Here is a 72,089-nt window from a genome sequence, read left to right on the forward strand (position 1 = left end):
ACACTTTCAGCTGGTATCCCTTCAAACTCCCCTTTCTGCACATCAGCATTCACCAGTGACAAAGAATGCAGTCTCCTCATATAGCCTATTCCAAGTAATAAACTTTGCATCTAGTCTTCAGTCTTCATCTTCAAAGCACTTGACAAACATTAAATAATTAATCCACACAACACATGTGGGAAGTAGGCATATATTATTATCACCCTGACAGAACTGGAGGCTCCTTGAATTTAAATAAGTTGCCCGAGGCCACACATCAAGTTCTTATCAGAGCTGAAATTAGTTGCCTCTTCCCATTTTCATTTTAAGACCTCACCATGTCTCCTCATGTCCTAATAAGAACCCATGTCCACTTTCTGCATAATTTTCATAAAGAATCAACAGTGTGTTGCAAATATGATTTGCATATTTGTATTTATCATTTTGGACACACATTTGAATCATTTTGATTCAGATTTAGTAATCAGTAAAGATATGAAATAGATTTTCTTACAGTTTGTTCTGATAGTGACCAAAGGGCTTCACCTTTAAACAAGATATCAGATGATGGTTGCTCAGGAAGGAAATGATACTATCTTCAACAAGTTAGTGGATCTGTGTTCCAAAATTCCTGTTTTTAAAATAGGGTTTTTCATATGTTTATCCTAACAGGTAGAAAAGATTTTCTGGTAAGTGCAAGGAATATTCACTAAGGAATACTTAGTAAAGTTTTAAAATGGAAGAAATATCTTCATTAGCATTTGTTGGACACCTAGTCCTCGCTAAGCACTGTATGTGGCAAAGAATTAATCATAGTCTAAACCTCATGGGCTTAAGAGATAGTCTTATTAATATTCACTTGTAAATAGCTTGTACTTACTAATAAAATCCCCTGATGAAGTGCAGGTCATTCCTCCTACAATTTCTACACTCAGTATCTCAGAATGTGTACATTCTATAACTTCCAAGTTAAGGAGCTGTACAAGACAGAGCCGTGCCCTGACATTTATCACAGAATTAGCAGAAATGAGCCCTCATCATGCCCAGCTGATAAACAGCCTTTGGTGAGCTGAACTCATGTTGCTGGTCTGCTAATTGTCCAGCTATATTCATTTGGCGTTGCTGAGCCTCTAAACAAATTAAGGTTAATTGGAATCAGGAATGGATCAGCAACCTTGGTACTCAATCTGTTTAGCAGTTCTCCTCAACTCATTACTTTTCTTCTTTTAGCTCTTGCATGACCAAAGTGCCACTCATTCTACCTGCCTCTATTGTGACTCAATCTTATTACAAAATGTTTCAAAAGGGAATTATTCGGGGGCACGTGGCAAATCATAACTCAATAGCATCAAGAGACTCAACGCCTCCAAGATGCACCTTGTGAATGTTGTTTTCATGTGTCTTTTTCAAGTCTCTCTCTAATCCCTCAGGACTTTTCATTTTGTCATTTGGGGTCTTCTTTTGGTAGAATAGAACCTAGTCCTGGAAAGGACTTCAACATATCCATCTGATCTAGCTCCTAGTCAGAGATTGTATTAAATCCATTTCATAGATTAAGTAAAGAAACTCTGAATGGGATAACAAATTTTCCCAAAATCTTTTACATAGGGCATTAGTATTTTGGTTTTCTGTTTCATAATTTAGTGACTTTCAACTGTGCTATATTGCCTCTGTACTTCTAATAGCTAATATTAGACAATCACTATGTTCCAAGCAATGGTGAAGTGCTTTACATGCATTACATTAATGAATCTTTACAAGCTTTAATCCCATTTCAGAAGAAACACCCTTCATTGAATTAGCCTGATTGCACAGTCCCTACTACATATTCAATAACAATTATTCAACAGACAATCTGTAAACAATTCCAGAATCCACCTCCTGCCAGTTACTATTCTGAATTAAAATCAGGACTTTGAGACACAGCTCTGTGCTTTAGGAAAATAGTGTACTTCCCATTCAGACCTAGGCAATGAGGAATAGTGAGCATTAATACCCATCAGAATCTCTCTAAAGAGTATATTCTTGTCATCATGGGTTCATAAAAAAATAAAAACACAGTGAGAATTATTTTATCAATTTCAAAAGTAAGAATCTACCAAGTTATTGAAGTAATTATGATTCAGTTGCTTTTCTTGGCAGAAGGAAACTATATACACAGTGGATCCTATTGTAACCATGTATTGGGGCTCCATACACTTTCAACAAGTCTCTTCTGTCGCTGTGATGTCCTCCCTTCATTGCTCTCCTCTTGAAACTCTTCTGTTCCCTTTACTCCCCAGATTCCTCCTTTCAAACATTTTACTTCCTTGTTCTTCTCAAGGGCATTCAATTCAGAAGCAGACTTATGAAAGCAACATCCTATATATTAATATCTTCTCTGCTCCAAACCACTTCCTTTTCCGCTACATCCTGATGTATTTATGAAACTCTGAAAGCAATGGAGTGATATTTGCCACACAAAACCTGGACATTGGGCCTCTGATGTAATTATTTCTGATGCATTTCCAGCATGGACAATTGTATAAATACCAAGCAAGTGCATTTCTTACTTATACTTGAATACATTGTATCATCTTCCTAGCCAAACATTGTGCATGCATGCTCAGTCATGACTGATTCTTTGCCACCCCATGGACTGCAGCCTACCAGGCTCCTCTGTCCAGGGAATTTTCCAGGCAAGAATACAGGGTGGGTTGCCATTTCCTTCTCCAACAATTCAATTATTATTCATCCCTTGAAAAACTTCTAAGCTAAAATTATGAAATTGTTAGGGGAATTAAAAGATGCTTAATTGATTTGTGCCTAATGTAAAATTTATAAAGCTTCTGACTGTCTAAAGGTATAATTCTCAAAACCTATGTGAGTTAGAATCAACTGGGACTTTGTAACAAATTTCTGAACCCCACGACCAAAAGTCTTAATTAGGCTGGCTTACATCTGACAGAATCAATTTTTTAATGCACATGAAAGTTTTTATTTATAGAAATATTTTTATATTTTAAATTAAAAATCAACTTATTAAAGTAATGAATTAAGAAATGAAGATTCTATAGATGCTTTGCTGAAGCATCTGTTGCTGTTTAATTGCTAAGTCATGTATGACTCTTTACAATCCCATAGACTGTAGCCTGCCAGTCTCCTCTTACCGTGGGATTTCCCAGGCAAGAATACTGAAGTGGGTTGCTGTTTCCTCCTCCAGGGAATCTTCTCCACCCAAGGATCAAACCTGCTTCGTAGGCAAATTCTTTACTACTGAGCTACCCAGGAAACGCAACTGAAGTACAATTGACATGAAATAAATTGCGTATGTTTAAATTGTATATTGGACAAGTACCCCCATGAAGTATCACCACAATCAAGATAGTGAATATATCCATCACTTCTCACATTTCCTGTTCACATTTATAATTTTCCTTTTCCTCTCTCTCTACGCCTCATCTCCCATTGCTGCTGCTGCTGCTAAGTCGCTTCAGTCGTGTCCGACTCTGTGCGACCCCATAAACGGCAGCCCACCGGGCTCCCCTGTCCCTAGGATTCTCTAGGCAAGAATACTGGAGTGGGTTGCCATTTCCTTCTCCAATGCATGAAAGTGAAAAGTGAAAGTGAAGTCGCTCAGTCGTGTCCTACTCTTAGCGACCCCATGGACTGCAGCCTACCAGGCTCCTCCGTCCATGGGATTTTCCACGCAAAAGTACTAGAGTTGGGTGTCATTGCCTTCTCCCATCTCCCGTTATTGGGCAATAACTCATTTGCTTTCAGTAAATCAATTACTGATTTACTTTCAGATATTAGTTACATTTCTAAAATTTTATTTGAATGAAGTTCTATATGGAATAGGTTCTTGGGTTTTCTGTTGTTTTTTTTTTAAGGGAGAGATGTTTGGCTTTTTTCACTCAGAATAATTAATTACTTTTGAATTTATTCATGTTATTCATGTATTAATAGCTTATCCATTTTTCTTTCTGAGTAGTATTTTTACATTATCTGAATATACCACAATTGATTTATGCATTTGCCTGTTGATGGACGTTTGGATTCTTTACAGATTGTGTTACATATAAAGTTGATATAAACATTTTTGTACAAATCTTTGTTTGCACATATGCATTGATTTATTTTTTGGAAATAGCTACATGTCGTAACAAGAGTCACGTGGTAAACAGGTTATGTTTAATTTCTTGACACTGACAGATTGTTTTCCAAAGTGGTTGTACTATTTTACACCCCCTCTTAGTAGTATACGATAATTCCTTCTGCCTCATATTCTTACCAATACTTGATACTGGCAGCTTTTAAATTTTAAACTAATTGTAAGTCCCATAAGCATATAGAAGTTTCTCACTGTGCTTTCAATTTGCAATTCACTCTATAATGTGGAGTCTTTCATGTAGTTATTTGCCAACTGTGTCTCATCTTTATTGAAGTATCAGTTCAAAGGTTTTGTGCATTAAAAAGTAGATTAGCAAATATAGATTTTTCAACTATACCTCTTGGATTCTCTTTGGTTTCTAATTCATTGAGTACTTTTATAGGAATCAATTTCCTGATTTTTACAAATTATTGTCTTGTTTCTTATCTAATAATTGATCCGTGCCACTCTGGATCAGTTTCAACTGAGTTTTCTTTTCATTAAGGCTACCATTTTCCTGCCTATTTGCATGTGTGGTGATTCTTGTTTCAGTTCAGTTCAGTCGTTCAGTTGTGTCCGACTCTTTGTGACCCCATGAACTGCAGCACGCCAGGCCTCCCTGTCTATCACCAACTTCCGGAGATCACTCAAACTCACGACCATCAGGTCAGTGATGCCATCCAGCCATCTCATCCTCTGTCGTCCCCGTCTATTCCTGCCCCCAATCCCTCTCAGCATCAGAGTCTTTTCCAGTGAGTCAACTCTTCTCATGAGGTGGCCAAAGTACTGGAGTTTCAGCTTTAGCATCATTCCTTCCAAAGAACACCCAGGACTGATCTCCTTTAGAATGGACTTGTTGTCCATCTCCTTGCAGTCCAAGGGACTCTCGAGTCTTCTCCAACACCATAGTTCAAAAGCATCAATTCTCTGGCGCTCAGCTTTCTTCACAGTCCAACTCACAGATCCATACAGGACCACTGGAAAAACCATAGCCTTGACTAGACTGACCTTGGTTGGCAAAGTAATGTCTCTGCTTTTTAATATGCTATCTAGGTTGGTCATAACTTTCCTTCCAAGGAGTAAGCATCTTTTAATTTCATGGCTGCAGTCACCATCTGCAGTGATTTCAGAGTCCCAAAAAATAAAGTCTGACACTGTTTCCCCATCTATTTCTCATGAAGTGATGGGACCAGATGCCATGATCTTTGTTTTCTGAATGTTGACCTTTAAGCCAACTTTTTCACTCTCCTCTTTCACTTTCATCAAGAGGCTTTTTAGTTCCTCTTCACTTTCTGCCATAAGGGTGGTGTCATCTGCATATCTGAGGGTATTGATATTTCTCCCGGCAATCTTGATTCCAGCTTGTGCTTCTTCCAGTCCAGCGTTTCTCATGATGTACTCTGCATATAAGTTAAATAAGCAGGGTGACAATATACAGCCTTGACGTACTCCTTTTCCTATTTGGAACCAGTCTGTTGTTCCATGTCCAGTTCTAAGTGTTGCTTCCTGACCTGCATACACGTTTCTCAAGAGGCAGGTCAGGTGGTCTGGTATTTCCATCTCTTTCAGAATTTTCCACAATTTATTGTGATCCATACAGTCAAAGGCTTTGTCATAGTCAATAAAGCAGAAATAGGTGTTTTTCTAGAACTCTCTTGCTTTTTTGATGACCAGTGGATGTTGGAAATTTGATCTCTGGTTCCTCTGCCTTTTTTAAAACCAGCTTGAACATCTGGTTAAGATTTTTGTTTGGATACCAGCAATTGTAAGTTTTGCCTTTAAGATGTTTAAGATGTGTTCATGCCAATAAATTTCTTGAGCTTTTTTATGGGAAACCACTAGGTAATTTGCAAGCAGTCCGATCCTTTTAGGTCTGCTTAAGGTTTGTTTGGCAAGATCAAGGTATCAGTTCAATTCAGTCACTCAGTTATGTCTGACTCTTTGCAACCCTATCGACTGCAGCATGCCAGGCTTCCCTGGTAGCTCAGGGTATCGTAAAGGGTTCATCTTTCCCCACTGGTCTTCTCTGGTAGCTCAGCTGGTAATGAATCCACCTGCAATGCAGAAGACTTCAATTCAATTCCTGGGTTGGGAAGATCCCCTGGAGCAGAGATAAGATACCCACTCCAGTATTCTTGGTCTTCCCTGGTGGCTCAGATGAATCCGCCTGCAATGTGGGAGGCCTAGGTTCGATCCCTGGGTTGGGAAATTTCCCTAGAGGAGGGCATGGCAAGCCACTCCAGTATTCTTGCCTGGAGAATCCATATGGACAGAGGAGCCTGTCAGATTATATGTGCCTCTTTGTTTGGCAAGATGAGGGCATAGTCAAGGGTTAATCTTTCCCCACTACTGATGCAAGAACTTTCTTAGTGATCTATGCCATGGGCTGTAATTTGGAAGATTTTCCACTCTAGCTGCTGGGAACAGTACTGTTCTAGACCCAATGTGAGTTCAAGTATTATTCCTTCTGATCTTTTCAAATATTTCTTCCTCAGCCTTGAATAGTTTCTGCATATATGTGCTGATCAAACCTCAGCTGAAAACTCCAGGGAACCCTCTCAGGGCTCGGCTTGTTTCTCCAGGCAACTCTTTTTTGTCTGGTATTCTGTCCTGCAAAATGTGGCTGCCTTGGCCTCCCTGAACACTCAATGGTGTCTCTGTAACCCAAGAAAAAGTCTGGAATGTGTTTCCCTTGGTACAGCCTGTAAAATTGTCTCCTGGAAGTAACCTGGAGCAATCCAAGAGCTCCTCACCTCATTTATTTCTCATCTCCAGGCTCATTGGCCTTCGTTGCTTAATGCCCAATTTCTTTAAAATTGTTTTCACATCACTTGCCTGGTTTTCTAATTGTTTCAGGAAGAAAAGTGCTTTTGATCCTCCACTATGCCACCTAAATTACATATTAAACTTTTTAAGTCAATTCATAATCTTTTCTTGTAAATACAATAAATATTTAGCAATCACTTTATTTTTGTTTTATGTTTTATTCAAACAATTATCTAGATATAGTAAATACTTTAAAATTTGTTGAATGACAAGATTCTTTATTTTAGTTAATTCTATATTTATTTTTAATTGGAGGATAATTGCTTTACAATGTTGTTTGTTTCTACCATACAACACCATGAATAAGCTATAAAAATACATAACTGGTTTTTGATTAATATTTTGCCTAATTTATAACTGTATTTAACCAAAACATCTAATCTACATTTATCATTTTAAATATTCAAATTGCATGCTCAGTAATATCTGACTTTTTATAACTCTTTGGACTGCAGCCCACCAGGCTCCTCTGTCCACAGGCTTTTTCAGGCAAGGATACTGGAACGGGTTGCCGTTTCCTCTTCCCGGTGATTTTCCTGACCCAGCGATCAAACTCTAGTTTCTTCCACTGCAGACTGATTCTTTACCTGCTTCCCTGATGAGGGAAGCAAACTTTATCTATAATTTAGCTATCACACTGAGAGTATTCTCAGTGCAGATGTGAAAGCATATTGGTGTGCTGTGCAGGAATTACAAAGCTTATTGATCTCCTTTGAGTTCAGGATGGCTGGGTGGGACCTTGTGTGTATATGTGCACAAAATGGAAAACAGCAGCACAAACTCTTCTAACAAACAAAAATTTCACAAATTCTTAAGTGTTTCTTTACCCATTGTTGCTCAGTTGCTCAGTCATGTCTGACTCTGTGACCCAATGAACTGCAACACGCCAAGCTTCCCTTTTACCCCAGTGAATTATAAATATATGAATAGTAAATATTAAACTTTCAAAGTTATTCCCATGTTCTCAAACACTAGACATATTCTTATTTCAACCTATAATTAATTGTTTCCTTAAACATTTTAAATTGAAATTACAACTGAGATACTGTAACAAAAATAAAGAGCACAAGCACTTTACCAAAAGCAGACAGATTTTTTTCCTTCACATAAAAGTATTCATACTGTAGCTTGATTTGCTTTATCATATTAACCTTCGATAAAATGTTTTTACCCAATAAAGTGGCCAATATACTTTCGGTGGTTCAGACGATAAAGAATATGCCTGAGATGCAGGAGTCCTGCGTTCAATCCCTGGATTGGGAAGATCCCTTAGAGAAGAATGGCTTCCCACTCCAGTATTCTGGCCTGGAGTATTCCATGGCCAGAGGAGCTTGCCAGGCTACAGTCCATGGGGTAGCAAAGAGACACAAGTGAGAGAATTTCATTCCACATATTTTCCCAAGCAAACTGGGATTTTCCTGTCTGACAAATAAGGTTGTATATTGACCAAAGAAAGATTTGGCAGGGAAGTGGGTTTCACCTGCTTTGTTTTCTGTTTTTCTCCCAAGACAAAACTGGAAAATGCTGAAAGGCTCACTAAACAGATTCCATAGTTACTGTCGTCTAAAAATATACACACAATGTGAAAGTAGAGAGCTATTTTATTTGGTGGGAATGTTTAGGACTCTGAGCCCAGGAGACAGCATCTCAATAGCTCTGAGAAAACTGCTCCAAGGAGGAGGTAGGGGAAGTAAGGCTACATACATGTTTGCAACAAAGGAAGCAGGCAGTCTGAACATCAAAGATCAGGTATCAAGTTAAAGAATTTAACATTCTGTGTATGGGAAAATGCAAGCCTCTGGGCTCACTGAATTCATTCCGTTCATCCGCACCTCAGCTATCTGGGGCTGATCCTGTTTCCTTGTTCACTTTAAGGAGTGGCAGATGGCTGCTTCCTGCCTTCTCCCAGCTGCTCAGCAATCACCGTGGAGGGTGGCAGTATTTGCTCTGTCACAGTTTTGGGAGCCCTCATTCACATTTGGAGGCCAGAAGTCACTGATGGCTGTGACATTTCTTATTTATTGTTATGGCAGGAGATATTTTCATTTCACATTACAAAGGTGTGTAGTTTTACAATTTTCAATCCCTAATTCAAGTTATGTACACATTAGTCTAATTAGTTCATCACATTTGAGTAGCCTACTTACTCATCCATTTTAATATTCTGATTTTGCATTTTGGGCTCTCTCTTTGTATATATAATTTCATTTATTTATGGCTGTGTTAGGTCTTTGTTGTTGCCTGAGCTTTTCTGTAGTTGTGGTGAGAGGAGGCTACTCTCTAGGTGCAGTGCATGGGCTTCTCATTGCAGTAGTTTCTCTTGTTGCAGAGCATGGGCTCTCGGGCATATGGCCTTCAGTAGTTGTGGTTGGTGTGCATACACCCACCAGGCTCCTCTATCCATGGAATTTTCAAGCAAGAATATTGGAGTGGGCTGCCATTTCCTCCTCCAGGGATAGTCCCCACTAGGGATCAAACCCACGTCTCCTGCATTGGCAAGTGGATTCTTTACCACTGAGGTACCAGTGAAACCCTTTGGCTCTCTTAAGACATTATATTTTCTTCAAATTTGAAAATCACATGCCCGTGAATAGTTCATGCAATGTTTCTGAATTTTATATTTTACCATCTGAACTGTGTAGATGGAATTTCATATTGTATGTTTCTTTTTTGTCATCTGGAAGCACCATTTTATGTATATTTTAGATTAGTTCCTATTGGATTTTGGGTGGCATCATGGCTTTCTCTGATTCTAGGGTACTTTACTAAAATTATACTAGCCACAGTGCCTAGGAAGCTATACATTTTAAAGAATATTAACCAGTGATTCTGAATCTGGTTTTTCTGATATCTCATGATTGCACTTCAGGGCAAAGACACATTAAACTCTTAGACATCAAATTCCATACTGCAATAATATGATTGGTTACTTTTATATATTGACTACCCATGGTTTTTATTCAGTTATCTTTGAGTATTTTGTGTACACACTTTTCAAATATAATCAATACTGTACAAATATATTGTGTACATTAAGCATTTCTTCTTTCATGAATTTAACAACAAAATGATACTACTGAGGGAAATAGGTTTTGGAGGGTTTTTTCATGGGGAAGGATTAGACTTGTTTTGCTTTAACTTATATTTTCTTCCCTTTTCATATGCTACCCTGCTCTAAGGCAGAAAGAAAGAGTATAGATGAACTTTCTCCTGTATTATATCCATTTCATATCATTTCCTCTTTCCAATCATATCATATTCAGATCATAGCTGTATCATTTCTTCTATCATATCCAGTACAAAGCAAGATATTAACAGCTTGATATCAAATGAGGACCTAAAAATATTTTGTAGCTGTACTTTTAATGGAATAACAGATTTTAGAAGTTATTCACTTTAATAATTAATATATATTATGTTACCAGCCTTCATAAATAATTTATTGGGTGGCTTCTGGAAAGTTCACTTTGGTAAGAACTTGGTGTATACCAAAAGCATATGGATTCATTCTTGGTGTGTGTGTATGCATACATGTTGTTCTCTATGTTTGAAAACACTGAGTAAGTTAACTTGATTCATTCCAAGTTTTAACTGAGTATCTTCTTTTCTCTTTAATTGAGTCTCTTGCAGAAAAAACTGCAAAATTCTGTAATATGAAAGAATTAAAAAGTCATGTATATACTCCTGTGTATAAAATAGATGGCTTATGAGAACCCACTGTGTAGCTCAGGGAACTCTACTCAAGGTTCTATAGTGACCTTGATGGAAGGAGATCCAGGAGGGTGGAGATATATGTGTGTGTATATATATATATATATATATATATATGGTGGATTCACTTTGCTGTGAAGAAATTAGCACAACATTGTAGGTGACTATACTCCTATAATCTTGTTTCTTTTTTAAGTCAGTCACTTGCTTCAAGACCATGTTATCTAGAGAAGACAAAAAGAACAAATCTGGAAAACAAAAAGAATACAAGTGGTTTGTAATTAAATTCCACATAAGTAGAAGTCATACTTCAGCTTTGTTTTTTATCCTACAATTTGAACAAAATAGGTGGCAGTAAAATAATTAAAATAATTCATCAAATGCTACCCAAACAAAATATACCTAATTAGAGCTTATTCCTCAAAATAATTTTTAATAGGTTATAAACATTTCAGTGGCTTTGAGAATTCATTTTATTGAAGGGGATGGAGATTCTCTAGGGATATCTTAGAAGTGAGTTTTGTTATTTTATGCTTATATTTTAGAATCAAATTATTATTATTCAAACTATTCAAAAGACTTTGCTTAGAGAGTCAGGCAGACTCTTGTGGCTTTGGGCAACTTATTTTAAGTCCTCCTAGCCTGTACCAGACCACCTGACCTGCCTCTTGAGAAATCTGTATGCAGGTGAGGAAGCAACAATTAGAACTGGACATGGAAAAACAGACTGGTTCCAAATAGGAAAAGGAGTACATCAAGGCTGTATATTGTCACCCTGCTTATTTAACTTATATGCAGAGTACATCATGAGAAACGCTGGGCTGGAAGAAGTACAAGCTGGAATCAAGATGGCCAGCAGAAATATCAATAACCTCAGATATGCAGATGACACCACCCTTATGGCAGAAAGTGAAGAAAAACTAAAAAGCCTCTTGATGAAAGTGAAAGTGGAGAGTGAAAAAGTTGGCTTAAAGCTCAACATTCAGAAAATGAAGATCATGAATCTGGTCCCATCACTTCATGGGAAATAGATGGGGAAACAGTGGAAACAGTGTCAGACTTCATTTTTTTTGGCGGGGGTGGGGGGGCCCTCCAAAATCACTGCAGATGGTGATTGTAGCCATGAAATTAAAAGATGCTTACTCCTTGGAAGGAAAGTTATGACCAACCTAGATGGCATATTCAAAAGCAGAGACATTACTTTACCAACAAAGGTCCGTCTAGTCAAGGCTATGGTTTTTCCAGTGGTCATGTATGGATGTGAGAGTTGGACTGTGAAGAAAGCTGAGCACCGAAGAATTGATGCTTTTGAACTGTGGTGTTGGAGAAGACTCTTGAGAGTCCCCTGGACTGCAAGGAGATCCAACCAGTCCATCCTAAAGGAGATCAGTCCTGGGTGTTCTTTGGAACGACTGAGGCTAAAGCTGAAACTCCAATACTTTGGCCACCTCATGCAAAGAGTTGACTCATTGGAAAAGACTCTGATGCTGGGAGGGATTGGGGGCAGGAGGAGAAGGGGACCACAGAGGATGAGATGGCTGGATGGCATCACTGACTTGATGGACATGAGTTTGGGTGAACTCTGGGAGTTGGTGATGGACAGGGAGGCCTGGCATGCTGCAGTTCATGGGGTTGCAAAGAGTCGGACACGACTGAGCAACTGAATTGAACTGAACTGAACTGAGCCTGTTTCCTCAACTAAAAAATATTAGATGTACTTAGCTCATTGGGTGGTTATGATGACTAAATATGATAACGTTCATTACTCTTAGTACAGGGTTTGCTACACATTGTAGGTACTCCATATTGTTGTCATTGTTATTGTTTTTATTATGTATTTTTCAAGAAGCAGGTGTATTTAAATGTACTCCTGAAAAGATGGTTTTCCTAGAGAAGATCTGTAAAGTTTCGAGGTAATTCCTAAAGAGGAAATCTAAAAATATGAGTATTGGCAGCATTGTCATAACAAGAGTGTTGCATTTCCAAGGCACCTGCTTCCAAGGAGAGTGGGTTTTGTTTATATTCAATACTTTTTAAAACATCTGAGGTAATACTTAGCGGCCTTGTCACTGTACCTGAATACACTGGCAGGTTAACTCGTTTCTGTCAGATGAACTGGAATGTCCATAAAATAGCTATCTAGTTTACATCTAATTCATTATCTACTGGGCAAATTATTCCCAATCTCTAGTACTAATCTGAGACTCTTTCTGAAACTCCAGACTCCTCTATCCTTCTTGCAAATCTACTCCTTCCTATCTGTCTCCTAGACAGAGGCATTCACCCGGTGCTGCACTTCAGAAACCCTAGGGACAGCTTAGATATTGTCCTCTGCCCTATCTATCAACAAGTCATATCCACTTTATTTGTCCTCTATTTATGTATCCATTTAATAAATATTATATGAACACCTGAATTGTTCCAGATTCTTCATTCATACTAGCATAACTTTGATCAAAGTTCACCAAACCTACCACCGTAGACCCCTCCTTGGTGTCCCTTCTTGTTCCTCATCCAATATACACATCACAACACATGCCTCCTTTATAATACAAATACTATGTGCCTCCATGTCCTTCTGCACAGATTTTACTTATGCTCATTCTTCAAATGTCATTTCTTGTGGTCTATGTGGATACACTATTGATGAAACTGCCATTCTGTATGTAGGAATGGATTTTATTTACTATCCATGCTCTCTGGTCTAGGCTTACTAGGACTAATCTAGTATATTTGTTAGTCTAATACAACCTTGGTTCTGACTGCACAAAAAGTTGTGGGTTTTTTGTTTTTTAGTCCTTGTTTTTAGAAAAAGTTTTTTAACTAAAAAATGTGATTTTATGCATGGTTTTGTTTAGATACCGTGGAAAGTAAATTGTATCACAGTTTGATCTAACATAAGAGAAAATGAAATTGTTAGTTACTAAGTCGTGTCCGACTCTTTGTCACCCCATGAACAGTAGCCCACCAGGCTCCTCTGTCCTTGGAATTCTCCAGGCAAGAATACTGGAGTGGGTTGTTATGACCTCCTCCAGGGGCTCTTCCCAACACAGTGATCAAACCTGGGTCTTCTGAATTGGCAGGTGGATTCTTTACTGTCTGAACCACATAAAGGTTATATAAATTCTTTATGACATTTTTTTAACCAGTATTTTTTTAACAAAACTAGGAAATAATAAGAAAATGTCTTCAGATAGATCAGGGTTTCTCAGCCTCAGCCTGTTGACATTTTAAGACATATAATTTTTTGTTTGGATGAGCAGGGTGAGGGTGAGGGGTGAGAGGCTTTTCTGTTCACTGTAGGATGCTTAACAACTTCCCTGGCCTGTACCCACTAAATCTCAGCAGCCCCACCTCAACTCCATTCGATACTAACAAAAATTGTCTGCAGACGCAGCCAAATGTCCCCTTGAGAAAAAAATCACTCCACCTGAGCACTACTGGTCTAAACTTTCAATCCTCCAGATTTCCAGGATCACATTTTCTTGAGTACACAAGTAAACATTCTCAGCTCTTATCCAATTAAGTATAGGCTTTACTTGGTAGTGGAACCTTTAAACTACTCCTAGACCATCCATGTGGCAGCCTGAGCCTCAGCTGTCATGTGGCCCCTGCAATTGCCTCAGCCCCTCTGCTTGTCCACACTAACTTCTTTCATTCTTCTCCCCCCCCCGCAAAAAATCAGTAAGCCAAAGGCTCATGTGGTTGCCCGATTTTATACAATGTTGATAAGTGTAAGAGAATAAATACATCAAAAGGCAAGTAACAATTTTACATTCAATATCAATCATTACTGTGTCTGCAAAATTATGGACTATATCCCCCATTAGGAATTTCTCCCTGTATCTTTCTCTATGTTTCTTCTAATATCCTGTTACTGATAGGTCCTCATCTTCAGGCCCTCCCACGTTATTTGTCTTTCATACTTTTCCTTTATTGTCACCTTTTTCCTCATTTCATAATCTCAAACTCCTATGTTGACATGTAGAGCAACTACACTTTGCTGCTTTTTCACATTCTCCCATCTGAGCAATCAAAAAAGCCCCTTGAGACCTACCAGCGGGTTTTTCTAAATGCTAGAACCTATTGACCAGTGGATGAATTATAGCCCTGCCCTAAATGCTTAAATAGCATTTCTCCCTATAGAATGTGTGCCAACTGTTCACCCTACTCTTCTCTTTCAGATCTCATTTTAAATATCATTTCCAGAGAAACTTTTCCTGCCTGTCAACAAAATAATTCCCCAATGAGGCTACTCTCTTTCTTAGCTGCCAGCTCTTATTAAGACCCATAACTATTAATATACACTGAAGTGAAGTGAAGTTTGCTCAGTCATGTCAAACTCTTTGCAACCCCATGGACGATACAGTCTATGGAATTCTCCAGGCCAGAAAACTGGAGTTGGTAGCCATTCCTTTCTCCAGGGTATCTTTCCACCCAGGGATTAAACCCAGGTCTCCTGCATTGCAGGCGGATTCTTTACCAGCTGAGCCACAAGGGACGACCCATTAATATATATCCTTGGGTATAATTTTTATGCATGTGTTTTTAATTAATCTGTAAGCTCCATGGGGCAAGCATACATTTGGCCTTTTCAACTAGGTGCAACGTCTAGTACTTAATAACTGTGTTTTTTTTATTTGAAAATTTTTTAATTTTAAATAAAAAAGTGAATAAGTAAAGGTTACAGAAAGTAGCAGTGGGAAAAAAGGGAACTTTGCCAACAAAGGTCCGTCTAGTCAAGGCTATCGTTTTTCTAGTGGTCATGTATGGATGTGAGAGTTGGACTGTGAAGAAAGCTGAGCGCCGAAGAATTGATGCTTCTGAACTGTGGTGCTGGAGAAGACTCTTGAAAGTCCCTTGGACTGCAAGGAGATCCAACTAGTCCATTCTAAAGGAGATCAGTCCTGGGTGTTCATTGGAAGGACTGATGCTGAAGCTGAAATTCCAATACTTTGGCCACCTCATGCGAAGAGTTGTGTTACTGGAAAAGACCCTGATGCTGGCAAGGATTGGGGACAAGAGGAGCAGGGGACGACAGAGAATGAGATGGCTGGATGGCATCACCGCCTCGATGCACATGAGTTTGAGTGAACTCTGGGAGTTGGTGATGGATGGGGAGGGTGGAGGTGCTGGGATTCATGGGGTCGCAAAGAGTTGGACACGACTGAGCCACTGAACAAAACTGAACTGATCCCTTCTCCTGTGGATCTTTCTGACCCTGTAATCAAACCAGCATCTCCTGCATTGCAGGCAGATTATTTACCAACTGAGCTACCAGGGAAGCCCTGAAGATAAATTTAAAGTGGCCCAAAGCAGGAAAGATGGAATGACAACCCAAAGGGAATTCAACAGCTGTACAGGTACCATCCCTTAACTGCAAAGAATGTGACAAAAGCTTCAATGCATGCTCTTTTACCCTGTAATTATTTACTAGGTTACAAATCCTTTTTAGCTCCAGCAAGATGTACAAAGGAGATTTCTAAAACTACCTATTTAAAGAAGCAATGATAATTCTTCAAGAAACATAAATAATTGAAAATATAAACAATAACTCTGATTGCATAGACTTCCTCTGAAATCAGTATTTAAAAATCTATCAAAATGTGAATGAATACCAAAGAAAGAAAAAGAGAAATAAGGAAGAGGCAGCCAGTGGCCTTGCCCAGCGGAGGAATTAGGTGAGACAGAAGCTTCAGGCTCCCTCAGGGCTAGAAAAGATGGTAGATAAACATGCAAAACGGCTTCTGATTAAATAGCATACCCCCTCTCTAGTACATTTTGATAGCTCTGCCAACACAAATAAATAGACCAAAGCTAAATTCATTCTGAAAGAACCATTTAATTTCAACATCAGAAATAATGTCTTCTCTAAAGATAACTTTTCTTTCAGGAGTCCCCACTTATATAAACAACAGAGATACACAGGCAAAGACACACAAGCACATAACATAAACACACACAGGTACTTGAGCTCACCAGTAGCTAAATAGTGCTAGCTCAAGTGAAGCTTAGAAACATAGGCTACTGGAACTATAGGCTCTTTAAGGGTTTTGTGGGATTTGTTTTATACAAATCTTTATTTTTTATTTTTTAAATGTGGAGAAAGTGGGCCTCAAAACACTGGAATTGCAAGCCCAAGGTTACTCACCAAGACAAAGGATATGCTAGCAAGAATTAGAATCCTAAGCTTGAAGTCCTACAGCCTGGGCCACAAAGAACAACACTGGGCCATTTCCCACAACACTTACAAAGAAAGTGTTGGCATAACCAATTAATTAACTTATTTTCCCTGTATCTGTATTACTACCCTATGATAACTAGTTCTGCACTGCAGATGAAAATATCGGAACTAAAAAGGGGATGTATAGCTTGGTGGTGGTCATACAGCTATCACAGAGGCAAAGCTAGAATGTGAGCACAGATGTCTGAGTAAACTCTCATTGTTCCCAATATTAAATTGTAAGGGACAAAATAAATAAGATGTTAAGAACTGTGTCCTTATAGAAATCTTATTTTCTGTTCAAGATATTATCTTTGCCTGAAATAACAATATAAAAATATTAAACCAAATTTATAGATTCATAGTAGTGTGGAAAGTCAAGGGCTGACTAACCATGTAACAAGGGCTTGCTAGAGGAGCCCATTTGAAAATGGAAGCCTAAAGAGCTGAGATGTCTGCAACTTTGTACATTTGGAAAGAGGCTCCCAAGGTGAGAGTCCAGGAGAACTCCAGGAGAGTGCTAAGGTAGGAACGAATGGGCTCTGAGAAAAGCAGCAAGCTTGAGACGGAACACCAAGTGACAGAAGAGTAACAAAACTCTGAAGAAAAATGTTCATAAGAAAAACACCAATACAGTATACGAACGCATATATATGGAATTTATAAAGATGGTAACGATAGCCCTGTATGCTGCTGCTGAGCCCTGTATGCAAGACAGCAAGAGACACAAAGGTATAGAACAGTCTTTTGGACTCAGTGGGAAAGAGCAAGGGTGGGATGATTCAGGAGAATGGCATTGAAACATGTAAATTATCACATGTGAAACGAATCACCAGTCCAGGTTCGATGCATGATACAGGGTGCTCGGGGCTGGTGCACTGGGATGACCCAGAGGGATGGGATGGGGAGGGAGGTGGGAGGGAGGTTCAGGATGGGGAACCCATGTATAGCCGTGGTAGATTCATATCAATGTATAGCAAAACCAATACAATATTGTAAAGTAAAAAAATTAATTAATTAAAGAAAAAGAATTTCAAAGGAAAAAAATTAAAAAAAGAAAAATGTTCATCAGAAATTAGAAATGTATATCCAATCAAACCACCTTCAAATGCAATGGCACTGAATATACAGAGGCACTGTTAGACCTTAAAGAATTTAAAAACTTTAGTATCCACAAATTTATTCTGAAGAACTTCCACATCTACATATTTCAGCAAAATTTTTAAAAATTAACACAGAATAGTTGAAAAAAAGTGAGTAGACAAGAATGTACTACAGACACACAGATCAACAGAATGGAATTTAGAGCCCAGATATATACCCACATTATATAAAGATAATAATTTACAACAAAGGAGCACAGACTATACAATAGAGAAAAGATGCTGTGCTCTGCTCTGCTGTGCTCAGTCGCTTAGTTGTGTACAACTCTGAGATCCCATGGTCTGCAGCCCTCCAGACTTATTAGCCCATGGGATTACCCAAGTAAGAACACTGGAGTGGGTTGCCATTTATCTCCAGGAGATGTTCCCAACCCAGAGACTGAACTGCATCTTCTGCATTGGCAGGCTTATTCCTTACCACTGAGTCACCTGGGAAGCCCAAAGAAAGGATAGTCTCTCCAATTAATAATGTTAAGAAAACTGGACAGCCACATGCAAGAGTGATAGTAGATCGCTATCTTATACCACATACAAAAATTAACCCAAAATAAATTACAGACTTGAATATAAGACCTGAAACCAGAGGATTCCCAGAAGAAAACAGAGGAACATAGGCAGGAACTTTATTGACCTCAGTCTTAGCTGTGTTTTTGTGGATCTGAGTCCAAAGGCAAGAGAATCAAAAGCAAAAATAAACAAATAGAATTGTATCAAGCTCAAAAGCTTCTTCACAGTGAGGAAAGGCATCATCAAAGCAAAAGGGCAACCTACTGAATTAGAGAAGATATTAGAAAATCAGATGTCTGATAAGGAGTTAAAATTCAAAATATATAAGAAACTCATACAATCCAACAATGACAAAAAACCTTGATTTTAAAAATAAGCAGGATCTGCGTAGACATTTTTCCAAAGAAGACATGCAGATGGCAAGCAGGCACATGAAAAGGTTTTCAACATCATTCATTATTGCTGCTGCTGCTGCTAAGTGGCTTCAGTCGTGTCCGACTCTGTGCGACCCCATAGACGGCAGCCCACCAGGCTCCCCATCCCTGGTATTCTCCAGGCAAGAATATTGGAGTGGGTTGCCATTTCCTTCTCCAATGCATGAAAGTGAAAAGTAAAAGTGAAGTTGCTCAGTCGTGTCCGACTCTTAGCGACCCCATAGACTGCAGCCTACCAGGCTCCTCCATCCATGGGATTTTCCAGGCAAGAGTACTGGAGTGGGGTGCCATTGCATTCATTGTTAGGGACATGCAAATTCAAAACACAATGAGATGTCACTTTACACCTGTTATAATGACATTTTTGAAAAGAAAAACAAACAAACATTGGAGAGGATGCAGACAAAAGGCAACTACTATCTACACTGTTTACTTCAGTGTTGACCATCTGGTGATGTCCATGTGTAGAGTCTTCTCTTGTGTTGTTGGAAGAGCGTGTTTGCTATAACCAGTGCATTTTCTTGGCAAAACTCTTAATCTTTGCCCTGCTTCATTCTGTATTCCAAGGCCAAATTTGCCTGTTACTCCAGGTGTTTCTTGACTTCCTACTTTTGCATTCCAGTCCCCTATAATGAAAAGGACATCTATTTTGGTGTGTTAGTTCTAAAAGGTCTTGTAGGTCTTCATAGAACCATTCAACTTCATCTTCTTCAGCGTTGCTGGTTGGGGCATAGACTTGGATTACTGTGATATTGAATGGTTTGCCTTGGAAATGAACAGAGATCATTCTGCCATTTTTGAGATTGCATTCAAGTACTGCATTTCGGACACTTTTGTTGACTATGATGGCTACTCCATTTCTTCTGAGGGATTCTTATCTGCAGTAGTAGATATAATGGTCATCTGAGTTAAATTCACCCATTCGAGTCCATTTTAGTTCCAGTTGAGCTATTTCAAATCCTGAAAGATGATGCTTTGAAAGTGCTGCACTCAGTATGCCAGCAAATTTGGAAAACTCAGCAGTGGCCACAGGACTGGAAAAGGTCCGTTTTCATTCCAATCCCAAAGAAAGGCAATGCCAAAGAATGCTCAAACTACCGCACAATTGCACTCATCTCACATGCTAGTAAAGTAATGCTCAAAATTCTCCAAGCCAGGCTTCAGCAATACGTGAACTGTGAACTTCCAGATGTTCAAGCTGGTTTTAGAAAAGGCAGAGGAACCAGAGATCAAATTGCCAACATCTGCTGGATCATGGAAAAAGCAAGAGAGTTCCAGAAAAACTTCTCTTTCTGCTTTATTGACTATGCCAAAGCCTTTGACAGCGTGGATCACAATAAACTGTGGAAAATTCTGAAAGAGATGGGAATACCAGACCACCTGACCTGCCTCTTGAGAAACCTGTGTGCAGGTCAGGAAGCAACAGTTAGAACTGGACATGAAACAACAGACTGGTTTCAAATAGGAAAAGGAGTATGTCAAGGCTGTATATTGTCACCCTGCTTATTTAACTTATATGCAGAGTACATCATGAGAAATGCTGGACTGGAAGAAGTACAAGCTGGAATCAAGATTGCCGGGAGAAATATCAATACCCTCAGATATGCAGATGACACCACCCTTATGGCAGAAAGTTAAGAGGAACTAAAAAGCCTCTTGATGAAAGTGAAAGTGGAGAGTGAAAAAGTTGGCTTAAAGCTCAACATTCAGAAAACAAAGATCATGGCATCTGGTCCCATCACTTCATGGGAAATAGATGGGGAAACAGTGGAAACAGTGTCAGACTTTACTTTTGGGGGGCTCCAAAATCACTGCAGATGGTGACTGCAGCCATGAAATTAAAAGATGCTTCCTCCTTGGAAGGAATGTTATGACCAAACTAGACAGCACATTGAAGAGCAGAGACATTACTTTGCCAACAAAGGTCTGTCTAGTCAAGGCTATGGTTTTTCCAGTGGTCATGTATGGATGTGAGAGTTGGACTATGAAGAAAACTGAGTGCTGAAGAATTGATGCTTTTGAACTGTGGTGTTGGAGAAGACTCTTGAGAGTCCCTTGGACTGCAAGGAGATCCAACAAGTCCATTCTGAAGGAGATCAGTCCTGGGATTTCTTTGGAAGGAATGATGCTAAAGCTGAAGCTCCAGAACTTTGGCCACCTCATGCAAAGTGTTGACTCATTGGAAAAGACTCTGATGCTGGGAGGGATTGGGGGCAGGAGGAGAAGGGGATGACAGAGGATGAGATGGCTGGATGGCATCACTGACTCGATGGATGTGAGTCTGAGTGAACTCCGGGAGTTGGTGATGGACAGGGAGGCCTGGCATGCTGCAATTCAAGGGGTCGCAAAGAGTCGGACACGACTGAGTGACTGAACTGAACTGAACTGATCTACACTGTTGGTGGGACAGTAAATTGGAGCAATCACTATGAAAAGCAGCATGGAGTTTCCTCAGAAAATTTAAGACAGAACTGACCTATAATCCAGGTACTCTACTTCTGGGTATTTATCTATCTCTGGTTTTTATCTAAAAATCACAAAAACACTAATTCAAAAAGATATGTGAAACCCAATGTTCATTGCAACATTATTAACAATAGCCAAGATATGGAAACAAGCTACATACCTGCAGAGGGATGAATGAATTAAAGCAGATGTGGTGTCTATCTGTAATGGAATACTACCCAGAGTTATGTTCTTATAAAAGAATAAATCTTGCTGCTTGTAACAACATGGATGGGCCTGAAGGATATTATGGTAAGTGAAAGAAGTCATGGAGAGAAAGACAAATACCATATGAATCCACTCATATCTGCAAGCTACAAAAATAAACTCATAGGTACAGGCATGGATTAGTGGTTACTAGAGGAAAAGGGGCTTCCAAGGTGACACTAGTGATAAAGAACCCACCTGCCGATGCAATAGACATAAGAGACATGGGTTCGATCCCTGCGTCAGGAAGATCCCCTGGAAAAGGAAATGGCAATTCAGTCCAATATTCTTGCCTGGAAAACTCCATAGACAGAAGAGCCTGGCCAGCTATAGTTCATGGGGTCTCAAAGAGTCAGACATGACTGAAGTAACTTAGCACACACACAGAGGAAAAGGGGGCTGGAGAGTGAACAAAATAGGTGACAGGGTCAACTATATGGTGATGAATTGCAACTAGACTTGTGGTGGTGATCATTTTTTAGTGTACATAGATGTCAAATTGCAATGCTATGCACCTGAAAATATAATTTTTAAAAATGTATATAGAATCATTATTCTTAATAGTAAAACATGAAATAAATACTCAGGTATCCATCCTCAACTATAGAAAGCATATATTCATTGGAGAATGTTCATTCAAATAAATCATATATAAAGTATACATCACTCTTACATTCAATAGCATATGTTGAATAAAATAAACTATAAACAGAAATAAATACACTATCATTCCCTTTACATCAATTTCTAAAATAGGCAATATCATTCCCTTTACATAAATTTCTAAATTAGCAAAAATCTTGACAGTTTAATAATGATTATCTTCGTCAGGGTTGATGACTGAGAAGGACTATAAAAGTTGCTTCTGGGCTAAGGTTAATGCTTTACATCTTAAATGGGGTGGTCATTACATTGATGTGTTGATCACTGTAAAATTCAGTGAAAACCGTATTTAAGATTTTCTCACCTAAATATGTGTAAAAGTTCCAAAAAAAGAGATTGAACTTTATATGATATATATAGCATAATATGTACATATAGCTACTATATATAAATATGTTTTACTATAACCTTTTTATGTGCTTGTCATTCATTGTGACTATCTGTCCACATCAATAAATACACTAATTGCAATATCAAAGATTATTATTAATTTTTATTTGTTCATTCAGTTAAAATTTGAATTGGTATTTTAATACCAAAGTACTTGGTACTATTTTTAAAAATAGAGAACTAAATGGAAATATGTAAAGCAAAATAGCCATATTTTTTATGAATTCCCTTTGTGATCTATTGGCCTCAAGATTCCTGGAACATAAAATAAATCCAATGAAATTATTGCAAGGCAATTTAACTTCACATTTTTTTTCTTTCTGGATGAGTCATTTATCTCATGATAGGAATGGCAAAAAAAAAAAAAGAGTAGGAATGGCATCATGACTCATAAATTATTAGCTGATAATGGGAAGTCAGCTTTTATGAACTAAGGACTATTTAAGATTTCAGTACAAAGACTGTAGAGTGTTCTCAGGCTAGAGTTTCCAGGTAGAAACTCAAGTTGAAATAAACTAATATATTTATTAAGCAAATTAATTAAGAAATTTTATTTTCATCCTAAGCTCAAAAAGTTCTTTATCCTTTAAGACACTGCTTAAATGATATTCTTTGAGTGCAAATCTTGCACATCGACACACATTCCTCTTTTCAATCCTACTTTGGACAAAATCAATCAACAACACTGCTACTTGCCTAATGACCAAGTTCTTACCTTGATTTTAAAGATTTGTTAATTGTAAGTATCCATCATACAAATTATGTTAAAAGCTTCCCTAAGAACAGGTGTTGACAAGAGCAAATGGAAGGGAAAAAAAGAAAAACTACCAAGCATGAATGTAGTATGTGTGGTAGAGGGAAAGAAACTTGAACTGAGAAAGTCCCTTTAACAAGGACACTGGGAGCAGTAACACATTTAGGTAGAAAGACAGCTAGTGTTTACTGAGCACCTACTATAAGTTTTCATAGACTTTTATTTTACAGATGATGAAACTTAGGTCCAGAAAAGGCCAGAAATTTACCTGACTTCACCAGCGTATCTAGATATTAACAGATAACTCTAAACTTCTAAAGGTCATCCTTTTTTTTTTTTTTACGTATGTAATTCTCAGCTAGAGCACATAAATGTAAAATGTACAATTAAGACTGTACTTCAGTCACTTGTTTTCAAAATGTGCCTTGAAACATGCTGTAGTGATTTTAAGCAGTCAGTAACCTCTTTTTCAAATGGATTAAAGTAGTTACAAATTTAAGATGAAGTTTGGGTCAGATTTGGCACACGAAGTATGTATTTATCTTTTGCAGAGATCAAGTGGGGATAAGACAGCAGCACACTACTTAAAGAATCTATCAGGAAAAATTCTGGGTCACTTTTGCAATGTCACACAGTTCCAAATATTTTTGTGCCATGCATAAATACCCCAACCCATAAGACCCAACTGCTTTAAAGAACAATTTTCACTGGTTGCTTTGTAACTTAGATTCAGTGTTTTGTGGTACAAAGTGTTGGAAAACCACTGCCATAAAAAAATAGATTTCAGAACTTCTATCTGTAATTTAATTTTGTTTATTTCAAAGTAATCACCTTTAACAGCCTGTTACATATTAGGTTGGATACTTTCAATGCTGGTAAATCTTCTAAGGAAAGGTAATTTAGGTTTCAGAAAGAAAGAATAATCTTTCAGAACAATTTTTCATTTCTCTCAAGAGGCAAGTCCCTGATGTTGATTTCTTCTTGTGACTGGAAAAATAAAAGAAGTTCATTCTAGGAAGTAGGTCCAGCCATGGGTTGAATAATGGGCACCTTTGGAACTTCTGCTTCCCTATTTTTGGAGAAAGAACAGTAGTGTCTACTTCAAAGAGTTGCTGTAAAGATTCAGTTCAGTTCAGTCACTCAGTTGTGTCTGACTCTTTGTGACCCCATGGATTGCAGCATGCCAGGCTTCCCTGTCCATCACCAACTCCTGGAGCTTACTCAAATTCATGTCCATCACGTCAGTGATGCCATTCAATCATTTCATCATTTGTTGTTTCCTTCGCCTTCCATCTTCAATCATTCCCAGAATCAGTGTCTTTTCAAACGAGTCAGTTCTTTGCATCAGGTGGCCAAAGTATTGGAGTTTCAGCTTCAGGATCAGTCCTTCCAATGAATATTCAGGACTGATTTCCTTTAGGATGGACTGAGTTGGATCTCCTTGCAGTGATTTGTAATCCAATATGAATGAAGAAACACAAATAAAAATGGCTAAGAAACTTTAGATGTTACAAAATGTAAAAATGTTATAGTTTTATTTTGCTTAATTGTATCTCGTGAAGTATTTCTAACATCCTGAATCATATTTGCTTTTACCTCAAGCCCTCAGGATTGGAAATTCAAGAATCTCTGATTTATATATTTCTCCTTTAGCTACCACCACAGCCAACTCATTACACTTTATGTGTCTCTAGTACCTTCATCCTTTAATGTTCCCTCTGTTACCAGCCTAGTTCAGGCTTTCACTGACTACCCTAGATTACTGTAACGTCTCCTGAGAGTCTGCCAGTTACCATCTCCAAACTGTCCACCCTATATCATGGTGTCACATTAATCTTCAAGCCGTACAACAACAATCATATCACTCCCTTGCTCAATGACCTTCAGTGCAATGCCTTCGAGTTCCCAAATAAATCAACTCCCAGTTTTGCACTGTGGCATGAAAGTTCTCCAATGTAGCTCCAATATGTCTTTCTGTCCTTATCTTCAACCATTTCTACACAAATACTATAAATATTGGCTCTCTGTCTTGCAAACTACCCTCTCCTTAATTCTCATAATAGCACTGATTAGGTATCAGCATTTCCAATGTATAGAAGTATAAAATAATATTTCTTAATGCTACCCTAATATTATTTATTGTTATATGTTAACTTTATATTTCTATATTCCTTCTTGTATCTCTTTATATTTTTAAATTAACATTAACTTGACCAAATCCCATAAAGAAAAAACATTGCTATGAATCAGATGTAGCTTTTATAACACCAAAGTCCTTGGGATTTCCAATAAACCTGCGTACCCAATTCTATCAAGTCAGGACTTCCTGACAAGACGCTTTAACTAGATTCTGGGACTTGGCTTCCAATTTTGTTGGCTGGTGAATAAAGCATCCCTCTTCCACACATTGTCATTTATTTTTAGGACCACATAATTTATTCTTTACGTTTCTTTGGGTTGCAAATAGCAGATGCTGGCACTGGCTAACCTAAGCAAAACAGAGATTTATTGGAAGGACATTAAGGTCACTGTTAGAATTAAAGCAAAGACTGAGTCTCCAAGCATGATAATGACAAAAACTAGGGCAGCCCCAGATATCTTAGCACAACTTCTATCATATGATGATTTAGTTTCAACCACCTCTGTCTTTATGTGTTTCCATGAGAATTTTTTTTTAATCTGAAAAGTAGACCCTGATTGTCCTAGCTTGGGTCATTAGACTGTCCTAGCTTGGGTCATTAGACTGAATCTTGTATCTATTAGCTATATCCAAAGGACAGGAGCTGTGGTAAAGATACGGCCTATTTCGAGCCAAGCATTCACCCAAGTTTATGTCTCTTACAGATATTGACTCTGCAAAGAGATAATGAAGTCAACACCATTCGTCTGTTTGCATCTACTAATTATTAATTTTTAAAGGAGATTTATATAGAAAAAGCTGTGGGATCCTAACATTTTCTTATTCTGGATGTTACAAATATAATTTTAAAATCCGTAAGACTCTGCTTATCCCTTTGAAAGCAAATAAAAAGAAATGACATCAAAATCACTTAGGAAAATCCAATTCATTCACTCAGTCATTAAAAAACATTTATTTGATGCCTAAAGTTTGTTTTGGAGATACATTTATGTCTATATATAAAAAAATAGTACTACCTCCCTAAAAGTAGGAAAGATGAATCAGTGAGCTAGACTTCACACCAGTCTAGCTTGTTAAAGGGAAACTGGATCTAGTTGATACGGAAATCCTTCCTGCAGCAAGCAAACAAACATTCTCCGTGTGTGTGTGTGTGTGTGTGTGTGTGTGTGTGTACACATGCACAGATTTGAATTTGCAGTACAGTGCATCTGCCAGACTATAGCAAGGGCAGGATCAAGTAAAGACTGATTTAGAGTTAATGAGAGTGAAGCTCAGCAACATCAGAGAAAGAAGTGGTTGGAATCACTTAAATAAGTGATTCAGAGAGATGCAAATATATGGGGACCTTCTGGACCTTCAGATCTCTATCAACCCCATCATCTGTAGCATGGCAGGATTGTTGGAGGAAAGAAAACTAGCAGGTGAGGCTTTGAGGGCTAGGAGTTGCAGTTGAGAACAGTGTCGTAGCTCCCCAGTGCTCGGCAGCAATCAATCTGCAAGGCAAACTTGAATCAAGGGCACAGAAATGTTCCCCCAGGGAATCTCAGAAATATTGAGGGAAAGGATCCACTAAGTAAGCCCAGAATTGTGCTGATAAATGGGTAGTAACTCAAAGCCACTGGGATTTGGTATGGTAATGTCCATGTCATCTCATTTGTAACCAGCGCTGGTGAAGTGCAAGGCCAACCAACAGATAACACAGCCCACATCAAACGCCCCACTGTTGTCCATCGTCTCGTCTCCTGTTTTCACTGTGTTCTCTAATTATATGGCTGTCTAAACCCTGGCCAAGAAAAGATATTTATTCATTTAGTTCACCTCACCAATAACCTTCTACTTAGTTTTACTCCATAACCCACCACCAAGATATAAACAGATAATTTCAATTACAACTGCAGTTTAGCCCAGGCACTATTCTAGGGACATCGTGGACTAGGAATTTCATTTGTACTATCCTTTCCTCTCTTCTCTTTTTAAAAGTCTACCTTATCTTGGGTTCACTGTGATTTGTTTATTTGTTTCATTCTCTCTTCTGCATAGTGAATTATTTTAGGACAGTCTGTCTTGTTCATATTAGCACCTAATTGAATGAAACTGAATGTTTGCATGTATGCAGACCTGATGTGGTGAAACCACTTTTCTGGAAGGATGATTCAAAAGCCCAGCAAAAAAGATGTCTTATCTTATTTTCAGGAGACCAACAAAAACAGATACCATAGAGCTATCCCCATGTATTAGTCTATGTGAGAGAAAGCCAGGAGGTTTCTGCAGAAAATCCCTAAGAAAATCAATGTAGGACCTGAGACTTTGAAACATGTGCTCATATAGAATATATTTTGGGAAATGAAAAATTAAAATGTCTTTATTGAAAGAATTAAATAAAAGTGACACTAATATAATAGGATAAGACTGAAGCTTTGCTAAGGAAAACTCTGAATAACAGGACCAAGAAATCATGTGGAAGAGAGAACTACTGACAGGTAGTGGGTGAAAAGAGAAGCCACAGGGTAGGATGAGATATTTTCAATTCTGAATCACTTTCCAAATAACCAAGTCCCTGTCTTGGGTTTTGCTATTCAGAGAACCAAACTAAAGTAGAATGGGATCAAGAGTGAAGGCCAACAAGCAGATAAAGACTCTTCAAGTGGCACTTGTGGTAACGAATCTGTCTGCCTATGCAGGAGACGCAGATAGGGGTTAGATCCCTGTGTAGGGAAGATACCCTGGAATAGGAAATGGCAACCCATTCCTGTATTCTTGCCTGAAAAATTCCATGGACAGAGGAGCCTAGCAGGCCTCAGTCCATGGGGCTGCAGAGAGTCGAACATGACTGAGTGACTAAGCATATAATAGCACCTGAAGATAAAAGAGAGAGGAAAACACAATGAGGTAGGCTTAAAAATACCTTCCCTCCAAAAAATAAAACATTAAAAGATATACTCACCTCAAATCTTGGGAACATGTGAGCATTACCTAATTTGGAAGAAGAGTCTTGCAGATATGATTATGTAAAGGATCTTGAGATGAACAAATTCTGGATTATCTAAGTAGTCGACATTCTAGGAATCAGCGAACTAAAATGGACTGGAATGGGTGAATTTAACTCAGATGACCATTATATCTACTACTGCGGGCAGGAATCCCTCAGAAGAAATGGAGTAGCCATCACGGTCAACAAAAGAGTCCGAAATGCAGTACTTGGATGCAATCTCAAGAATGACAGAATGATCTCTGTTCGTTTCCAAGGCAAACCATTCAATATCACAGTTATCCAAGTCTATGCCCCAAGCAGTAATGCTGAAGAAGCTGAAGTTGAATGGTTTTATGAAGACCTACAAGACCTTTTAGAACTAACACCCCCAAAAGATGTCCTTTTCATTATAGGGGACTGGAATGCAAAAGTAGGAAGTCAAGAAACACCTGGAGTAACAGGCAAATTTGGCCTTGGAATGCAGAATGAAGCAGGGCAAAGACTAATAGCGTTTTGCCAAGAAAATGCACTGGTCATAGCAAACACGCTCTTCCAAAACACAAGAGAAGACTCTACACATGGACATCACCAGATGGTCAACACCAAAATCAGATTGATTATATTCTATGCAGCCAAAGATGGAGAAGCTCCATACAGTCAACAACAAAAAAAAGACCAGGAGCTGACTGTGGCTCAGATCATGAACTCCTTATTACCAAATTCAGACATAAATGGAAGAAAGTAGGGAAAACTGCTAGACCATTCAGGATGACCTAAATCAAATCCCTTATGATTATACAGTGGAAATGAGAGATTTAAGGACCTAGGTCTGATAGATAGAGTGTCTGATGAACTATGGATTGAAGTTAGTGACATTGTACAGGAGACAGGGATCAAGATCATCCCCATGGAAAAGAAATGCAAAAAAGCTAAATGGCTGTCTGAGGAGGCCTTACAAATAGCTGTCAAAAGAAGAGAAGTGAAAAGCAAAGGAGAAAAGGAAAGATATAAGCATCTGAATGCAGAGTTCCAAAGACTAGCAAGAAGAGATAAGAAAGCCTTCTTCAGCGACCAATGCAAAAAAATAGAGGAAAAGAACAGAGTGGGAACGACTAGAGATCTCTTGAAGAAAATTAGAGATACCAAGGGAACATTTCATGCAAAGATGGCCTCGATAAAGGACAGAAATGGTATGGACCTAACAGAAGCAGAAGATATTAAGAAGAGGTGGCAAGAATACACGGAAGAACTATACAAAAAAGATCTTCACGACCCAGATAGTCATAATGATGTGATCACTAATCTAGAACAAGACATCTTGGAATGTGGTCAAGTGGGCCTTAGAAAGCATCAAGACGAACAAAGCTAGTGGAGGTGATGGAATTCCAATTGAGCTGTTTCAAATCCTGAAAGATGATGCTTTGAAAGTGCTGCACTCAATATGCCAGCAAATTTGGAAAACTCAGCAGTGGCCACAGGACTGGAAAAGGTCCGTTTTCATTCCAATCCCAAAGAAAGGCAATGCCAAAGAATGCTCAAACTACCGCACAATTGCACTCATCTCACATGCTAGTAAAGTAATGCTCAAAATTCTCCAAGCCAGGCTTCAGCAATACGTGAACCGTGAACTCCCTGATGTTCAAGCTGGTTTTAGAAAAGACAGAGGAACCAGAGATCAAATTGCCAACATCTGCTGGATCATGGAAAAAGCAAGAGAGTTCCAGAAAAACTTCTCCTTCTGCTTTATTGACTATGACAAAGCCTTTGATTGTGTGGATCACAATAAACTGTGGAAAATTCTGAAAGAGATGGGAATACCAGACCACCTGACCTGCCTCTTGAGAAATCTGTATGCAGGTCAGGAAGCAACAGTTAGAACTGGACATGCAACAACAGACTGGTTCCAAATAGGAAAAGGAGTATGTCAAGGCTGTATATTGTCACCATGCTTATTTAACTTATATGCAGAGTACATCATGAGAAACGCTGGACTGGAAGAAACACAAGCTGGAATCAAGACTGCCGGGAGAAATATCAATAACCTCAGATATGCAGATGACACCACACTTATGGCAGAAAGTGAAGAGGAACTAAAAAGCCTCTTGATGAAAGTGAAAGAGGAGAGCGAAAAAGTTAGCCTAAAGCTCAACATTCAGAAAACGAAGATCATGGCATCCGGTCCCATTACTTCATGGGAAATAGATGGGGAAATAGTGGAAACAGTGTCAGACTTTATTTTTTGGGGCTCCAGAATCACTGCAGCCATGAAATTAAAAGATGCTTACTCCTTGGAAGAAAAGTTATGACCAACCTAGATAGCATATTCAAAAGCAGAGACATTACTTTGCTGACTAAGGTCCATCTAGTCAAGGCTATGGTTTTTCCTGTGGTCATGTATGGATATGAGAGTTGGACTGTGAAGAAGGCTGAGAGCCGAAGAATTGATGCTTTTGAACTGTGGTGTTGGAGAAGACTCTTGAGAGTCCCTTGGACTGCAAGGAGATCCAACCAGTCCATTCTGAAGGAGATCAACCCTGGGATTTCTTTGGAAGGAATAATGCTAAAGCTGAAACTCCAGTACTTTGGCCACCTCATGCGAAGAGTTGACTCATTGGAAAAGACCCTGATGCTGGGAGGGATTGAGGGCAGGAGGAGAAGGGGACACAACAGAGGATGAGATGGCTGGATGGCATCACAGACTCGATGGACGTGAGTCTGAGTGAACTCCGGGAGATGGTGATGAACAGGGAGGCCTGGAGTGCTGCGATTCATGGGGTCGCAAAGAGTCGGACATGACTGAGCGACTGAACTGAACTGAACTGAAGTAGCTCTCAATGTCATCATGTGTGTTCTTATGAGAGAAAAGTAGAGGGAGGTTTGACACAGAAACAGAGGAAAGAAGAAAGCAACATGGAAACAAAAGCAGAGACTAGAGTGTTGTGGTCACAAGCCAAGGGATCTGGGAACCACCAGAAGCTGGAAGATGCAAAGAAGAGATTCTCCATGAAGCCTCTGTAGGGAGTTTGACTTTACTGACACTTGATTTTGGATTTCTAGACTCCAGAACTGTGAAAGAATACATTTCTGTTGCTTTAAGCCCCTGTGTTTGTAAGGCAGCCCTTAAAAATAAATACACAGAATCAAGGTTTGTATAAAACTGCATGTAGGGAAAGAAGTTGAAATTGTCCTTATCAGGTGGTTTAATGTCTTGTTAAAATAAGAATCAAGTATTAAGTGAGTTTTAGAGACTTCTTGTCCTCTAGAAGTAAGAGTCTTTTTTGAAGAATTTGGGAAGAAATGACTAAATACAAGAGAAAAGATTTCTGAGGAGAATCAGGTTGAAAGTCATGAATGTGTAATGAGTTGCCTGTCATCTCTTGGGACTTGACAGTTAACAACAGGGATGCTGTTTAATAAGCAAAAAATATCATTCCAGTGTCTTGTTGGGAGTTCAGGGACTAGATTAAAGATCCTGGTAAAAAGAAGGCAAGATTCTAATGTAAATTAAGAGTGCACAAATATGAATACCTTCTAAAAGTTGAGAATTTTAAGGGACATCAGTTTTCTAGAAGCAAAAGCAAAAGCTTGGTTAACAAGAGAGGGCACCTGCTGAAGATACATTAGCATCAATTGTTATTTAGTACAGGAATAGGATCAGCTTCCCTTGTCTCAGTTCAGAAGGAACCCCAGACAGCTGAGTTGAACTGAATGTGCAAATGAGGACTCAAATGGCCTTTCCTCTTTGCATAACTGGCATTTTGGAACTTCTTGCAGTTTTTTCATCCATTTCTGACTTTGTTGATCTTCATTTTCAGCCTAAAGATTACTTGGGAGACAGAAAAGAGGAGAAAAACAGCAAAAGAAGAGGAGCAGAAGGATCTGGAGGGAGTATCTTTACAAATATCACCTCATACAAGTCTCGTGAACATATAATGCAGGTATTATCATATTTTAGAGAGAAGGAAAGTGAGATTAGAAAAATTAGGCAGCCCAAAGTCACACAACATTTAAAAGATAAAGCCATAATTCAAACCCAGGTTGGACTATTCTATATCTGAAATAGCCAGAGTTTATTTACCCATTCTCCTACTGAAGGGCATCTTTGTTACTTCCGAGTTTTGGCAATCATGAATAAAGTTGTTACAAACATTCATTTGCTAGTCTCTATGTTGACCAAAGTTTCCAACTCATTGGGTTAAATATAAGGAGAGCAGTTGCTGGATCGTATGGTAAGGGTATATATAGCTTTATAGGAAACTACAAACTGTATTCCCAAGTGGCTATATCATTTCATTCCCATCAGCGTTCCCGTTGCTTCATATGTGCATCAGCATTTGGTATTGCTTGCTTCATATTTTGGCCATTCCAATAGATGTGTAGTGGTATCTCATTGTCTTAATTTGTAATTTACTAATAATCAAGGCTGTGGTTTTTCCAGTGGTCATGTATGGATGTGAGAGTAGGACTGTGAAGAAAGCTGAGAGCCGAAGAATTGACGCTTTTGAACTGTGGTGTTGGAGAAGACTCTTGAGAGTCCCTTGGACTGCAAGGAGATCCAACCAGTCCATCCTAAAGGAGATCAGTCCTGGGTGTTCATTGGAAGGACTGAGGTTGAGGCTGAAACTCCAATACTTTGGCCACCTCACGCGAAGAGTTGACTCATTGGAAAAGACCCTGATGCTGGGAGGGATTGAGGGCAAGAGAAGAAGGGGACAACAGAGGATGAGATGGCTGGATAGCATCACCGACTTGATGGATATGAGTTTGGGTAAACTCTGGGAGTTGGTGATGGACAGGGAGGCCTGGTGTGCTGCAATTCATGGGGTCTCAAAGAGTCGGACACAACTGAGTGACTGAACTGAACTGAATTGAATGACTTAATGATGTTGAACATTTTTTCAAATGATTCCTTGCCATCGGTTTATCTTCTTTGGTGAGGTTTTGGTGTTCAAATCTTTTGCCTATTTTTCAATTAGCTTGCTCATTTTCTTGTGTTGAGTTAAAAGTACTTTGTGTATTTTGGATATAGTCCTTTTTCAGATGTGTCTTTTGCAAATGCTTTCCCTGGTCTTTAGCTTGCCTTCTCATTCTCTTGACAATGTCTTTTGCAGAACAGAATTCTTCAACTTTAATGAAGTCCAGCTTATCAATTCTTTTTTTGTGGATTGTAATTTTAGTGTTGTATCTAGAAAGCCATTACTAGATTCAAGATTATGCAGATTTTTTCTTATGTTCTAAGAGTTTTATACTCTTAGATTTTGTATTTAGTTTGTGATCCATTTTGAGCTATTTTTGTGATGGATATAAAGTCATTCTCTGAATTTTTGCATGTGCATGTCCAGTTATTCCAGCACTATTTGATGAAAAAACTCTCTTTGCTCTATTATATTTGTATTTTTTTTTTCCAAAACCTCATCATTTTGGTTGCTATAGCTTCATAGAAAGTCTTGAAGTTGGGTTGTATAAGTCCTCTGACTGTTCTTCTCTTTCAATGCTGTGTTGACTATTCTGAATTTTTTGGTCCTCTACAAAAAATTTAGAATCAATTTGTTGATAGCCACAAAATAAGAACTGACATCTTGACATATTGAGTTTTCTTATACATGAACATGGACTCTCTCTACACTTCTTAAGGTCCTTAATATCTTTCATCAGACTTTTGTAGTTTTGGAGATAGAAGAGGCATATTTCAAAATATCTCCTTTTCTCTTTCTCCTGCTGGAAGGAGGAGGGAATTTTTCTCCACTGTAAGAACCTAATGGGGCTCCTGGAGTTAAATTCACAGAAGTATAGGTGCCCCCTGTGCCTGGGTCCCCTTGGAGTTTTTCTATCTATTGTCTCCACACTGAGTCTATAGCAATTCATTAATTATAGCTCAGGTTTCCCTACACCAGTACTGGTCCTATGGAGTTTCAGCTCTTGTGGTTCTGCTCTGGTCTCTGTATCTGCCTGTCTCTCTCTGCATTTTTAAATACAATGGTTTGTCCTGTTACCTCCCTCTTAGAAATCTATGGAGAGTTGTTGATTTTTCATTTTATTCACCTTTCTAATGTTGTTAGGATGGAGGGACAGTTTCTAAGCTCTTTATATGCCAGGTAGAACCAATTGTGCTTATTTTGTTAATCAGCATTTTCCAGCTTCTCACTCTTTTCTAATCTACATTTCCAAATATCAACAATTAAATCACTCATTGAAGAAAAGTTGCTAATATCTACTGAATTTAGAAAGTCTCTGCAAGCTGAAGGAAATAACAAACAGTAACTTGTGACCAAGAGATACACTGCAAATGCTTTCATGATTTTAAGGCCCCATGGAAGAAACCATCAATGATTTCTTCCATTTCTATTGCCTTGCTGTTATATCTAGTTAATAAACTACTTGATGTTCACGCTGGATTATACCTTTTATAGGTAGGACATGGCATCATGTAGGGAAATTTTTAAAGTTTTAAAGTTATTGTCAACACTATATGAATCAAACTTAAGACTCTTGTGTACATGGCAATAATTTAAATAATAAATTTCAACAGTTTTTCAACAGTTAGAGTAGGAAATACATAACAATTAAAGCACACTTCACTGGGGAGAGATGATTTGAAGCTAGATTTCTGAACTAGAATAGCATATTTTCTTTTAAATAGAATTTTACTACTTCAAATTAAATCTAAGTTTCAAGCAAAGCAGTCTTTGATATTTATTATTTAAGTAATACTGAGAGGTATGTAAAGCACAAAGTAATTTTAGATTTTGCTATGGTGACAAATGTGAAATTATAATAGTAGGAGGATGACAGACTCAATCCTATGATAAGAATCACTCCCTACGTTTGTTAAGAGTTTCTACACGGAGACTAGGTTCAAGCATTAATATTTAAATAATTCTACCTAGCCAGGTGGGAAGTTTTCAATAAGAGAAGCAGTTTCAGCCTTTTCAGAAATTACAATATGTTAAAAATAATTGAATGAATCTGAGTATTTTCAACATCAGCATTTTACAATTCATCATTACGTCTCATTTATTTTCCAATTTAAGCACATTTCATAATTCATTAGGAAAGCTATAAACTTGTCTTAACAAAAACTTAGGTGGTAAAAGTATCCATCACATGCATTTAAAAGATATTGCTCCTAGCCTATGTGACAAATTTTTCCCATGCTTCATTTTTCCCATATATAAATGCTCATTTTCATATGTTCCCATCCTCTCACATCAACATTCAGTACTTTTGTATCCAATTAAAGTTTAAGTTAAAAGTCCTACATTGTTTATTATGAAGTTAGTAAAATTTTCTCATATCTTGAGAAACCTGTATGCAGGTCAGGAAGCAACAGTTAGAACTGGACATAGGACAACAGACTGGTTCCAAATAGGAAAAGGAGTACATCAAGGCTGTAGATTGTCACCCTGCTTATTTAACTTATATGCAGAGTACATCATGAGAAACGCGGGGCTAGAAGAAGCACAAGCTGGAATCAAGATTGCCGGGAGAAATATCAATAAACTCAGATATGCAGATGACACAACTCTTATGGCAGAAAGTGAAAGAGAACTAAAGAGCCTCTTGATGAAAGTGAAAGAGAGCGAAAAAGTTGGCTTAAAGCTCAACATTCAGAAAACTAAGATTTTTCTGGGCTCCAAAATCACTGCAGATGGTGATTGCAGCCATGAAATTAAAAGACACTTACTCCTTGGAAGAAAAGTTATGACCAACCTAGACAGCATATTAAAGAGCACAGACATTACTTTGCCTACAAAGGTCCATCTAGTCCAGGCTATGGTTTTTCCAGTGGTCATGTATAGATGTGAGAGTTGGACTATAAAGAAAGGCTGAGCGCTGAAGAATTGATGCTTTTGAACTGTGGTGTTGGAGAAGACTCTTGAGAGTCCCTTGGACTGCAAGGAGATCCAATCAGTCCATCCTAAAGGGAAACAGTCCTGGGTGTTCCTTGGAGGGACTGATGTTGAAGCTGAAACTCCAATACTTTGGCCATCTGATGCAGAGAGCTGACTTATTGGAAAAGACCCTGATGCTGGGAAAGATTGTGGGCAGGAGGAGAAGGGGACAACAGAGGATGAGATGGTTGAATGGCATCACCGACACAATGGACATGGGTTTGGGTGGACTCTGGGAGTTGGTGATGGACAGGGAGGCCTGGAGTGCTGTGATTCATGGGGTCACAAAGAGTCAGAGACAACTGAGTGACTGAACTGAACTGAATGGAAATCAATAAAACTGCTTGTAAGTTTGAGAACACATTGGTACATTGAATTAATAAACAGTACATTATGGAATAAAAGCTATGACAAAACCCAAACAAGCATATGGTTCTTCTATGACTTTCAACTTCTTCAAATGTGTACACAGCCCTATTCATTTAAGCTCTCTTGTTCAAACTTTCCAAATGTTTAAAAAAAAAAAAATGTATCCTTAAAAAAAATTTTTCTTTTAAACTGCAAAAAAACTTGTTAACAATCATGAATGAATGAATACTTAATGTGTGTTCAGTATTTCCCAGGTACTGGGGATTCAATGACAAATTTGACAAATTAGATTCCAGTTCTTTCCTCTGTTGGGGCTTTGAATTTATGGTCCCTATCTAACAGGAAGGGAATTAGTCTGCTTTTCATTTGTCTGTCCCTTCATCATTCAGTTCTCACTTAAAGTATATTTCCTACTCTTTCTCATGGCACCGCGGAGGCTGTCAGCCGCTTCAGAATGAAGCTGAACATCTCTTTCCTGGCCACTGGCTGCCAGAAGCTCATTGAAGTGGATGATGAACAAAAACTTTGTACCTTCTACGAGAAGCGTATGGCCACAGAAGTTGCAGCCGATGCTCTGGGTGAAGAATAGAAAGGTTATGTGGTCCGAGTCAGTGGCGGGAACGCTAAGCAGAGTTTCCCCATGAAGCAGGGTGTCTTGACCCATGGCTGGGTTCACCTGATACTGAGTAAGGGGCATTCCTGTTACAGACCAAGGAGGACTGGAGAGAGAAAGTGCAAATCTGTACGGGGTTGCATTGTGGATGCCAATCTGAGTGCTCTCAATTTGGTCATCATGAAAAAAGGAGAGAAGAATATTCCTGGACTCACTGATACTGATACTACAGTGCCTCGTCGCCTGGGTCCCAAAAGAGCTAGCAGAATCTGCAAACTTTTTAATCTCTCTAAAGAAGATGATGTCTGCCAGTATGTTGTGAGAAAGCCCCTATACAAAGATGGTAAGAAACCTAGGACTAAAGCACCCAAGATTCAGCGTCTCCTGACGCCACAAGTTCTGCAACACAAATGCTGGCATATTGCTCTGAAGAAACAGCGTACTAACAAAAATAAAGAAGAGGCTGCAGAATATGCTAAACTTTTGGCCAAGAGAATGAAGGAGGCCAAAGAAAAATGGCAGGACCAGATTGCCAAGAGACGGAGGCTGCATCAGGGTCTTTTCTAACAAGTCAACTCTTCGTATAAAGTGGCCAAAGTATTGCAGCTTCAGCTTCAGCATCAGTCCTTCCAATAAATATTTAGGACTAATTTCCTTTAGGATTGACTGGTTTGATATCTTTGCAGTCCAACGGTCAAGAGTCAAGAGTCTTCTCCATCACCACGGTTCAAAAGCATCAATTCTTCGGCACTCAGCCTTCTTCTTGGTCCAAAATCATCAATTCTTCAGTGTTCAGCCTTCTTCATGGTCCAACTCTCACATCCATATGTGACTACTGGAAAAGCCATAGCTTTGACTATACAGACCTTTCTCAAACAGTAATGTCTCTACTTTTTAATATGCTGTCTAATTTTGTCATAAATTTTATTCCAAGGGGCAAGTGTCTTTTAATTTCATGGCTACAGTTACCATCTGCAGTGATTTTGAAGCCCAAGAAAACAGAGTCTGTCACTGTTTCCATTATTTCCCCCATCTATTTGCCATGATGGAGAAGGAAATGACAACCCACTCCAGTATTCTGGCCTGGAGAATTCCATGGACAGATGAACCTGGTGGGCTACAGTCCATGGGGTCACAAGAGTCAGACCTGACTAACGAACACAGCACATACAATTTGCCATGAAGTGGTGGGACTGGATGCCATGATCTTAGTTTTTTGAATGTTGAGTTTTAAGCCAACTTATTCACTCTCCTTTTTTACCTTCATCAAGAGGCTCTTTAGTTCCTCTGTGCTTTCTGCCATAGGGTGTGTCATCTGCATGTCTGAGCTTATTGATATTTCTCCCAGCAATCTTTATTCCAACTTGTGCTTCATCCAGCCCAGAATTTCTCATGATGTATTCTGCATACATAAGAATTCTAGCCTTTTTTTTTTCCTGATCACTATTTCCACAAGTGACCCTAACAAGAAAAATAACTATGTACAATCAGTTATTCTCTAGCAGTCCTCATTCTTCTGAGTTTGCTTCTGCTGTTAAATAAGTTTCTCCATTCATTGTCTCAAAGAATGTATTTTTTGTTTGATATTGGCAGTGTGGGCACAGGAGGGCCAAGAGGAGATATTCCATGTTCAAGGACAGCAGGGGCAGCCATGAGGAGATACATCTTGTCCAAGGTAAGGAGCAGCAGCTGTGCTTTGCTGGAATAGCCGTGGAGATATACCCCATGACCAAGGAAAGAGAAACCCAAGTAAGACAGTAGGTGTTGCGAGAGGGCATCAGAGGGCAGACACATTGAAACCATAATCACAGAAAACTAGCCAATCTGATCACACAGACCACAGCCTTGTCTAACTAAATGAAACTAAGCCATGCCATTTGGGGCCACTCAAGACAGGTGGGTCATGGTGGAGAGGTCTGACAGACTGTGGTCCACTGGAGAAGGGAATGGCAAACGACTTGAGTATTCTTGCCTTGAGAACCCCATGAACACTATGAAAATGCAAAATGATAGGATACTGAAAGAGGAACTCCCCAGGTTGGTAGGTGCCCAATATGCTACTGGAGATCAGTGGAGAAATAACTCCAGAAAAAATGAAGGGATGAAGCCAAAGCAAAAACAATACCCAGCTGTGGATGTGACTGGTGATAGAAGCAAGGTCTGATGTCTGTAAAGAGCAATATTGCAAAGGAACCTGGAATGTCAGGTCCATGAATCAAGGCAAATTGGAAGTGGTCAAACAGGAGATGGCAAGAGTGAACGTCAACATTCTAGGAATCAGCGAACTAAAATGGACTGAAATGGGTGAATTTAACTCAGATGACCACTATATCTACTACAGTGGGCAGGAATCCCTTAAGAAATGGAGTAGCCATCATGGTCAACAAAAGAGTCCGAAATGCAGTATTTGGATGCAATCTCAAAAACGACAGAATGCTCTCTGTTTGTTTCCAAGGCAAACCATTCAATATCACAGATCCAAGCCAATGCCCTAATGAGTAATGCTGAATAAATTAAAGTTGAACGGTTTTATGAAGACCTGCAAGACCTTTTATAACTAACACCCAAAAAGATGTCCTTTTCATTATAGGGGACTGGAGTGCAAAAGTAAGAAGTCAAGAAACACCTGGAGTAACAGGCAAATTTGGCCTTGGAGTATGGAAAGAAGCAGGGCAAAGGCTAATAGAGATTTACCAAGAGAATGCACTGGTCATAGCAAACACTCTCTTCCAACAACACAAGAGAAGACTCTACACATGGACATCACCAGATGGTCAACACCGAAATCAGATTGATTATATTCTTTGCAGCCAAAGATGGAGAAGCTGTATACAATCAGCAAAAATAAGACCAGGAGCTGACTGTGGCTCAGATCATGAACTTCTTATGCCAAATTCAGGCTTAAATTGAAGAAAATGGGGAAAACCACTGGACCATTCAGGTATGACCTAAATCAAATCCCTTATGATTATACAGTGGAAGTGAGAAATAGATGTAAGGGATTAGATCTGATAGAGTGCCTGAAGAATTATGGACAGAAGTTCATGACATTGTACAGGAGACAGGAATCAAGACCATCCCCATGGAAAAGAAATGCAAAAAAGCAAAATGGCTGTCTGAGGAGGCCTTACAAATAGCTGTGAAAAGAAGAGAAGTGAAAAGCAAAGGAGAATATCTGCTTATTCAGATATAAGCATCTAAATGCAGAGTTCCAAAGAATAGCAAGGAGAGATAAGAAAGCCTTCTTCAGCAATCAATGCAAGGAAATAGAGGAAAAGAACAGAATGGGAAAGACTAGAGATCTCTTCAAGAAAATTAGAGATACCAAGGGAACATTTCATGCAAAGATGGGCTCGATAAAGGATAGAAATGGTATGGACCTAACAGAAGCAGAAGATATTAAGAAGAGGTGGCAAGAATACACAGAAGAACTGTACAAAAAAGAGCTTCATGACCCAGATAATCACGATGGTGTGATCACTCACCTGGAGCCAGACATCCTGGAATGTGAAGTCAAGTGGGCCTTAGAAAGCATCACTACAAACAAAGCTAGTGGAGGTGATGGAATTCCAGTTGAGCTGTTTCAAATCCTGAAAGATGATGCTTTGAAAGTGCTGCACTCAATATGCCAGCAAATTTGGAAAACTCAGCAGTGGCCACAGGACTGGAAAAGGTCAGTTTTCATTCCAATCTCTAAGAAAGGCGATGCCAAAGAATGCTCAAACTACTACACAATTGCACTGATCTCACATGCTAGTAAAGTAATGCTCAAAATTCTCCAAGCCAGGCTTCAGCAGTACGTGAACCGTGAAATTCCAGATGTTCAAGCTGGTTTTAGAAAAGGCAAAGAAACCAGAGATCAAATTGCCAACATCTGCTGGATCATCGAGAAAGCAAGAGAGTTCCAGAAAAACATCTATTTCTGCTTTATTGACTATGCCAAAGCCTTTGACTGTGTGGATCACAATAAACTGTGGAAAATTCTGAAAGAGATGGGAATACCAGACAACCTGACCTGCCTCTTGAGAAACCTATATGCAGGTCAGGAAGCAACAGTTAGACTGGACATAGAACAAGAGACTGGTTCCAAATAGGAACAGGAATACATCAAGGCTGTATTTTGTCACCATGCTTATTTAACTCATATGCAGAGTACATCATCAGAAATGCTCAGCTGGAAGAAGCACAAGCTGGAATCAAGATTGCCGGGAGAAATATCAATAACCTCAGATAAGCAGATGACACCATCCTTATGGCAGAACATGAAGAGGATCTAAAAAGCCTCTTGATGAAAGTGAAAGAGGAGAGTGAAAAGTTGGCTTAAAGCTTAACATTCAGAAAACTCAGATCATGGCGTGTGGTCCCATCACTTCATGGAAATTAGATGGGGAAACAGTGTCAGACTTTATTTTGGGGGACTCCAAAATCACTGCAGATGATGACTGCAGCCATGAAATTAAAAGACGCTTACTCCTTGGAAGAAAGTTATGACCAGCCTAGATAGTATATTGAAAAGCAGAGACATTACTCTGCCAACAAAGGGCCTGTCTAGTCAAGGCTATGGTTTTTCCAGTGGTCATATATGGATGTGAGAGTTGGACTGTGAAGAAGGCTGAGCGCCGAAGAATTGATGCTTTTGAACTGTGGTGTTGGAGAAGACTCTTGAGAGTCCCTTGGCCTGCCAGGAGATCCAACCTGTCAATTCTGAAGGAAATCAGTCCTGGGTGTTCATTGGAAAGACTGATGCTAAAGCTGAAACTCCAATACTTTGGCCACCTCATGAGAAGAGTTGACTCTCTGGAAAAGACCCTGATGCTGGGAGGGATTGGGGGCAGGAGGAGAAGGGGACGATAGAGGGTGAGATGGCTGGATGTTATCACCGACTCAATGTACATGAGTTTGAGTGAACTCCGGGAGTTGGTGATGGACAGGGAGGCCTGGCGTGCTGCGATTCATGGGGTTACAAAGAGTCAGACACAACTGAGCGACTGAACTGAATGGAATAGGAGATAACTGTGGGATGACCAAAGATAGTAGGTCAAATTGTATCCCATTTTATCTCTCTCTAAATCGTGGCTCATTATTCCTTCCTCATGTGTGAGTGCTCAGTCTCCAAGTGTGTGCACTCTTTGGAATTCATGTAACCCTCCAGACACCTCTGCCCATGGAATTCTCCAGGCAAGAATACTGGAGTAAGTTGCCATTTCTTACTGCAGAGTATCTTCCTGACCCAGGGATTGAACCCACATCTCCTGTGTCTCTTGCTTTGGCAGGCAGATTTTTTATCACTGGGCCACCTGAGAAGCTCTTATTCCCCTCCTGCCTCTGACTTTTCCCAGTGAGTTTATTTAATTGGTAAAGCAATAGATACCAAATGAAAACACAGGAAATGGTGGTTTAATAGGTGACTTACAATATCTAGTATACTTATGGAAGATTTAGCAGTTTCAGATTAACTCAAACTATTTCTACCATAATAAGCACTCACAAATTTCTCTGTAAAAATTAAGGTAATGAGTCTGTTCTGCCATTTCCAAGTTTATATACATTAGTGAAATGTCACTTAAAAAGAATAAAAGTGGGCCATTTTCAACTTTACTTTGCCACTTTTAGTCTGAATTTTTATGGTTTCCTAATGTCTTCTGCAGTTGCTTAATTTCTTCACACTTCAATGGTCATGGTTAATTCATGTCACATAGCTGTTGGGAATGGACTGACCTGAAAACTGCCCAAGTCATTGAATGAAGAGTAATTCTGTAGACAATTAAGTATCAGAGAATTTTTCTCAGGGAGAGTTGAGTTAAGGTCTTCTACAGTGTCCTTGTAAGTTTAACTGTTCTTGGCATTCCAATGTCACCTAACTTGAAATGTGATGAGGTGTAGAAACTCTTTCCTGTGTGCACCATATTTACATTTTTTTCAAAACCTTCCTTATAAATGTAATATGCTCTGTTTGGAAGTGCTTAGCCATAGTTCTGTTGGTAAATTATTTGCAAAATGTTTTTCTTATCTGTAAAATATTTAGTTGGCACAAGATCCTCATGAAGTTCTAACATCCTGCCAGAGCACAGGTTGCTAAAACATGACAATCATCATATTATTCCTACTCAATAATCTGGCTTCCAGGTACCTGTGGTACAAGATGAAATCCCTTTATGTGTATCTCCAGATTCTCCACCTTCTGCAGTTGCTCTTCCTCATGTTAATGCTCATATCTCTGATACACACACATGATCCACACTCACGGGGTGGTTCAAGATTTGGTTTACCTTTCAGGAACCATAACTAAGTGACATTCAAAATGTTGCCCATGTTCCTGGGCTGATACATGAGCCGTTTCTTATAGGCTGTGACAGTGTGAGTTGAGGAACAAAAAAGGATTCAGACATTTCTACAGTAATTTGGCATGGCCGTGACATTCAAGCACACGATCAGTGCATTAGTCTTTTTGTGGTTTTCATACTTCCAAACTGGCTCTGTGGGTAGCATAAAGCAGGGCGTGCTGGCTGGTCACACTCACCCAAACCACGTTACAGTCTGTAACTACTGAGTCTGACCAAATTTATAGAAATATATGAGAACATCTCAATGTATATTTATATTTTTAACATTTTTATAATTGTTTTAATTTTTAATCAAACCTGGTTTCAGATTTCAGTTTAATATTCTTAGCTAAATTAGGGAAGAAATTTTTCTGTTATTTTAAATTCTAATCTAATTTTGGTGATGCAGGACATCAGACATTTTTGTCAAGATACACCTTTTCAAAATACAGCAACAGTCATAAACTAAATTATGGTTGTGAAGAAATGAAGATCAAAAATGTTTATATTATACTAAATATACTATTATGTTATACTACATAGTATGCTATATACTGTATTATAAAGCCTGTTTAGCATCCATAATTGATGATGAAGTTCCAACATTAAAATGTTCTACCTAATGTGCTGGCTAATGGGGCAAGGGAAACAATGAGACTTAAATAGCTTTAAAACTCAAAACATAAAGAAAGATTAAAAACCAAAAGTGCTCTATAAAAAAAGAAATAGTATTGAGTTTAAAAGGTGATGGAAAAAGGTTTAATATTTTATATGCAACCATTAGTATGTGGTGAATTTATTATAAGTAGCTCTGTGAGTTGCTAACACTAAAAGCATATGTATACTTAACTGCTGAATTTTTAATACAAGACCACTCCTCAGGCATTAGCATGAAAAACAATGGGTGGAACTTCAGCAAAGAAGATAGTTCAAGTACAAATTTTCAGTGACACTATACATCAACTCAAGAAACAAACTGCTGCTGCTGCTGCTGCTAAGTCACTTCAGTCGTGTCCGACTCTGTGCGACCCCACAGACAGCAGCCCACCAGGCTCCCCCGTCCCTGGGATTCTCCAGGCAAGAACACTGGAGTAGGTTGCCATTGCCTTCTCCAATGCATGAAAGTGAAAAGTGAAAGTGAAGTCGCTCAGTCGTGTCCAACTCTTAGCAACCCCATGGACTGCAGCCTACCAGGCTCCTCCATCCATGGGATTTTCCAGGCGAGAGTACTGGAGTGGGTTGCCATTTCGTTCTCCTTAAGAAACAAACTAATGACATGGGACACTAACTCAGAGGATAAGTAAAGCTAGTAAAGTACTTTTCAATGCAATTTTAAAAATCTAGAGATATTCTTAGCATGGAAGTCTTTTCAGTATAAGTGCAATTTGCCTGAACACTTTTTAGCTTCATTGTTAAAAAAAAACACAACTATACATGAAGTGCATAAAAACAGTTTGGAGTTCAAATCTTGTGTAGGAATATGCTCTTGCTATAGTTCCAAAGACAAGGAAGCATTCTGGAGTAACTAGCCAGTTTTTCTGGTTCTAGAGTATTAATCCCCACAACTCCTTACTTCATTGGAATGTTTTGATAATTATAAAAGAAAGATGTTAACTCCACTAAATAATGTGTTTGCATGTGTGCATCTAAGCCACTTCAGTCATGTCTGACTCTTTGAGACCTCACAGACTGTAGCCCTTGAAACTCCTCTGTCCATGGAATTCTCCAGGCAAGAATACTAGAGTGGGTTGCTCTGCCCTCCTCCAGTGGATCCTCCCAACCCAGGGCTCGAACCCACATTTCTTATTCTCCTACATTGGCAGGTGGGTTCTTTACCACTAGTACCACCTGGGAAGCCCAAGTAATGTGTTTAGGATATAGTAAAAAATTATGACAGTAGAAACTGAAATTTCAGATTATTTTCTTTATTAGGAAATAATATGAAAGCTGATCAAAAGTATTGCTGCATTTTTGAAGTACAATGGCCATCAAGGAGAAAGCTCTGTAGAAAATATTTGGAGAACAGAAGGAAACAGTATACGGTATGGAAAAAAAAAAATTTAATGTCAATATATTCAAATCATAAATTGAGCCTCAAGATATGTTACTTGTTTGGACTTTGGAGCTTTTAGTGATCTTAATACATTCATGCAATGGAAAAATGCAATATGTTTTTCATGGCAGATAAGTTTTATAGGTAAAAATCAAAGGTGAGAATCTTTGAGAAAAAAGTGTTATTATGTGGTCCAGCATTTAATAGCAATTATTAAGCAAGCAGGTAATGATCTTGATAAATTTTATCTGTGGAAAGTTATCAGTAAGGACCTTATGAATTTGATAGAATGATATAAATTAATTTTCCATCAAAAGAATATTCACTTATCATATATTAATGGAATTGAAAATCAATTTCTTTTATCATAAGTTAAATTAAGTTTGGCAATAACGTGCAGGATAAAATGTTGGCACTAGCTGCTGATGAAGCACTAAAGATGAGTTTTGAAAATATAGCATCCTGGATAAAAGTTAAAAATGAATACCTTGAGCTTGCTGAAATTACTTTAAAACCACTTTCACTGCTATCAACATATTGTTGTGAGTCTGATTTCTCCACAGTTAGTTTATTTACTTATTTATTATTTTATTTATTTTTGCTGCCCTGTGTGGCTTGTGGGATTTCCCTGACCAGGAATAGAACCTGAGTCCCCAGCGATGTAAGGGCAGAGTCCTAACAACTGGCCTATCAGGTAATTTCATTTACAATGAGTTGATAAAAAACTGAAATAGTTTAGATATGTCATTCTCTATAAATAAGAGTTGTTTTGGAGAGAACCTATATTTGATAAATTAATAAGCAAGGAGCAAATTTATTGTTACTTTGCTGCTATTGCTACTGCTAAGTTGCTTCAGTCGTGTCCAGCTCTGTGCGACCACATAGACGGCAGCCCACCAGGCTCCCCCGTCCCTGGGATTCTCCAGGCAAGAACACTGGAGTGGGTTGCCATTGCCTTCTCCAAGACATAAAAGTGAAAAGTGAAAAGTGAAAGGGAAGTCGCTTAGTCGTGTCCAACTCTTAGTGACCCCATGGACTGCAGCCTACCAGGCTCCGCCATCCATGGGATTTTCCAGGCAAGAGTACTGGAGTGGGGTGCCATTGCCTTCTCCGATTGTTACTTTAAAAATGTTATATTTTGATGTGTAGGATATTTCTTCAAGGGGTGAAATAGGTACTCAATACAGAGAATTTCTATTTTACTCATAAGTTTTCATTTCTGTTATGACACTACAGGTTCAAGTGTAATAGTGATTTTCTATCTGAATCACAGTGATGCAACTTTCAACGAACAATGTACATGTTTTTTTTTTTTTTCTTGTAATGTGTTTTGATTAAACGTAATTTTTCTCTTGAATATAATAACAACTTGGCTTGTATTGGTTTTAATTTCATCTTCCTAGTAATTTACTTTATTGAATTTTAGAAAAGTGTAAGTTTGCAACAGAAATGCAATTTTTCAAAAAATGAATTTTTTTGCTCTAGATAATTGAGCCGTGTCCTATATTTCTCTTCTTACCATGACTGATACAGTGCTGGGAACACAGGAAATGCTCAGCAAATAACTGTACATATATAGATTTATATCAATCAATGGGGTTATATTTTCTAAAGGGAATAATTCCCCCTAGTGGATAACTATACTATAGAGAGATTCTTTTTTTTGCCAGTTTCCAGTGCTAGGAATCATTAAAGTACACAACAAGAATCTTACCATTGTCACTGCTCTATTCTAATGCTTCAACAATGTCAAGCTATCTATTCCTTTCTGGAGAAAGTACCGAAGGCAAGCCACAGCATCAGGCTTCAAGCAAGTGGAAAGAACAGTATTTGGTAACCTCTTAATAGGGACATGGACAGGTGTACCTGGCCAATAATATCTTAACTGTGATACTGACCAACAAATTTCAACTCTGGATCCATGTAAGGGTTTGGCTCTTTAAGATACCCTATCAAAATGAGAATAACTCTGAACACTTAGTTTGTCATTGTTTTATGATTTATGCAACTATAAGAGGAAAGGGGGAAGTAGGGTTTTAGAGATAGGATTGGATTCATCAGCTCTATAATTTCTTTGTGAAAGTATATTACCTCCCACAGAATCGTACAGCCCGATCTCATCTCCTAGTTCTATCTGTACTACACAATGAGAGGGTAGTTCCCTGTTTCTTTTTACAGCTGCCTCAATTATTTGTGTGTATCTTCTAGTTAAAACCAAAACAGAGCTATCAGGATAAATTATACACATAGATACACGTCTATATGCATGTGCACGCTCAGTTGCTTCAGTGTGTCTGACTCTCGGTGAACCTATGGACTATAGCCCACCAGGCTCCTCTGTCCATGGAGATCAGGATTCTCCAGGCAAGAATACTGGAGTGGGTTGCATGCTCTCCTCCAGGGGATATTCCCCACCCAGGGATCAACTCATGAATCCTGCATCGCAGGCAGATTCTTTACCACTGAGTCATCTGAAACAACTGTAAAAAATAAACAATCAAATAAAAGTAAATTTCTGATACTCGAGATAAACCTTAAACCAGAACAAAACTCATATTTGTACTTATTTTTCTTTTAGATTTTAAGCATCATATTAAATACTAACATGCTGTATTTCATATTAGTCTGATATAAGACAAAGATTCATTCTCCTTCATAGTAAATTTTCACCTTTTTTCTTGAAGAGTTGATTTCTTTCCCAGTGGTTTGTGATATTTTCCTACCACAAGCTGGAAACTTGGACCATGTGAAAATGTTCTTATGAAAATTTGGGATTTCCTATATTCATGAATTTAATTTAGCTTTGCTAAATTTAAGAGAAAAACTTTTATTCTTATTACCAAGGACTAATTCCTGGGTTATTTAAGAGCTGGGTAGCTTTTTCCTTGAGAGACTGTAATATTGGTATAAATTATCCAATTTTTGCCATGTCCTACAACATACTTGGCATCACAAGTCACTGTCTATTTTTACTGCCAACCAAGTTGCAATACTGAAAATTGTAATACCAAGGCAGATGTAGTAAAAGATACCAGTGCGTGAATAAATCTCAGAAAACTCTTAACCCTCTGGTGAGCAAGGCAGAGTACTTCTAAGCAAAGGAGTGGGATCTGCAAGGATAATGTGGATAATTCTTCATAAACTCAACAATGTGAATGAGCATGATGTCATAGCAAACTGTACAAAGTTCCATATTCCTCCAAATAAAGCAAGTACACTTTCCTCTTTTTTCCAAATCCTTATGCAACTAAAGCAATACCATAGAATAACTGAAAAGTATCAAAGACTGTGATGTGATCAGAACATTTCTTTAAAAGAATAAAGGCATATAAAAATTCTGCTACCTTTTTTTTTTTTTTTTAAGATTTAATGTTAGGAAACCAGTCAAGCTGAGATTTTGTTTGACCAAAGGTAAACAAAAGAATATTTATGAAAGGGCAAAATGAAACAATATTCCAAGTCTCTGCATTTAATTGTTAGTTTCATCCAGAAATATAAAGTAAAGGTATCCTTATGGAAGTTCATTGGAGAAATGGCAAAAGCAAACTGAAACAGCTAATGGTCCTTGATCTCCTCTTTAATACCTATATTACATATAATGTCTATACTCCAGTATTTGGGGGATAGAGAAAACTTTTGCTTTACACATTTTCGTGTGTGAAATCAGAGAAATCACTTTCTGATCTAGTCCAAATAAGAATTACTCTTTAAGACTTTAAGTGACTAGAACAATTATATTGCATAAAATTTTAATCAAAGTCAGCTCTTTTACATAAAACTTTTAATCAAAGTCTTGATGTGTTCGACACCCTTGGGTTATTTCAGGGCTCCTATAAGGGGCAATTGAGCATGCTCATTTCCTTCCTGAAGTGACAAGGTAGATGCCATTACTATTCCATAGATTTCTTACCTTTTCCAATTGCATGAACCAAGTATGCACTTTTTCTCTAAATGTGAATACTAATTACAGTGAATTTATTCGCATAGGTGCATAAGTGAATTATACATGGTTTTCAATAACCTACCAATAATATTCCTTAGAGAATGGCATTCGTTCTCTTTTCTTAACTTTTCAGTTCAGTTCAGTTCAGTCACTCAGTTGTGTCTGACCCTTTGCAACCCGCAGCACGCCAGGCCTCCCTGTCCATCACCAACTCCTGGAGTCCACCCAAACCCATGTCCATCAAGTCAGTGATGCCATCCAGCCATCTCATCCTCTGTCGTCCCCTTCTCCTGTCTTCAATCTTTCCCAGCAACAGGGTCTTTGCAAATGAGTCAGCTCTTCGTATCAGATAACCAAAGTACTGGAGTTTCAGCGCCAACATCAGTCCCTCCAATGAACACCCAGGAATGATCTCTTTTAGGATGGACTGGTTGGATCTCCTTGCAGTCCAAGGGACTCTCAAGAGCCTTCTCCAACACCACAGTTCAAAAACATCAATTCTTCGGCGCTCATTTTTCTTTATAGTTCAAATCTCACATCCATACATGACTACTGGAAAAACCATAGCCTTGACTAGACGGACCTTTGTTGAGAAAGTAATGTCTCTACTTTTTAATATGCTGTCTAGGTTGATCATAACTTTCCTTTCAAGGAGTAAGTGTCTTTTAATTTCATGGCTGCAATCACCATCTGCAGTGATTTTGGAGCCACAAAAAAAAACTCAATCACTGTTTCCACTGTCACCCCATCTATTTGACATGAAGTGATGGGACTGGATGCCATGATCTGAGTTTTCTGAATGTTGCGTTTTAAGCCAACTTTTTCACTCTCCCCTTTCACTTTCATCAAGAGTGTCTGCGATCCAAAAATCTGCAAGCAATAAATGCTGGAGAGGGTGTGGAGAGAAGGGAACCCTCCTACACTGTTGGTGGGAATGCAAACTAGTACAGCCACTATGGAGAACAGTGTGGAGATTCCTTAAAAAACTGGAAACAGAACTGCCTTATGACCCAGCAATCCCACTGCTGGGCATACACACTGAGGAAACCAGAATTGAAAGAGACACATGTACCCCAATGTTCATCGCAGCACTGTTTATAATAGCCAGGACATGGAAACAACCTAGATGTCCATCAGCAGATGAATGGATAAGAAAGCTGTGGTACATATACACAATGGAGTATTACTCAGCCATTAAAAAGAATACATTTGAATCAGTTCTGATGAGATGGATGAAACTGGAGCCGATTATACAGAGTGAAGTAATCCAGAAAGAAAAACACGAATACAGTATACTAACACATATATATGGAATTTAGAAAGATGGCAATGATGACCCTGTATGCAGGACAGCAAAAAAAACACAGATGTGTATAGTGGACTTTTGAACTCAGAGGGAGAGGGAGAGGGTGAGATGATTTGGGAGAATGGCATTGAAACATGTATAATATCATGTAAGAATTGAATCGGCAGTCTATGTCCGATGCAGGATACAGCATGCTTGGGGCTGGTACACGGGGATGAACCAGAGAGATGTTGTGGGGAGGGGGGTGGGAGGGGGGTTCATGTTTGGGAACGCATGTACACCCATGGTGGATTCATGTCAATGTATGGCAAAACCAATACAGAATTGGAAAGTAAAATAAAAATAAATTTAAAAAAATAAATAAATAAAACTAAAAAAAATTTAAAAAAAAAAGAGGTCTTTAGTTCCTCTTCACTTTCTGCCATAAGGGTGGTGTCATCTGCATATCTGAGGTTATTGATTCCAGCTTGTGCTTCTCCCAGTCCAGCATTTCTCATGATGTACTCTGCATATAAGTTAAATAAGCAGGGTGACAATATACAGCCTTGACATACTCCTTTTCCTATTTGGAACCAGTCTGTTGTCCTATGTCCAGTTCTAACTGTTGCTTGCTGACCTGCATACAGGTTTCTCAAGAGGCAGGCCAGCTGGTCTGGTATTCCCATCTCTTTCAGAATTTTCCACAATTTATTGTGATCCACATGTCAAAGGCTTTGGCATAATCAATAAAGCAGAAAGAGATGTTTTTCTGGAACTCTCTTGCTTTTTCCATGATCCAGCAGATGTTGGCAATTTGATCTCTGGTTGCTCTGCCTTTTCTAAAACCAGCTTGAACATCTGGAGGTTCATGGTTCACATATTGCTGAAGCCTGGCTTGGAGAATTTTGAGCATTACTTTACTAGCGTTTGAGATGAGTGCAATTGTATATTAGTGTTAATCATTATATAGAACCTGCCAATATTACCTATTATCATGTCAACGTTAATGGAAAAGAGAAACAAGTTAGGACAGTTTAAATATAGAAAAGTGTTTCTATAAGAAACTCTGGAGAGTTTTGACTGAGAGAAGACACAGTGGCCTCTTTCCTCAGCAAGTAGATCCTTTTTAGATAAGTCTTATGTCTTAGCAAACTTTACAGTTTAATATCCTCTTTCATCACCTCTAATAGCACTCCTCTGTAATCTAATGACTGAAGTCCTTCTGAGGCAGGAGGCAGATGGACCCTCCCAGGGTAAAGTAATTGGAGATTCATTTCCTATGGACAAAAACTCCAAGCAAGAACAGCAGAACAATTAAGATGAGGAGGCTGGGCCCTGCCCAGACCACATATTTTTTGTTCTGAAATCAAGAAACCTCTGAGACCACACATGCACAGAAAAGATTCCTTGCAGTCCAACAGGGAGCAATGATAAGGGATGCTATGTCCAGATGCCTTTTTGGTAAAATCCATCTTGGCTAAGAGATGCATATGCACACGAGGGAGGATCCTACAATATACCAAAAAGACCTGTGAACCCGGCAAATCAAAATGATTGGCCAAAGGAAACATGGACAAAATACCCCATAAAAGTCATTCAAACTGCCACAAGGATGCAACTCAGTGACTCTCTCTACCTCATGGTCTATCCACACATATGTGCTTTTTTCCCTCTCTTAATAAATACTTTACTTGCTTCACTACTTTCCTTCTTTAGGGAAGTTCTTTTCTGTAAAGCCAAAGGCTTTCACTTGACACTTTCTCTTGTCACTGATCACTGGTCTAGTGGCTAAGATCTGGAACTATCACCACCTCAATCTCTTGCTGGAAACCCAAGCCCTGCTCCAGCCATTGCAGGCTGAGGCCACCCAAGATCACTTCTAAAGAGGGTGTTATCTGGGGGCATGTGAAATGCTTATTTATATCTAAGAATCTTAGATGTTTTCAATTAATTCAGACTATTGGATAAAGAGTGGGACAAAATTCATTGTGCTAATATTATTTCCCATCACTTCATGAGAAATAGATGGGGACACAGTGGATACAGTGTCAGACTTTATTTTGGGGGGCTCCAAAATCACTGCAGATGGTGACTGCAGCCATGAAATTAAAAGATGCTTACTCCTTGGAAGAAAAGTTATGACCAACCTAGAGAGCATATTCAAAAGCAGAGACATTACTTTGCCGACTAAGGTCCGTCTAGTCAAGGCTATGGTTTTTCCTGTGGTCATGTATGGATGTGAGAATTGGACTGTGAAGAAGGCTGAGCACCAAAGAATTGATGCTTTTGAACTGTGGTGTTGGAGAAGACTCTTGAGAGTCCCTTGGACTGCAAGGAGATCCAACCAGTCCATTCTGAAGGAGATCAGCCCTGGGATTTCTTTGGAAGGAATGATGCTAAAGCTGAAACTCCAATACTTTGGCCACCTCATGCAAAGAGTTGACTCATTGGAAAAGACTCTGATGCTGGGAGGGATTCAGGGCAGGAGGAGAAGGGGACAACAGAGGATGAGATGGCTGGATGGCATCACTGACTTGATGGACATGAGTCTGAGTGAACTCCGGGAGTTGGTGATGGACAGGGAGGCCTGGCGTGCTGCGATTCATGGGGTCACAAAGAGTCAGACACAACTGAGCGACTGAAATGAACTGAACTGAACTGAACATTATTTCCACATAATAAACCCATTCTCAATTTTTATCAGTTCAAATTACCAAAAACAGAGAGTTAAATTATTTTAGACAATGCAAAAAGAAAATGTCTTGGCAATATTTAGAAAGGAATGTATCTAAATTTACTGAAGTGCCTAAGAGAATTTATGAAATTTATACACAACTTTTATTGAAAAATGATTGGATGCCACCCACAGTATACTATAAAAATTCTAATTTTCCAGCCTTTTTTCATTCTGAAACCATTAGCATTCTTCAGTAATGCAGAAATTGAAAAACAACAGTTCTTGCCTAATGTTTGACAAAACAGAATTCTGTTACATTATTATAAATTCTTATTTCTATTCTCTGAAAACAATCTAAGATTTCTTTTAAATAGCTAAATTTTAAAAATTCTTTTATTCATTTTATACTTTCAAAGACCATCCAAAACTAACATCAATCCGTACCTTCCTAAAAGTCAACACAATTTGAATATTTCAGTTCAGTTCAGTTCAGTCGCTCAGTTGTGTCCGACTCTTTGTGACCCCATGAATCGCAGCACGCCAGGCCTCCCTGTCCATCACCATCTCCTGGAGTTCACTCAGACTCATGTCCATCGAGTCCGTGATGCCATCCAGCCATCTCATCCTCTGTCATCCCCTTCTCCTCCTGCCCCCAATCCCTCCCAGCATCAGGGTTTTTTCCAGTGAGTCAACTCTTTGCATGAGGTGGCCAAAGTATTGGAGTTTCATCTTTAGCATCATTCCTTCCAAAGAAATCCCAGGGCTGATCTTCAGAATGGACTGGTTGGATCTCCTTGCAGTCCAAGGGACTCTCAAGAGTCTTCTCCAACACCACAGTTCAAAAGCATCAATTCTTCGGTGCTCAGCCTTCTTCACAGTCCAATTCTCACATCCATACATGACCACAGGAAAAACCATAGCCTTGACTAGACGGACCTTAGTCGGCAAAGTAATGTCTCTGCTTTTGAATATGCTCTCTAGGTTGGTCATAACTTTTCTTCCAAGGAGTAAGCATCTTTTAATTTCATGGCTGCAGTCACCATCTGCAGTGATTCTGGAGCCCAAAAAAGTAAAGTCTGACACTGTTTCCACTGTGTCCCCATCTATTTGCCATGAAGTGATGGGACTGGATGCCATGATCTTCGTTTTCTGAATGTTGAGCTTTAGGCTAACTTTTTCGCTCTCCTCTTTCACTTTCATCAAGAGGCTTTTTAGCTCCTCTTCACTTTCTGCCATAAGTGTGGTGTCATCTGCATATCTGAGGTTATTGATATTTCTCCCGGCAGTCTTGATTCCAGCTTGTGTTTCCTTCAGTCCAGCGTTTCTCATGATGTACTCTGCATATAAGTTAAACAAGCAGGGTGACAATATACAACCTTGACGTACTCCTTTTCCTATTTGGAACCAGTCTGTTGTTCCATGAAGCTCATCATATGTCACTGGGCCATGATCTCCAACATATAAGCAGTTAAATCATAGTTCTATATCTTATGGTCCTACTACTGAGAATAAAATTTAAAAAATTATCAGGAAACAATATGAATTTGTTAATTAATCAAATGCAAATGTATATTCCTTTCTCTACCAAAAAATCTGATGTACTCTTGCAAATTACCAGTCCCTTAAGCATACTTAAGGTATATTGAAAATCTAGTTTATTATATTCTTTATTAAAATTATTGACTTGTCCAAATATGTGCTATGTAGTTCAGTACTAGGAAATATTATCTAAAACAAAGTCTAGAAAGAGGAAGAGAGAACTCTTTACTTTTACGACAAAGTCATTGTTGTTCAGTTGCTAAGTCAAGTCCGACTCTTTGCAATCCCATGAACGCCCATGCTAGGCTCCCCCGTGCTTCACTATCTCTTGGAGTTTGCTCAAACTTGTATCTGTTGAGTTGATGATGCTATCCAACCATCATCAACCCCTTCTCCTCCTGCCTTCAATCTTTCAAAATAGGAAGGATAATCACTATACTTTTAATTCTTTCCTTCTCTGAACTAAATTATTTAGATTTTTCTTACCTGACAGACTAGATGCAAATGTTTGTTACTTTATAATAATTCCCCCAGTGTCCTTCAATTTGATTTCTGAGCAGTTTTAGATATTTTCTTTTTTCTTACTTCTTAACAGAGCAGGAAGCTGTGCATTTCCCTACAGACAATTCATGACAACAGCCTAGCTTGTGGCTGACTTTAGTCCTTATCCATCTGAACTGAAAATGCTCTCACAAGATTTCTTCTCAATCACCAAAACTTAAGTTGTTTTCTCTCCACATTTCCACTGCCACTTACTCTGTACATTGATGCTACAATACCAATTCAAACTTACTCTTCTGTTCCTACACCTAATGAAAAAGATTCATCTATCAGCAAAATTGATAAAATCTGTCAGCAAAATGAGTACTGTCTTTCATCTTAATTTTTATTTATTTTTTTATGCTCACTTTTATTCAATTTAAGGATTGGCATTATTTTATTTTTTAATATAGATTTATTTATTTTAATTGGAGGTTAATTACTTTACAATATTGTATTGGTTTTGCCATACATCAACATGAATCTGCCACAGGTATACACGTGTTCCCCATCCTGACCCCCCCCTCCCTCCTCCCTCCCCATACCATCCCTCTGGATCATCTCAGTGCACCAGCCCCAAGCATCCAGTATCATACATTGAACCTGGACTGGCGATTCATTTCATATATGATATTATACACGTTTCAATGCCATTCTCCCAAATCATCCCACCCTCTCCCTCTCCCACAGAGTCCAAAAGACTGTTTTATACATCTATGTCTCTTTTGCTGTCTCACATACAGGGTTATCATTACCATCTTTCTAAATTCCATATATATGCATTAATATACTGTATTGGTGTTTTTCTTTCTGGCTTACTTCACTCTGTATAATCGGCCCCAGTTTCATCCACCTCATTAGAACTGATTCAAATGTATTCTTTTTAATGGCTAAGTCATCTTAATTTTTAAAAGAAATGAATCATAAATGAAACATTCGGATCTGGTTTATCATTTTCATTTTGAAAGAAAATAACTTATTTGCTATTTACCAATTAAGAATAGCTTTAATATTCACACAAGAATTTTCATATAAAAGGGAACTATTTTAAGTGATATTTATGTCAATGTGAAAATAATAGAATGTTTACTAGAGGCAATAATTCGGAAGAGACCAATCTCCAAATATATTTATAAGTGGATTGAGAGTTTTGTAATTAGAGTTCCCAGATCACAATTTTATTGGGGAGTATTCTATAGAAATCGATATTTCCACTTCAAGTCAATCAGGTTACATAGTCCACTGGCAAAATAATTACATTTGTCTTACACATGTTAGCTAGAGATAAAGTTTCTGAAACTTTAAAAGAATAGTCACTCAAAACAGTATCATTTTATATTGGAATACTTCCATTAAAAAGTTAAAACTAGAAAAAAAAGAGACCAAATAAAAATAACAAACCACATAAACATATTTAGAAATTGTGATTTCTTAAAACCCTGTCATGAATAGTAATTATTTCTTAAAACAAATTTTAATGCTTTTGGTTGATTTAAATGCAGCTTTCCTGTTTTTAAACTGAATTGACTTAGTTGTGTAGTTATATCTATACATTTTCCTGCCACAGATCATATTTAATTATATCCCAATCCACATACTGGATCACATTTAGCCTATATCTCTCTGTAAATAATGCCACAGCCATTTATTTCTGTGTCAGTATTTGGCCGTTGGGAAGATTTGTGAAAAGGAGAGAAGTGGTGAGCTACCCTCTTATTTTATCTTTTAAAGATTTTAAAATCTATTTAGTGCAATGATAGGACAATGCAACTATCCTTAAGGCCACAGTTCAGTTGAGTTGCTCAGTCATGTTGGACTCTTTGAGAACCCATGGATTGCAGCATGCTAGGTTTCCCTGTCCATCACCAACTCCCAGAACTTGCTTAAACTCATGTCCATTGAGTTGGTGATGCCATCCAACCATCTCATCCTCTGTCATCCCCTTCTCCTCCTGCCTTCAATCTTTCCCAGCATCAGGGTCTTTTCCAGAAAGTGAGTTCTTCACATCAGGTGGCCAAAGTACTGGAGTTTCAGCTTCAACATCAGTCCTTCCAATGAATATTCAGGACTGATTTCCTTTAGGCTGGACTGGTTGGATCTCCTTGCAGTCCAAGGGACTCTCAAGAGTCTTCTCCAACACCACAGTTCAAAAGCATCAATTCTTCAGCGATCAGCTTTCCTTATAGTGCAACTCTCACTTCCATACATGACTACTGGAAAAGCCATAGCTTTGACCATACAGACATTTGTTGGCAAAGTAATGTCACTGTTTTTTAATATGCTGCCTAGATTCCTCATATCTTTTCTTCCAAGGAACAAGGCTTTTTTAACTTCATGGCTGCAGTCACCATCTGCAGTGATTTTGGAGTCCAAAAAAATTAAGTGTCTTGCTGTTTACATTGTATCCCCATCTATTTGCCTTGAAGTGATGGGACCAAATGCCATGATCTTAGTTTTCTGAATGTTGAGTTTTAAGCCAACTTTTTCACTCTCCTCTTTCCCTTTCATCAAGAGGCTGTTTAGCTCCTCTTTGCTTTCAGACATAAGGGTGGTGTCATCTGCATATCTGAGGTTATTGATATTTCTCCTGGCAATCTTGATTCCAGCTTGTGCTTCATCCAGCCTGCCATTTCACAGGATGTACTCTGCTTTTAAGTTAAATAAGCAGGGTGACAATATACAGCCTTGACATACTCCTTTCCCAGTTTAGAACAAGTCTATTTTCCATGTCCAGTTCTAACTGTTTCTTCTTTACCTGAATACATATTGCTCAAGAGGCAGGTCAGGTGGTCTGGTATTCCCATCTCTTTAAAATTTTCCACAGTTTGTTGTGATCCATACATTCAAAGGCTTTGGTGTAGTCAATAAAGCAGAAGTAGATGCTTTTCTGAAACTCTCTTGCTTTTTCAATGATCCAGTGGATGTTGGCGATTTGATCTCTGGTTCCTCTGCCTTTTCTAAATCCAGTTTGAACATCTGGAAGTTCACAGTTCATGTACTGTTGAAGCCTGGCTTGGAAAATTTGGGGCATTACTTTGCTGGTGTGGGAGATAAGTGTAATTGTGCGGTAGTTTGAATTCTTTGGCATTGCCTTTCTTTGGGCTGTGGTTAACTGTTGCTAATTGTTGCTGGTATGATGCCGATCATGATGTTTTCTCTTTTGAATGCAAACTTTATGGATCAAGAATTCTACCCAAACTGTATTTACTCTTACCAGTTCAAGTCTAAACTCTTCAGATCTACCATCAATCTTCATCCCTGTGCTAAAAATTGGTCTCAAAATATATAATTGATAAAATATAACTATGGATTTTTGGTCCAATCCTCCTAGATCTCTCTAAAAAATTTTATTTTCACTAACCAGATTCTTAAAACTATTTCTTCTTTAGCTCTGTTTTAGTTTATTTTTGCAATTGCTTGATATTTTTTGTTGTTGTGTGTATGTTTCTGCATCATAAAAATTGACATTTTCTTGTGTTGTTCTTAATTTCCACATAGATTACTCCAAACAATTTTATCACTTAAATTGCTGTTTTAGTGTAGATGATACAAATCTTTTCCTAAAGCTTCCTGATCACCAGATCAGTTACTCCATTTGATGACAATATATTTATTCACCCTTATTTTTTATTATTTTTTGTTAAGTATATTTCTGTTCATCCCCCTGACTTACTCTCCTTTCTCTGTTCCTCAGCTCATTCTGTTGATATATCTACCCAAGATTTGTCACAAATATCTTCCTGTTAATGAAAAACACTTCTTGATTCTTCAAAATGAATATGATTATTTCTTCTGTATGAGTTTTGTTTTTTCTTTTTTAATGGCACTTGTCTTACTCTACCTGTGCTTTTTGTTCCCCTTATTATCTACTTGATTATTTAATCCTGTCTGTAAAATTATAATCTTTTGCATGTGTCTTAGCTTGTCAATATCCCCTTTGGTGTCTTAACTTTTGTTTTGCTAAAACAAAACACCATAGACTGGGTGGCTTATAAACAAAGGGAATTTATTGCTGTGAGTTGTAGAGACTAGGAAGTGCAAGATCACAGGGTCAGGTTCTGGTGAAGATCACTTCATGGCTTATAGCTGGCACTTTCTCTGTGTGTCCTCATGTGATGGAATTCAGAGTGAAGCTCTCTGAGGTCTCTTAAAATCTCACTAATCCCATTCATGAAGGCTCCACCCTCACTGACCTAATTACCTACCAAAGTCCCCACCTTCTAATACTATCATCTTTGAGGATTAGGATTTTAACATATAGATTTGGGGGAGGGCACAGACAAGAGCTTCCCTGTAGCTCAAATGGTAAAGAATCTGCCTGCAATGCAGGAGACTTGGGTTTGATCCCTGGTTTGGGAAGATCCTCTGGAGAAGGGAAATGGCAGTCCACTCCACTATCTTGCCTGGGGAATCACATGGACAGAGGAGCCTGGCGAACTACAATCCATGGGATTGCAAAGAGCCGGACATGACTGAGCAACTAACACCACCACTACCACACCACAGACATTCAAGTCTATAGCAGTAGGAATCGTGAGATTCCCAAGTGGCACAGTGGTAAAGAACTTGCTTGCCAATGCAGGAGACATAAGTTCAATCCCTGGGTCATGGCAACCCACTCCAGTATTCTTGCCTGGAGAATCTCATGGACAGAGGAGACTGGGGGGCTACTATCCATAGATTCACAGAGTCGAACAGGACTGAGCATGCCACACCACGCAGTAGGGATGAGATCTAATAGCTTAATGCCCTTGTTTTTCCTGCAAAGTCTAGGATATAGTGCCTTCAACATATTGAGTAGATGAACTGAATTTAATGTTTCCACCTTCTCACAATTTTCATTTGGAAATTTAAAAAAAGTCTCATAAAATAATCCATGAGACAGTTGTTTATTTATTTATTTATTTTTATCTTTGGTCTGGGCCATATGGCATGTGGGATCCTAGTTCCTCTACCAGGGATTGAACCTGTACCCCCAGCACTGGAAGCATGGAGCCTTAAACACTGGATACCCAGTGAAGTCCCTATAATACAGTTGTGGAAGAAGGAAGAAGTTAGATAGCAGATGTGATCTACGTTTGAAATAACTGGAAAAGAAGGCAAAGACACACATCCAGCTGAGATAAAGAGGTACTTGGAGAGTTCAGCTTGCAATACATTGATACCAAGAAAATATCCATGATGAAACTAGAAAGGAGTCTGGATGCCCCATACAGATATGTGGCAAACTTTGACCTCTACAATATGATAAAATCTTCAGGACCAATTTTTTCCTACATAAAATATGTTTATCAGAATTAGTTGATTATATACCTTAATTTGCCTGGGGATAGTCCAGGTTTTCACTATTGTCTTTAAACAATTCACTCACTCCTTTATCTCTCAAAACTGTACCAGTTTGAATGATGAATTACATGGTCATTTAACTAAAGCAATATACATATATACTATCATATATAAAATAGATAACCAAAAAGGATATACTGTATAACACAGGGAACTATGATATATTCAGTATCTTATAATAATCTATAAGTGAAAAGAATCTGAAAAAGAATAAATATATTTACCTATAACTGAATTATTTTACTGTACACCTGAAACTAAAACATTGTTAATCAATTATACTTCAATAAAAATAAATAAAATTTTTTAAAAAATAAATAAAATGTACACAAAGCTGGGTAGTTGGTTTAATCTATATCTCTATGGTTACCAATCTGTATCTTAAAATTTCACACATTTGTCACATTTCCAGCAAAATTATTTATGCTGAATTTGACATGACTGGTATACTAATTAATTATAAATTAATGAAAGGCAAGAATAATAGTGCTCTTTCCTTCACTGTGCCTAACAGGGCCTTGCACTTTATTGGCCCTTCCTTGGGGTTTATGAAATTAGACACATGTTCTACCAGGCTGGTATTAAAAGCTCTCATTGAGAGTCATTGATATCAAGGGCTCTTTATTAAATAAAACAGTTAATACTTTTGCAGGTGATTTTGTATGCTAGCAAACTGGATAGAGCTTTGTAAAACTAACAAACATATTAAAAAGAATCTACATGCCTAACTGAAAGCAGATTTGTCATTGACTCAGAAGCTACTTATTTGGGGGAAAATAGTGTTGAAAATAGCGATGTTTTTTCCAAAAGTCACATTTAACACCTTTCAAACCAACCCCATCCCAATAAGAGCTCATTTGAAACACAATATTCAGAATGTACAAGCCAGATTTTTTTTAAATTATTTGGATACTGAAGATTCAACTCATAGAATTGAAGCTGATGAGACAAAATTAATGCACAGAAGAATGGAATTCTTTGGACTCTACTATCTTTCTCCTCCCTTTGAATAATTTTTGATACATCAAAGGGTGAAAATTTGAAATTTTTCCTTTTGCTTCATTTCAACTTTATCATCCACCTATTTCTTAGCCACACACACAAAAAAGTATTTTCCTTAGAGAAAAGAAAAAGGCAGCAACTCTTTCCCATCCACCATAATTTTTAAGATCTCATTAAATAAAAACATAGATGTCATATTGAGTGTGCAAAATTAAAGTAACTCTGCTACCAAGTTCATTAACATCTCCAAGAGAACTCCCTGATGTTATATTTGATAATGCCCATTAGGCAAACACCCTGTGAAGAAGATAAATGAAGGTGAGAACAGAGAAATGGTAGAAGCAGAAGAGAAAATTTGACATCTTCCTTCTAATCTGCAGCCCTGGAATTTCCTAGAAAATAAACACACAATCAGGCATGTCAATTAATCAACACTACACCAATCCCCAGCCGACGAATGGCAACCTCAGATGAGGGGAACAGAAGTATGAAGAGCATCAGTTCAGTTCATTTCAGTCACTCAGTCACGTCTGACTCTTTGTGACCCCATGGACTGTAGCACGCCAGGTTTCTCTGTCCATCACCAACTCCCAGAACTTGCTCAAACTCATGTCCATTGAGTCAGTGATGCCATCAAACCATCTTATCCTCTGTTATCCCCTTCTCTTCCTGCCCTCAATCTTTCCCAGCATCAGAGTCTTTTCAAATGAGTCAGCTCTTCACATCAGGTAGCCAAAGTTTTGGAGTTTCAGTGTCAGCATCAGTCCATCCAATGGATATTCAGGACCTATTTCCTTTAGGCTGGACTGATTGGCTCTCCTTGCAGTCCAAGGAACTCTCAAGAGTCTTCTCCAACACCACAGTCCAAAAACATCAATTCTTCAGCACTCTGCTTTCTTTATACTTCAACTCTCACTTTCATACATGACTACTGGAAAAACCATAGCTTTGACCATACAGACATTTGTTGGCAAAGTAATGCCACTGCTTTTTAATATGCTGTCTAGGTTCCTCATATCTTTTCTTCCAAGGAACAAGGCTCTTTAAATTTCATGGCTGCAATCACCATCTGCAGTGATTTTGGAGCCCCCCCAAAAAACGAAGTCTGTCACTGTTTCATTTCCCCATCTATTTGTCATGAAGTGACAAATGCCATGATCTTAGTTTTCTGAATGTTGAGTTTTAAGCCAACTTTTTCACTCTCCTCTTTCACTTTCATCAAGAGGCTTTTTAGTTCTTCTTTGCTTTCTGCCATAAGGGTGGTGTCATCTGCATATCTGAGGTTATTGATATATCTCCCGGCTATCTTGATTCCAGCTTGTGTTAGAATCAAAATGTATACTTCTTCCAGAATTATGAATTATGAATATCTAGAAAAGTCATAGCAACTTGTGTCTCAGTCAGTAGTTGAAGTGATATTCTCCTAGAATTCAAGATTAGCATCCAACTTAAACAGTTGATACTCATGCTGACCTCTTATTAAATATTTTGAATCTACTTATGGCCAGTGGTGTGTATCTACTTCAAGTTTATAAAGAACAAGTAAACACTAAGCATGTCTTAGTCCAAATAGTCCCTATACTCCATTCTTCCACAATACCAAGATCACCAATATTATCTCCAATATATTCTTATAGTACTTATATAACTTTACCTCTTTAAGTTTAGATTTTTGATCCGTTTTACACTAATGAATTTTGTATATCTGTATGAGTCTATGTATTAAAGTCCTTTTTTGTTTGTTTTTGCATACTGACATTTTGATATTCAACTTTTCTAGCACCAGTTGCTAAAAAGATTCTTCTATATTGAATTACCTACAAAACTATTGCTCACTTTGCTTTAGATTTTTTGCTATGGCTCATGATAAAGTAAAAATACCATATATTGTGTGCTAGCCATAAAAACATCTTTGATATAATATTTCACAGACATCAACTGAAGAGAGATCCTTATTTGCCTAACTGTCATTCTTGAAGAATTAAAGATATGCAAAAACAGCACATTGTCAGAGTGACCTCCTCTTTGCTCTTATGTATATTTTATAGTTCTGCCCTAACTGTTAAACTACACAGTTGGGACAAATTGAAAAATAAAGTATGATAGGGAAAAAAGACTAAAGATTAGAATGCAGAAGTCTGTATGTGTTCTGTCTGATATAATCTCAACCTTCCTAAGTAACTCTATTAGCAATTTGGAGATCTATGGTACACTGGAGAAAATAGCACAATTTAACTGAACAGGGGAAGGAAAATTTTCTTTGACATTTTCTAAGGGTTATTTCCCATTATATTAAGAAAATGTGGCAGCATTTTATTGTAACAACAAAAGAGGTAAAACCCCAATCTCTGGTCCCGGAAAGGTCTTTATTATTTAGCCTTCAAGAAAATGAAAGTGACAGATTGCAATTGTCAGTAGATACTGACTGCCTTTATGTTCCCCTACTCTTCTTATTCCCAATAGGATAGAGAACTAATTAAACTCTGACTCCAGAATGTGAAACTAAGAAGTTTCATAACCATGTGGGTGACTTTAGCACCCATGGTTGCCATGGAGATCAGAATTTCTTGAACTTGACATTATAATCTGCTTTATCGTCTCTCAAAATGGTTAAATAGCTATAGTATCAGAAAACTGATAATTCCAGTTGTATGTTTCAAATCCTATAATTCACCCAGATTTTTCAATCTTCTTAAATTTGGTTGGCTGTTTCTGTTTATTACTACAGTATTCATTAGAGCAGGCATATGTGTGTCAATCTTATTGTCTATGTTAATAGATCAGCAAATAATTTTTTATGGGTGTCATCATTCAATTCAGAGGATTCTAAACCAGAAATCCCTGGTATCAAAATAACTGTAGCTTAACTAAAAATAGGTCAACTTAGCAATAGGTCAGGCAAAAGTTATGGGACACTCTTAAATGAAGACTTATTCATGCTTGAGGGCATTTCTTTCTTTATTTTTCCTTCTCATGCTCAATTCAACAACCAAATCATATTACTACTCTACTTCCTATCTATTTCTGGAGATTTCAGTTGGAGAGCTTTAGCACCTCAGTGCCTCTGAGATTAATTTTGACAAGTGCTTTCAAGCACACCTTCCCAAGATCATTGGGTCGGTCAGGTAGGCCTCTAAGGGATATGTAAGCATACTGTATTTGACCCTGGGATAAACAATCACAGTACACCTAGCTGTGAAGTTACTCATTAAAAATCTTTACCTTCCACCCTAATCAACATCATGACTCTTCTTTGTAGCTTTTTGTGTGCTTAACTCTACATGCAGATAAGAAAATTTTAACATAATAGGGTTCTTTTGAAGATGCTTGGGTTGACCAGGGTTATAGTTTTACTACACAAATATAGAATCCTTTGATTTTCAGAAGAAAAATCATATTTAAAAGCCATTTCTAATCAACTAATTATGACTGTCCACTGATCTATTTCTGTATCCAGCTCTGTTCTCATGGTATAACTGTGTCAGATTACTTTTTTCACATGATTACCCTTCATTTTTATTTCCTATCTAGATTTGTAAGTTCTGTATCCTTACTATTTCCTTTATCCTTTAGTGAAAAAATATATCAGGAAGTACAAGAAACTTCTCTATTTCTTGCTTTTCTTTCTGTACACACCATTTTCTGAATGGAAAGACAGGAAGCCACATTTCAAATACATGCCCAACTGTAGCGTCATAGTATTTTAAGTCATTCTAGGTCATAGTATTTTAATGTTTCCATGATGTCTTTGCTCAGATTCATTCCATGTGGTTCATAATTGGCATTATGCATCTTTAAAAAAACTTTACTGAAATTTGGATGCAAGTGGGCCTTCAAGCTTCAGTGATGACTTTGTTCTGTCATGTATTGTTATGTTTGAATCTTCAGTATTGATTGCTTAATGACAAAGACAGGGGAAATTATGGGAAGAATAAGATCAACTAAAACAGATCTTGCTAAAATCTTTATTTCTTGTTTTTTTTTTATTCCAGTAGCAACTTCTGAAAGACCTAGAAGTTCCAGGGCATAACAAGTAAAGATTTTTAGAAGCATAGGGAGTGATTTTAGCAAAATTAGCAGAAATTCCCCTGAAAATATTGGGACTATGTCCTTATATTCCAGGTACACGGGAATATTATTTTATGTTCAGATGGGAAAATATTCTGACTCTAGTTGCCTGGAGCTATGTGTTGCAAATGAGGCTAAGACTTCAAGTAGAAGGGTGCTCCACTGGGTCTCAGAGTGTTGTTAGTGATCAACGTGTTAGAAATGCAGATTCCTATTGCACCTTCAGACTATCAGTCAGAAACTCTGGCACTGGAGACTTAGCAATCTGTGTTTTAACAGGCTCTCCAGGTTTCCCATATACGCTAATCTTCGAGAAACACTGCTCTAACCCATTCATTATTTCTGCTATGTGTGTGTGTGATGATAAACCAAAAGTCATTTGCCTGTCTGGGTTGGAAGAAATAAAAACAGTGACACAGTAAAGAATCTCTAAGCCACTGAAGTTTTAAAAAGTGTAAAATGTTTCACCATCAGGAACTTCACATTGTGATATTCAGTGAGTTTTAAATGAAATTTTTAAAAAAGGCTAGAGCAATAACTAGTGAGCAACTGCAGTAAGAGCATTTGCTCTTGTCCACACTCTCTTCTTTCTTAGAACAAGCCCTCCCTACGCCGTAATTCTATTGAGGCTGTCATTTGGGGCCCAACTATTTTAAAAATTGGTACCAGGAACACACTATCCAAAGAGATAGACAATTAAATAGACAAGTTGCGTTGGTACAGAGCCCCATTTTCCTGGCTGAAATTTGACAAAGCTTTCTTAAGTGGCAGCAAAAACTGCCTAATGTTTTATCTGTTATATAAGATCCAAGCTCTGTGCCTATGAATGGCATACTTTCAGAAGGCTTAGCAGAGTGTGCTGTTAACTTCTTGCAGACATCAAGAGGATTTTAGGAGAAGACTAGATTATTTTATCTAAGGTGGGAAATTTTTAAACAGAGAATGTAGCATGCAGCTTATTGGATGAGGCAATTGTCTTCCTATAGTTAAGGATGGCTGATGATGAAGATTCAGAGAGTCATGTATTTTGTGGGGATGCATGTGAAATCTCCATTTCCAGTAAAAGTTAATGCCAGCAAAGTCCAGTAAATGGGAATGTTTGGTTAGCAATAGTGGAAACCAGGGTCTTCACTTAGAAAGCTCATTCCCTAGATGTTTGTCTATTCTACCGTTCCTCTTCACACCCTGACTCAAATGCCAGCCTCGCAGTTAAGGCCCACTGAGACTGTCCCTTTTATAATTTTCATCAACCCTAGACCCCTACCACCTCTTATTCCCACTTAGCCTGCTCTGTTGTTTTTCATATCACTTAGCATTTTCTAACCTGCAATAAAATTTACTTGTTTACTGTGTCTACTATTTTTGTCTATTTTGTCTGTGCTTCCTAGAGAGAATGTAACTTCTGTAATGGCAGTGGGCTTTATCTGTTTTATTAATTTATGTATCCCCCAGGCCTAGAAGTGTACATGATACATAGTTGGTGCTCACTAAGTAGTTGTTGAATAAAAGAAACCTGTGTCCATCTATTACAGGACCTCAAATTGCTTTGCAATAGCTTGGGAACTCTGACCTCATTAAGAAGTATAATACACCTTTAAAAATGTATTTGGCTTATCTACATTGTACACAAACACTATGTCTGATACAGGGATGTGAGCTGTAGGAGATTTTTAAAAAAAAAATATTACCAAGAAAGTTGGTATTATGGGCTGAATTGTGTACCCCACAGATTGTGACAATATTTGGAGACAGGGTTTTTGCAGAGGTAATTAAGTTAATATGGGATCATTTGATTAAAGCCCAATCCAATCTTAACCATGTCCTTAGAAGAAGAAATTAGGGTACAGACATGCATAGACAATGTTGGTCATGTCTGATTATTTGTGATCCCATGGACTGTAGCCTGCCAGGCTCCTCTGTCCATAGAATTCTCCAGGCAAGAATACTGGAGTGAGTTGCCATTCCCTTCTCCAGCGAATCTTCCCAACCCAGGGATTGAACCCAGATCTCCCATATTGCAGCAGATTTTTTACCAGCTGAGCTACCAGGGAAGCCCTTAAAAGAAGATATTAGGGCACCAACAGGTATAGTCAATGTCAAGACACAGGAAGTAGACAACCAACTTTAGGCCAAGGGGAGAGGCTTAGAGCAGATCCTTTCCACATGGTCCTCAGAAAAATTCATCTTCCCAGCAACTTGTCCAGACTTCATATTTCTGAGAAAATAATTTTCTGGGTGCTTAATTCAACCAGTATGAAGTGTTTTGTTACAGCAGCCCTAGCAAACTAATATAGCAAGTTTACATATAGCATTAGAATTGGGTAAGATTGATAAATCTGCCCAGGATAGAACATATTTTGTTTTTATACAACAACATTAGACAAAATATTGATTGGTACATAACACTTCTGTTTAGAGTTCTCCCATGTGTGAATTTTTGTCTCCAAGATCTATGTTCAGATTCTGCTGTTCTGAGGCCCACACCTTTCTAATAGAAATCCTAAATCACCCATAAAAGGAAAACTTTAGCAGGAGCTCAGTGTTCATTAGTTGAATTAAGAACTGGCTTTGACCTTCCCCACATGCATTCAAACTCTGCTTGTACCTATAGAGAGTAGTTGTTATGGGTCACCTAGGACAGTACTAATTGTAATGGTTCTTGTTACCATAACAAGAGCAATCAATAAGAATGATGGTACAACAATAACAACAAGCAAACATAAAACATATTAGTGGTATTGGGCTAATAATTAACCTGTGTTTATGGTTCAGTTATCAAGGAGAGTAAATGAGTAGGCTACATACATTATTGAGAGTGTCTGCAGATTGGTTTACTTGTACTTGCATTTATGTGGATTAAACAGGCTGAAAATTCAGTGGATTGGTTAACAGCTGACCAAAGAGTCTTTCCCTTAACAAAACCAAAAGGCACCCTTGCTGATTTGGTAAGATTTTACCAGGATTTACCAAGATTTTACCACTCACTAAGTCTTAGCAGCCAAATAGAGAAAACATCTCTGCTAGAGCAAAGACCTTTGGCGATGGAAAGGATTTTCACCTCAACTACACCAAATCAGCTCATCTGTAAACTAAGCATCTTCATCTCAAGCTCAAATATGTCTCAACTTTCCCTGACAACAATGGATCAAGAAGATATATGACAAAGGAAAGGATCTACTCAAGAGTCCTTGACTTAAACAAGAGGATTCTAAGAAGAAAGTTACTTGGAGATACTTCATCCATATTCATATTGATATGCTGCTCTGCCTAGCAAAGTGCCAAGAGGGCCCCTTTAAAAGATATTTGTATGACTTACCCTGCTGGTGCAACTGAATAACAACCACAACAAACAGCAACTGAACAACAACAAACTGTTGGTGCACTATGATGAGTGCATAGGTGTCTAAACACCTATGCTGCTGCTACTGCTGCTAAGTCACTTCAGTCGTGTCCAACTCCGTGCGGCCCCATAGACGGCAGCCCACCAGGCTTCCCCATCCCTGGGATTCTCTAGGCAAGAATACTGGAGTGGGTTGCCATTTCCTTCTCCAGTGCATGAAAGTGAAAAGTCAACGTGAACTCACTCAGTCATGTCCAACTCTTAGCGACCCCATGGACTGCAGCCTACCAGGCTCCTCCGTCCATGGGATTTTCCAGGCAAGAGTACTGGAGTGGGGTGCCATTGCCTTCTCCAACTAACTAGCTTGTGAGATGAGTGCAATTGTGCTTGAGCATTCTTTGGCATTCACTAGCTTGTGAGATGAGGTGTTATATATGAGTGCATATGTGAGTAAAATTGAATATTTATTCTCTTGAATATTAGTTTTATCTGTTCAGTGGTATATATGAATTTAAGCTTTTTTCTAAGTACTCTCGATTATAAAACTATTTCTCTCTTTTTTAAAAAACAAATTTTATTTCTCTCACACTTGGAAAAAGACCAAAGGTATGTATTCAGAGCTGTTGAATGTTCCTTGGTCATCAAGTTTTTTTGTTGTTGTTGTTTGGTTGGTTGGTTGGGTGTTTCTTTTTTTTTTTTTTTTTTTTTTGGCAAGGGCTGGGTGCATGTGGCATGCCTTGTGGGATCTCAGTTCCCCACCAAGGATCAAACCCTGTGCCTCCTAAAGTGGAAGGGCAGAGTCTTAACCACTGGACCACCAGGGAAGTCCCAAACTATTTTATTTCACATAGCTACTTACTTTGTGTCTTGGCTTATCCATTTGCTTTAACCTTCCAGATTTCCTTCTCTGGCTCTGGCTTTCTGTTCATTTTATACATAATTTGCTCATCGCCTGATGTATTTTTGGTAAATATATTTCCTCAACTTAGCATGTCCCCACTCTTGTTGTTACTGTCAGTTATTAGCCCTGTAGAAAATTTCATTATATAAAAGAAGTCCCCCTCATTTTTCTACTTATGTCCAAGGCCTTCAAAAATTTTATCTCTAAAAATAGACATCTATATATAATCTTTTCATTATTATTGACATTAGATATATGGAAAGGTAGCTAAGTAATGAGGTGGTAGTAGATACATAAAAAAAATCACATATGCATATATATAAAATACAAATTAGAAAAAGTATTTCATATTTGTTTTTGTGTTGAACATTTTTATAATTTTTGTGTTGAGACTTTATCAAGAGCTAGAAGAATAGATCAAGAAAGGGATTCAGATATAACCTGAATTTAGCATACTGTACTCTCTGGATATTTGCCTCAGTCTAGCAAAGACACAGGCAAATGGTAATGGCTCCAAAGGACTCTGGTGTTGATGCTAGCAGTGCATTTTTAAGAAAAGCAGTCAGGGTTCATCACTGATGCATTATTATGTTAATCCACAAAGACCAGTTGGAATTGCTATTGCTCTATGCTTTATCATCATGAGTACTGCTGCCTAACACTCTGCCAAATGGGAGAAATTTTAAAAGGGAAGAGGAGGAAGGGGGGAGTAATAAGCCAGGTTAAGAATCTGAAATAAATAAATAAGCCTTCAAGTGATGGTGTGAAAGCTATAAATATGTAAAAGAAGGAGAAAAAAAATCTCTATCCTATTTCCTATCCTCCCCCTTCAATAAATCTATACTTCAATGAGGAGATAAATAAATCAACAGCTACCAATAAATCTACCAATAAGTCTACAGAAGATTGAAGTAAAGGCTTCTAAAAACTTTTACCATTGCTAATTACCTATGAAAGAAAGAAAGTGTAAGTGAAAGTTACTCAGTGGTGTCTGACTCTTTGGGACCCCATGGACTATACAGTCCATGGAATTCTCCAGGTCAAAAATGCTAGACTGGGTAGCCTTTCCCTTCTCCAGGTGATCTTCCCAACCCAGGGATCAAACTCAGGTCTCCCACACTGCAGGCAGGTTCTTTACCAACTGAGCCACAAGGGAAGTCCAAGAATACTGGAGTGCATAGCTTATTCCTTCTCCAGGGATTTTGTCCAGCGGGTCTTCCTGACCCAGGAATCAAACCATGGTCTCTTGCATTGCAGGTGGATTCTTTACCAACTGAGCTATGAGGGAAGCCCTAAAATCTTATTGGACTTTCTTTTTTTGTTCCTTATGATGTTTGAAACATTTTCTACATCATAGTTTCCGAGGCTAAACTCTGCAATGCATGCTTTCATTTCTTGTTCTGGGCCTATATGCAGAATATACTGTTGTGAGTTGATCTCATCCATCTCAGTGGCTTTAAATACTATCTATATACTCATTCATTTATATAGTGATATAAATGAATCCAAAATTTATATCACTAGCCCCTACTATTTCTTGGGATACCAGTGTATATATACACAGATGCTTATTATTTATTTAGCATCCATATT

General features: G+C 38.3%; 1 pseudogene; it reads left to right on the forward strand.

The window, feature by feature from the left end:
* The first annotated feature begins 37,303 nt into the window (after positions 1–37,303).
* Positions 37,304–38,046, forward strand: LOC120861579 (annotated as a pseudogene).
* Positions 38,047–72,089: the final 34,043 nt, after the last annotated feature.

This window comes from Oryx dammah, unplaced genomic scaffold (assembly GCF_014754425.2).
Source record: "Oryx dammah isolate SB20612 unplaced genomic scaffold, SCBI_Odam_1.1 HiC_scaffold_3, whole genome shotgun sequence".
In the NCBI taxonomy this organism is placed as follows: domain Eukaryota; kingdom Metazoa; phylum Chordata; class Mammalia; order Artiodactyla; family Bovidae; genus Oryx; species Oryx dammah.